This window comes from Electrophorus electricus, chromosome 8 (genome assembly GCF_013358815.1).
Source record: "Electrophorus electricus isolate fEleEle1 chromosome 8, fEleEle1.pri, whole genome shotgun sequence".
NCBI lineage: Eukaryota > Metazoa > Chordata > Actinopteri > Gymnotiformes > Gymnotidae > Electrophorus > Electrophorus electricus.
Window position 1 is genome coordinate 11942470 of NC_049542.1, and position 72089 is coordinate 12014558.

The following is a 72089-nucleotide window of genomic DNA, read 5'->3' on the forward strand; positions in this document are numbered from 1 at the left end:
ATTTGATCTTGTCTTGAATGCTGTGGAGGTTTTCTTTGATAACTCATTTTTACCCTATTTGCTTGTAGCTTTGATGTCTTCTTCAGTATGTTCAGGTATGATGATGAACTGTCATGATGGACTATCAAAGCACTGCTCTGTTGGAAACTTCTATGCATAAACAGTTCTGTGCATAAATGCTACTTTTCATACATCCCACATCATTTAGCACATATAACATGGCTGAGCTCGCTCATTAAACAGAGCACACATGATATACACTAATAAACAAGACTGCTCTCCCCTTTCCAACCATAACTGAATTTTGCACACCATAAAATACTCCTGATCATAGCTTGGGTGAACTTGGCCGAGCAGTGAGTAATTCCTGCCCAAGTTCCATAAACGGATTATTCAATATATATGTTAACGTAGATGGTATGCCTTAAAGTGCCCGGAAGGCATGTGACTAGAAGTTGTCCAACCGTGCAGCTAAGTTAATTAAATGTGACATCACATGACCACAACGTCTGCAGAAACCATGATAGGCACAACCAAGATCAAATCACCTGTGACAGCAACAAGTGTCTCTTAGGCATACGCGAGTACAGAGTGAAGTCTTTACTGCTGCCAAGCTGGATAATGCAGACGTGCACAAACACAAAGGGTTCATCCCCATTCAGATCAGGGTGAGTTGAAAGGTCTAGAAGCCACATATGAAGAAAATTACCTGTCTTCTCCTATTGCCCAGGCATCCGCAGCAATGTGAATTTGAACAGGGAGAATGTGACAGCAAGCAAAATGCATGGGTGAGCATAAGTCTCCTCATACTTCCTTTGTCCGCCTGGTTACGGCTGGTGAGTACATTAGGGAACATGGAGAAAGAATGCATTCCAAATCGTGACATGAAATTTCACTTAGGAACTTGACTAATCCCAGCATTTGAAACATGCTGTCAGTTACCTGTTTTTGTTTGTCCATAACATAATGTCATTTTTATTTCATTTATTTACACATATCTAGACCATTAGTATGTTTTCAAAACGATGTTGTCAGTGGTGGAAATTAGATTTTGCTCTGCTAAATAATATCCAGTTGGCTTTTTTCTGTATAAACTACAAGGGCCAGACGGTATTTTTGTGAAAGTACCAGTGTATGAATCATATTTTAAAGTATTTAAATGGACAAATCACAGATGGATTCTTATGAATCAATGATCAATAGTTCAGTTAAACCCACATATTATACTTGTAATACATCAACAATGCTTTCAAAGATCACTTTTTTATCTCCTGTTTAGCATTATCTCAAGGGAACTAGATTCAATTACAAAATATCAATGCTAGTAGGTTCCAAATAAGAAAGTACTAATCAGAGATTCCAAAAGATCACCCTTGAAGAATTACGTTGTTATGAGCCATTCACATGCATATATAGTACACTTTAGTATGTTCCACTCTTTCTTCCCTCAGGGGAACCAGCAAAAGCTACAAAGGGATGGGCTAAGGAGGGGGATTGGTGTGTGAGGGTGGGGGTTGGGGGGCTTGTGGTGTGCAGGGTGGGGTTGGCAGTGTGGTAGGTGGGGGTTGGGGGTTGTGTGGGGATGTGGTCTTGGTGGGGGGATGTGGTCTTTGTGGGGGTTTGGTGGTGTGTGGGGTGGAGTTGGTGGTGTGGTAGGTGGGAGTTGGGGTGGGTTGTGGTATGAGGGTTGGTTGGGTGTGAGGGTGGACGTTGGTGGAAGGTGGGGTGGGGTTGTGGGGGTTGTGGGGTTGGTGGTGTGGGGGTGGGGGGATGGTGGTGTGAGATGTTGGGGGGTGTGGTGTGGGTGCAGGGGTTGTGGGAGAATGTGGTCTTGGCAGGGGGGTTGGTGGTGTGGAGGTGAAGGTTGGTATAAGTAAACATGAGCTCTGACCACTGGACCAATAAGCCAGCCAGAACGCATGCGTGTGTGCGCTTGCGCGTGCATGTGTGTGTGTGTCAGTCATATACTATGCATGACAGTGCAAGAACATTTAAAGTTCTGGAGTGCTGCTGTGATCAGAGTGGTAGAATGGAGGTGAATTAGTGAGCTTAATCAGCATTAACAAGAGCTCCCTGAAGAAGAGACATATATCAATAAAGTACCCTTCTCTCTCTCTCTCTCTCATTCACTCGCTCACTCTCTCTCTCTCTCTGTCAGACACACACACACACACACTCACACACACACTCCTGTTCCTTTCATTCCCTTTCCAAACTATGCCTTTGTATTCTTCTCAATACCTCAAATTCTTGTTTCCTCCTGCTCCATTTCCTCTCATCCACGCATCTTTTCTTTACCCTTTTTTCACTCTTATAGCAGACTTTAACTCCTTCCTTCCTCTTTGTCAGAATCCTCATCTTTGGTATCCCTCAATTTCCCTCTCCTCTGTCTCTCTCTCTCTCTCTCTCTCTCTCTCTCTCTCACTCTCTCTCTCTCTCTCTCTCTCTCTCCTTGTCATTATAATCCATTGGGCCGACTGCACCCCGGTAATTAAAAGCCATTGATTGGGGCCCATATGGTAAGTATTGCGGACCGCAGGAAAATGGTGACTGGGCACTCATGGGTCATTGTTCCTGCTAGCCTGAACAGCAGAAGATGTTATCAACCCCCCAAAATGGAAATGCATGAAAGCTGTTCTACTGAGTAGTTTAGGACTAGATGTGGATGAATAATCAAGATCTGTGGAGGTGGTGGTGGGGGTGAGTGTGAGTGTTTAAAAATGTTAGAGCTGTTCACACACTTAAGCAAGCAAAGGCATGTCCCACATGCATAAAGCTCAATCGTCTACCTCAGTATTCAACTGCAGAGAGAGAGAGAGAGAGAGAGAGAGAGAGAGAGAGAGAGAAAGAGAAAGAGAGACTGACTAATTAACTGAGACCAAAAAAGAGCAAAAGGCTGTCAACTGAAATGAGCCACATACTTAAGACACACACAGTGGAAGAGTCTCTGTCACTGCCAGTGTAAGCATGTGCAGTCATTCTCCCACTCTCTCTGCCTCAACCCCCTGCCCACACATACATACAGTCTCACACAATCTTCTTAATCCTACGCCTTGCTGACTCAGAAACAACCACAAATACACTTACCTACAGAATCTTTTAACATGCCTAAAGATGCTTTGTCAGTCTCCAGCATATCACCCATTTCTGTTGTTCCACTGGAATAAATCTTGTAAATGTGAACGAGGATTTACCAGCACTGTATGTTTACAGAGAGAGAGACAATCACTATGGGAGACTGACAGACATGTCTTAGATTTTGCAAAAAAACACACACACACACACACACACACTCCAATAACATCTATGTGTGGTAACATCTTGACCACCTACCACTCCCTGCACACACATACAAAGGCAAACATACTAGCAAGACTCACAAAGCCACATACACACACACACACACACAGTTGCTTTACTGCCAAAGTTTTATGATCTGTGTGACTAATTGTCCAGAAGTTGTTTATTGGGATCTCCAGTGCTGCGTGTGCATGCTGCTAAATTGGTATTTCGTCTTCTGGTGTCGCCTGAAGCCATTGCTGGTTGGTCCTTTAAACCCCCCTAGCTCTTTGCCCTATAAATCTACCCTGAGGCCAAGAGATTTCTCCTTCTCCCCTGCATTAACTCCCCTCCCCTCCTCCCCGTTCTCCATGCCCACTCTACGTTCTCTCTCTCCTCCCTGAACGAGTGATCAATTAAAATCCTGTTCAGTTTGCTGTGAGCGTCAGCATTTCCCCTGACTGCCTCTTTCCCTCTATCACCCCCACCCCCACCCCTCACTTTTTCCTCTCTGCCTCACCCTCTCTCTCCAGTCCCCTACCATCCATGCCATGACTCATTTTTCCACTTGGCTCTCTGTCATTTCACAACCGTGCTTGCGGGAAATGATGGCGGACAGGCAGGGATATTGGAGGCCAGGACAAGAACTTTATTCACGGGTTAGGAAACGATGTGTGCCCACATCTATGGCATGTGTGCTAGAGAGAGAGAGAACACAAACGAGACAGACACATAGAGAGACACTGATAGCGAGGGAGAGACGGGATGAGTCTGGGACAGAGGTAGAGAGAGAATATCTCTTTCTGTCACTCAACTAGCCATTAAGATTAAAGATGGGCATTGGGGAAATTGCACAGTAAATGCTTTGAGAGAGGCAGCTCCAACAATCTGACATCTCCGAATGTTGCTTGACAAATGCTATGTGCTGCTTGACCTCACAGAATCGCATGTGATTAATGTCCATGTAAAGAAGCTGAAGGGTGGAGCCTACGAGAGGACTGGGTTACTGGTCAAACACTGTGACACGCCACTCATACCAGTTACAACCAGCCCTCACATTTCCGATATCTTATGGATCCTTCCAGAAGCCAGCATGGACAGCCCACTGCCAGCAAATGCAGTAGGATTTTGTGGGCACCGAGATCAAAAATATAGTATGATATAATTAAACAAACTAACCCATTACTGATCATTCAGTAACCAGTGATCATTCTGGTGTAAACATAAACAAACCAATACTATACAGAGTATGTTCTTTTAAACAAACCATCTTGTTCACAGCTACAATTCAGGGGTAGCACTTTATAAGTCATTTCAGAATGGCTACATGAACAATTCTGGAATATTTAGTTGTTTCTCTCTCTCTCTCGCTGTGTGTGTGTGTGTGTGCGCGCGTGCGTGCGTGCGTGTGTGTGTACTTAAATGTCTGCATTTTTCAGACAAGAAAAGAAAAGATAAAGGGATAAATCTAATCTCACAGTGATCTTGAAATTGGATCTGCCTATAAAGGGCATGTATTCTAGATCACACACTAACAAGGTTCAGAGCCTGCAGGAGTAAAATTTTTTAGAAGCATTCAACTGACAAATTCCACATTTCTACAAAATGATCTACAATGGTATGTTAGCTGGAATTCCGCTTGCCAAATTCTATTCTGCAGCTAAAACAACAAAGGGAACACCTTATTTCTTCTCTTCTTTACAATGATTTCTCAAGAGGAAGTGCAGTCAAAGTTAGCCACATTACCAACCTCAGTTAGAATGACTAACCCAATGTCTAACCCAACTAAAAATGACCATCCTGAGGGAAAAAGTGATGACTGTTCCTGGAAATGTCAGCATTCCACTGCTATTCCTTACTGTCACTGATCAATGCTCAAAAGTTCAAACAATGTAACCCAGACTATAGTCTGCAAAAAGACAGATTTTTTATTACCCACTTGTAAGACTGAATATGTAATGGTGCCTCTTGAGAGTTTTTAAATCTCAAAACAAATTATTCTAATATTTTTAGATGTGTTGATAAGTGTGACCACATGTAAAAGTCAACTAGGCTGCACTTAGTATACTGGTCAAACAGGTAGGACTGGAACCCATACCAAACCTTTAGAAATGAGAGACAACAAGTGAATTTAACAATTTCTCACAGCAACCGTTAATGTAAAAATCCTATGAACAGGATCTTGAAGGAAACAGCATGGAGGTCACAGAAAGATCAAATGTGGAACATCAGAACCAATGGACAGTGGTAAGGATCTCTTAGGTCTGATTCCTTCTCACGTGCTTCACCCTGTGCCACTGGTCCAAACATGTTGCTTTGGACAACAGTGTCAACTAAATGTAAATCCTGCCTGCGCTGTTTGATCTGGGACCGGGAAGTAGCCGGCATGTGCCGGCACTCCAACATTCTCTTTCCTGTCACCTTCTTTCTGTCTTCTCGGAGAACAGTGAAAAACGGAGAGAAGTGGGAAATTCTGCACGATTCTCAAGGATTCTTTGCTGAAATGTGCCTTGAGGCATTGGGTTTAGTTTGTCTTTTTCTGTCTCATTCCCAACTGTTTCTCTTTTCTGCTCTTTTCTTTTTCTTCTTTTCTTTTTCCTTGACTCATTCTTTCTTTCCTTGCTCTTGCCTCTGTCTTCTTTCCTCCATGATGCCATACTTCCTCCAATCTCCATACCTGTCTCAGGCACATCTGAGGAAGTTCTGTCTTCCTTACACCATGTCTGCATCCATCTATATTCCAACACTCCTTCACTCAAGCTGCAGCAGGAACAGTTGCCATCCACCCACTTTCTTCTGTTTGCTGTCAATCCTTGGAGAGTCAATACCACCCACACCATTTGTCGACTATGTGTGAAGCACCTTCTCTCCTTTCACGTTCTCTTTTGTTGATCCCTCTAACCAACTGTGTTTCCCAGTCAGAGCACATGCATTCCCAAAATATACTTGGATGTAAAAAAGATCTTGCACTATTTAAACAATAGTTTTACCTGTTAAACAAGGCTACTGCCTTCCTTTCTGTGTGGAATCATGCTCAGCAGGATACTGTTTCCAAAGCTGCAGTTTTTATCCATTTCATCTCTTGTGTCTTTTCATTTTTTCACCCTGATGCCTAACCTGGATGCAGAATACTTGACCACGGAGAATCCACCAGCAACCAGTGAAGGTTCCATTGCGACACACTGAAGGTCATCACAGTTTGGCATAACTAAGAGGGTTTGATACATCAATTTTCACCCGCATAACATTGTTTCCCCAAGCTATAAAGTACGGTCCATTCAACATTCAAACATTAAACACCTGCTTCTCTCTCTGACAGGAAGGTCACTGAGAAACAGCTTGAGATAGTGGAAGATCTCCCCAGTTACAGCATGGCCTTCTGACGTCATTGTGCATCCCCTCATTGTGCTTGACAACGACTTGTCAGATGAAGTCCTTGGAAACAGCCTCAACGAAGTTGGGCGCTGACATGAGGATGGAGATTGTGCAGATGATGTTGAAGACACTGAAGGCCACCAGGCAGAGGCGGTCGATGACAGCTGCCGCAAACTTCCATTGCTCTGCTACGCTGTCATTCTCATCCTGTGCGCGGAAACGGTCAGCCAGGTAGCGCACTTCATCCAGGATGGCCTGCAGCTGGGCGTCGCCACCACTGCCACTGCCTGCAGAGCATGAGCAGGCGCCTCCGCCACCCGACACTGTGCTGGGGCATCCTGTGGCTTCCAGGTTGGGCGTGGGGGGGGGTGGTGGGCTGCAGAATTGCGAGGGCAGGTGTGGGGGTGGGCTAGATGGTGGGGCTGGTGGCAAGGAGGCAGGGATGGAGACAGGGAGCGGGACGGCAGCAGCCCGTGAGCCACCCGACATGCTGTTCCTGGGTATGGGCTCACCTAGCAGGCCCAGCGGCGATGCCTCATCCAGGCTGGAGAAGCCGATGTAGAGCAGGTTACCATTGTTGCTGCCAACACCGCCATGTGAGTGCAAGTGGTTGGGGTGGCTACCACCAGCAGCTGCGGCTGCGGCTGCTTGTAGCAGGCTCTGGGGATGGAGCGGGTGCAGGGTGGTGGGTGGGTGGGTGTGGGAGTGGTGGGGAGTGTTATGATGGTGGTGGGTATGGTGGATGTCGGCCGAGGCAGAGCCAGCCGCATTGGGCAGGCTGCCACTCTGAGAGTCTGAGGAGCAGCGGCGGAGATGTGGGGCGCATGGCGGCCGTTTGGGCACCTTGCCCTCACCTGGGCGCTTCATGCGTAGGAACCAGGCCACCCACTGGAGCAGCACCAGCTGCACCTGAGGAGTCAAGGTACAAAATGAGAGAAAGAAACATCATAAAAAAACTAGAGGTGGAAACTTGCAGATGGTTAAACAGGCTTAGCTGAGGGTTAGTTTCCACAAGCCCGAGCCATTGACAGCTCCAAACAGATTCAGTCTAATTTCACAGCATTACTTGGGAGAAAGCTACTTTGAGAAACAGAGATGTGCAACATGTATAGAGGACAGTCAATTGGGGGGGTTGAAATCAAAAAAAGAAGTGACAGAAAATTATTATCTTGCTCTGCATATGCGCAAGTGGTAAAGGTGCCTTTGCTGTCACCAGTAAAGGTATGCGCTGGCTTAAAGAGATGAGGCTTATCCTCAATTATGCACACCCATTCACCGATATAATACCTGCTTAGTCCAACAAACTTTTTGCTGGTAACTGATTTGCAATAAAATTCGTGTGCCTACCTGAGAGGCAAGGCCTTGCTCCACATATCATGGACATAATCGGTCAATGCCAAAAAGAACAGAACAAAAATCCAAAGCAAAGTATTCACAGTGAAGTTTGTTATGTAAGGTAAGCAGTATGTGTCTACAGAACTTAAGTGTTCTGAGATGCAATATATTCAGATGTAGACAGAGTGCAGTTAGGTTAGATGTGATACTTCCCTGAATGAATGTACTGATTTATTCCTGGGTTTCTTCACCCAGGTTAGCACCTACACAAAAGTAAATGGTAGTAAATAGTAAATGGGCTTGTTGTCATTGTTCATCTGTCTACATGTTACTAGACTAAAATCCACTTAAATAGCACATAAAGTAACTGTGATTCTCATACCAGAATGACAGTCCATGCTCAGGCGCTGTACAGGCAAAAATACACAGTAAGCCATGGGTCACAGATAAAAGTGGAGTAGGAGCATGTTGCTTGATTAACTACATCTCCCAAGGCTCCACTCATCTGAAAGGGAAGCAGCTCACACAAGTGAGTGAAACTTCACCTCACAGTGAGACCAACAGCCTGGTCTTCGATTTCTGGTGATTATATGGACATGTTCTTAAACTGATACAGCATGTATATGTTATTATACATTTATAACAACATAGTGCATGTTTTGTAATGTTACGATTTAAAGGCACCCATTTTGAAAAGGTAAAAAAAATAGTTTGTCCTAATGTGCCGTCATTAGCCAGTTCCACTAATGATGAAGCTAGTCAGCACTGAATATAATCACTGCCATTTTCCCTATTGTAATGCTAAGGTCACAACAATGCAGTGGCAGTTTGATATTGGTTCCTCCGGACTGAATGAGCACACTGGTTATTGGTTGCCTTTTGGTGAGGCTGACATTATAAGCAGATAGGTTCGATTAAAACATCCAGCAAGTTGATAATTGGCCTGCAGAATGCCAAAACAGGGCCATTCATCAGAACTGATAGACTGTGTATCCATATCCACCTGTACTCCATTTTTTTATTCACCACAATTTGGCAGGGTTAGTCTATAGCATTAGTGAATGAGGTAACTTGCTGACACTTATCAATATGATGGGGAAAAGAATACATCACATACGAGATGGATGATGTGTGGGTCAAGGTAAATACTGAGTAGCAGAGAGGTACACATTCACTTTAATGGGCACACATGGGTATGTGTGTGCAAGAAAAAGAGAGAGAAACAGACAGAGAAAGAGACTTACCCATTTGGGCATATTTCCTCCATTTGGGTCATGATGATGATATTGTAGCACAACCACAGTTGCTATTACTGACATTCCAACAATGATCATTATACTAGCAAAGTACTGCCCTGAGAAAGAGAGAAAGATAGATAAATAATGCTTTAACTTTTAATTTTTCAGTAAAAAGTCTTCTTGCCATTCAGGAAAACACAAAATATTGGCCTATAATAAAAATTGAAGAAGAAAAAAATCATGAAATGCAGTGAGGGGAAGCAGAGACAGTGAGAGATATGGAAAATATGAGCAAGTGAGAGAGAGACAGAGAGTGAGAGAGAAAGAAAGAAAGGAGGAACTCTATGTAGGAAATAGGAGTGAGCAATTAGGGAGGAGAAAATGAAGGAAGAGAGTTTTATATATATATATGTGTGTGTGTATATCCCCACAGATCTAGTGGGGGGACTATAAATGAGGGAGAGCAGAAAATGAGGAGGGTCTTCGGCCCACTATACCATTGTTGCCCATCGATACCAGTGAATTTAGTTTCTGTTCAAAATGTATTCAGCCAATTGCATTTAGAAGATGAGCAGATGGTGTGGTCCCCAGAGCAAGACCAGCACACTTTGCCATGGTACAAAATGACGTCCAGTTTGTTCTAAAAACAAGAGCTCGTGGTACTTTCAGGACAAACTTTTAACATTTACATTCATTTCATAATCCTCTAATATGGAACACACTTCATGTCAATTAACTAAGTGAACTCTAAATGAGGAGTAAATAAATTAAACTGAGTTACATCTCAGGCAAGGACCCAAATGTACAAGATAACCATACACATAGTGTTACTCAGTATACAAAGGTATAAAAAATCACAGACATTCACATACGCACACAAACACACGTGCAGACACACACACACACACACACACACACACACACACACACACACACACACACACACACACACACACAAATATGCACACACAAACTTACCTATGAGTGGAATGGAGTCAGAGGTGGCAGGCATAATTTCTGCTACCAGTAACATGAAGACTGTGAGAGAGAGAAGAACAGTAATACCTGTAGAGACAGAGGGTAAGGGATAAAGTGTGTCAGTAAATGTTTGAGGAATGGTCTGATGCAGTAATGAACTTTTACTGGGATTTAGGACTTCCTATTAGAACTAACCAGAGTTAGAACTAACCAGACTAACTCACATGACCACTTCAAAGCCAGGCCTAGGTGAAATGACCCTCCAGATTGGATAGATTAGTATGGACCGAATTTGATTGGTGTTGATTGGCTAATGTGCTGTAGCTTTATGGTGCAATACATAAAAGGCATTACATTGGGCAATATTTCATCCCCAATCCCACTTTACTCCCAATCATGTCCTCCTCTCCCTCCTTCTTGCTGTTATCCATCTTTTCCTCTCCTGTTTTCTACTGTGTCCATCCATCCATCTCCATTTCACCCTAAATCCCCTTCAATCTTCTTGTGGTCTCTTTTGACTTGCTTTGAGCCCAAATTTCAAAAGTACTCTGCTGGCATAACAGCCAATAAAACACCTGCAACAAGCTCAGCTGCTTGACAAGATCAATAGACAAGACTGATGAACCTTTTACAAACCACTATAAATGACCCGGCCCCATTTAAAAAGACGAAGACATATCAATAACCAATCAGTGCCAGCCATCAGTAAGAAATAACAAGCAGCCCTTTAACCTGTGATATGAAATGTGTGTATATATATAAAAACATGCTTGAACATTTCCAGCTGTAAAAAGTGTATTCCAAATGTTTTGGGAGCTTTCCATACAGTTCTTAGTCTTTGTCAGGCTCCACATAGATCCCCTCTCTCTCTCTCTCTCTCTCTCTCTCTCTCTCTCTCTCTCTCTCTCTCTCTCTCTCTCTCGCTCTCTCTCTACATTGATTTTGTTTAATCATGTCAATAGATTAATTACCCTATATAGGGTAATATACCCTATATAAGGTCTATAGCAAAGCATCTTTCTGAGACATGGCTTCAGTGAAAAGCATGAAAGTGGTCAGATTACTCCTTAATGTTTGCATTCAAAACAGAGGTTAACAGTTTGCACCACTCATAATTTGGTTTCAAGAACTTGTTTATATATAGATTTCAAATATCGATAACGGACATCTTATGTGATATATAACAAGTCTGAACATGCAAAGGTATATGCAAAGGGGGCATGGCAGTTTTTGTCTGTGTTTTTTTTTTTTTTTTTTTACTGGGGGCATGGCATCCACCACATCCCCCTCAAAACAAGCCTGGTTATAGTTTAGGCTTAACTGTTTGATGTTTTACACTCCATCTCTGTTGCAATTACTACCTGTGTGGATCTTTTTAGCTTTCCATGTTGGGAAAAAGAAAACAAAAATTGGATGCACTTTATTTGGGATGAGCAGAAAAGTCATTACACTGCAGCAGGAGGCTGGTGCAGGAGATGGGCTGAAATTGTGATGTATTGTCAGCAATTGTTGTTTTGAAAAAGTTATATTCTGTGTGAAGCCAGCCTCTGCACCTTTCCGACCACATCAACCATGCACCACATCACTGGCTAGCTGAACGTGCTTCAAGGGGTTTGCTGACTTCCCTGCTCTGTGTGTGAAAGCTGACAGCCACGCAGGACTGGCTGCACCTAATATAGCTACAGGCTATAGGATGCAAATCTCTTAACCTGCTGGGCCACTGGAGCCATATTATCAGAGCCAGAACAGGAGACTCTATACATAAGTGGGGCATCTACGAGACCAAACAGGCATTGGCCTGAAATGTGGAACTCCCACTTTTACTGCTGGTGAGATGTGCTTTGTAAATAGCATAGCACAATAAGTGTTGTATGGTAAAGTTTTATGATAACCCCCAAAACTATCATGCCTCTCCTCTCCACTGGCCTAATTACCGAGTGAGATCTTCTCTCCAGAGTCAGCGGGCAGCAGAAAGATGAGCAGTGTCATGGAGGAGAGAAGCACGCAAGGAATGAGTAGGTTCAGGGCATAATAGAGCGTCCGCCTGCGGATGGTCACCACAAACGTCACATCTGGGTATGGCTCCTTACAGCAGTCATAGAAGAGCTCATTCCGGGTGCCAGGCATTCCTGAGGGTATAACAGAGGAGAAATATTCGCTTGAAACCAGTTTGGTGCTGCACTAAAGACTCACACTCTAGTGTGAGTGTAATGTCATCAGGCTTTCTAACAAAGACAAATAAGTGAATTAAGATCACTAATCACCCATAAGCTTTCATTTGTGAGTTTAAATATCTGCTGTTTAAATATCTTTATTACTTATTGTAGGGTATTGTTTATGTTGTTTAACAAACTCTAGCACTTATTGTTTATCACACATCATTGTTTAAGATAGACCCTATGAATTTTGTACTTCTAGGTGTCAGCATTGCTCCCTGTATTCTACAATATTCTAGTTCATTGGTATGTAGGACTCTAACCTACTGTACTGTACTAGGATATATTCTATGAGTAAATGACAAAGCACTTTTGTAAATCACTCTGGATAAGAGCGTCTGCTAAATGCCATAAATGTAAATGAAATGCTGTTTTAGCTATTGTATGATCCTAGTGGAAATCAAATTAATGGGTTTGCCTTGCAGCAGAAGCCCAGACTGCCTCCAGTGCCATTGCCTGTAATGCCTCTGGAGGTCTGCCCCGATGCTTCACTGTGGACAGGTTCAAATTGTTCACGTCCCCCTGGACAAGACGTGACACACCTTTGCTCCTAGGCTCCTTTTAGTGTGCATCAGCAGAACTACACCATGAGGTGTTGTTTTCTCTGTGGCCCTGGGAGTCAAATCCTCATCTATTGCTAATTGCTCAAGCGTATCTTGGTGGAGTGCAGCTAAGGAGGCAGAGTAAAGGGATTTTTAATGTTCTGCTAATGTCCAGCAAATTATTTTTCACGTTCAGCTAAGAAGCAGGGTAGGACGGACTGAAAGCTCAAACCAAAAGGGAAGCACCTGATGCATGAGAATGAAATTATGATATTAGGGAGTAGGTGTCGTATGAAAGATGACTTAGCATCGAGGGAGGTGAAAAACGGAACAGAAGAAAAAGAAAATAAAAGAATAAAAATGAGAAAAGAGACCAAGATGGGCAGTGTTTGAACTCATTTTTATCGACTTCTGCTTAGCCACTTAATTCAATTGAACATAATCAAGTTGGCTCCCATCGGATCAAGAAAGACTGGAGGCCTAAACGTAATGGGGATAAAGTCAGCTGGTTTCGCTTTGCAGTGTGGAAGAACTGTTCATTCTGTATGAGGGTTCTCCACATATTCCCAGTGGGGCCTCGGTCAGGTGTCAAATGGGGTTTTTATTTGTGCTTACTCCAGTAGAAATCCCTTATGACATTCACACATGCCCAAATGGGAACAGCTCATGACAAAACCTTTCATTCTTTTGTCTCATTCAACTAATTAAATTCAATATTAATAAAACAAAAGTGAACTCGGTCAGTCAATTTATTGATAAAGATTGCAGGCATCAGCAGCACAAATTAAATGCAAAATGCTTTCACATTTGGATAGTCATATGAAAAACTAAGAATGGATAAGGTTTAATACCCTTTCTTATGACTATATATGCAGACTCCAAAAATATTTCTTAGTTGTTGCATTTCCAAAGCAGTTTTGGTGACAGCATGCTCCAAACACATGGAATGAATATGTGGCTAAATATAAGCACATCCTTGAGCAAACATGCATCTGAAAATTTTCCAGATTTGTTTTTTTCACACACTGAAAACATGCAAGCACATTTAACATCTCACCTTATTGGTATATGTTCTCAAATCACACTCCATTACTAAGTTTTCCAGAAAAAAAATGTCATTAAAGCCCTAACATGTTGTGTCTGTAATAAGCATGCCAATCTTTAGTAATGCAACAAAACTAGTTTACAGAATTAGAGAACATGAACAAGAAAACAACACTGCAAGACACTCAGCATTCTTTGCAGTCTTCAAGAATGCTTGGATGCAGTAAAAGTACAGTAAAACTGAGAAATGAGACTGGTTATGTTGGTTACAGCATCTACAAGTAAGGCTTCATTCCAACAAGCAAATCCTGCATAGTTACTGAGAACTGACTGTGGTGTATTGGTGCAAATGCCCTACCCCACATAAAGCCAAGATTAATTTTCTTCTACTTTCACAGCTAAATTAAGCAAGCAGAGTCCACAACTAAGCTAGCTGGATTTTATGTTGCGATATTGTCCAATGAGCTGTCTGATTATCTCCAGTTCCAGCCAACCAGTACAGAAAGAACACACATCTAAGCCCTTCATATACATGGAGGATTCTGTAGCTACTGAGAAGAGGTATTCTCCATCTCCACTTACCCACAAGGTCCCACTCGCCATTGGGCATGTAGCCTGAGATATCCGCCTCACTCATCTGGAGGTCCAGCAACCAGCCATCGAAGGTCCACGAGCCAAACTTCAGCTCACACTTCTGGATGTCGAAGGGGAACCAGCGAACATCCACATTACAGGTGCTCATGAAGATACCTGAGGATGGGTTTAAATATGATCATAAAATAAGTAACCAGAGACATGGACATCAAAGAGATGTGTCCACCATATGCTAATGTAGGACAGCTTGAACAAGATTGGTAGTCAGACATCTGTAGGCCAAGTCCCACTTTAAATAAGGGTGTCTTTGACACCTATGCACAAGCACAGTCAGTTAAGTGTTAGCCACAAGATACCTATGTCCTTACAAATGCTCAGATGTGGGTTAGTGAACATACAGCAGGAGTAAGACACATGTAGTTATTATGATCATACCCACCTGACTGTGTTAGTATGCAGATGTTACAAACAACTCTATAAAGTGGGACCATGCTTACATTTACATTTTAGTTACATCTTACATGGTCTGTGCAAAAAATGTTGCTTATAGAATTAACCCACCCCACTATGAAAAAATACCAAGATTACCTATATAAATTGATTTTCTTAAATATTGTAAATGTGTATATGTATATTTTACAGAAGCCTGCTCCAGGGTTTTTGTATCGATTATGCTTACTGTACTGTGAACTTGTACTGTGAGCATTGAGTATTGAGTATTCAGAGTGCATGAAGTGCCATGTCACTGCGACCTCATCTTCCAGAGACAGCAAACAACTCAAAATTAAATTAAATTGAACTCTCTATTTTTGACAGAGCACAGTGCAGGAAACAGGACAAATACTCACAAGAAGATACCTTTCTAGGCTACTCACACCCAGACCTACATACCTTCACACACACAGGCAGGGTTGATTAACTCTGCAGCAGAAGTGAGAAAGCCAATTTGATAAGGCGCTGTGAACAAACGTCAAAGAGAGCTGACAAGCAGCACTCAAACTTCTCATTGTAAATGAGCTCAGTTTGAACAAGCAGACCTTGAAAATGCTTTCTTACATCTCATCACTGCTGAAGTAGTAGCCTTAACAATTGTTAAAGCATCAAAACACTGAAAATTAAACCCAGCATAAAACAAATGGCACTGAGGATATACCATACAGATACAGGGAGGACACGAGAAACAAGAAAAAAACATTTAAAGTTTAACGGAATTAGGGGAAAAATGATTTAGAGCTACAATTTATTAACTCTATACAGAAGTGCAAAAATATTACATGGACTGAATACGGTATACAAACTACTTTGATGTCCAAGTAATTTGCTCATGACAGAGTGAACCTTAACACAAAACAGCAGGAGAAGTGGTCTCCGAAAGAAAATGATCATCTATATATGGTGTAAATGTTCTCTGAAAACTAGCTTCCACACAAACAATATTACTACTCCCAGTCAACCCAGAGCTGCCTTTCACTCAGCTACACTGTGAAAGAGTACCAAATCCAGATGACTTTATGACTGAGATCATAGGAACTGGGGCTAATATCTGCTTTGACAGCTTTTCTTCACTCACTGATCAGTAGTGGGGAAACAAAAAATAAGAATGATCTTGAATGAGAAAGCATACAATATACATAATGAATATTCATAAAGAGTATGCAGAATGAATATACATAATATGCAGAATGAATATACAGAATGAATATGCAGACTGAATATGCAGAATGAATATACAGAACGCCTGTGCTGAGTGAATTGTAGCAAATAAAAGACTAAACTAATGTCTGAGCTTCAATTTCTAAAATGGCCATATTGTTCTGTTGCTCTGTGCAAGCACTATTGAAATAAATGCTGTTTATCTACCTTTTGAAACATCATCTTCTGACTGTCTATATGTTTACATTTGCATCTCAGTGAAAGCATTTTATAAATAACAGAGAAAATGGCCTATGGCATCTCTAATGGCTACTGCAGGTTCAGCACCTTCCATGTTAGTGAATAGAACAGAATCAGTAAAAATAAATAAATAATAGGTCTATATTTATTGTCTATATTTATTTTCATTTCTCCACAGAAGGAAAACAGTCCAGGTAATATCAACAACAGTCACCTTGCGAGATCAGAATATTTTTTACATACTTTTATATGCTATTCGCTCAGTGAAAATACCGAGCCCTGAATTATGTCCAATGGTTTATCTTTTCCACACTGGATGCATTCTAAAAGTAATCATGGTTATTGCTTGAGGAACTTGCAGCCGCTCTTGATGGCCAAGGAGAAGCAGTCAGGCAGGAAGCTCCTGCCAGAATCTTGGGACAGCTAAGACAGGCACACTTTATGATGTGGCAGGGAACGACAAGACAAAACAGCAATGGCATCTAAAGGGAGGAAAGAAAGCAATGCAAATCCTGTTTTGGGTTGTATGTAATGTTCCCAATAGTGCTTCTACTAAAGCATTTCACTGCACTTGAAGAGAAGTACCATTTCCTGTTTTTCTACAAAGACAAAATGCATGAATAATCCATTTTACTTCTCTGTTTGTTTGTGGGGGGGTTTTAATGGTCATATATCACAAGACATGTAACTCATTTCTCCATTAAAGGTAAAGATTTTAATTTGTCCTATAAAAATTAACTCGTGGAATTCATTAGTTACTAGCTGCTGACTGATTAACTGAGTCATCTGAATTAACTAATTCCTATGGCCAGGTTGTAAAGTAAAAGTACCGCTCACTGTACACAGAAAATGAAAACTCCCATCCAGCAGGTCTTTCCTACCAAGCTTTCAATCTGGTGACAGTAGCCCAGTAGCCTTGAAAAAGGCTCCAGCCTTGTGTTAAGCCTCTAATCCCATTTTTGGCACACAGCACTGACAACCATCTTGTCTCATCATCAACATGCCATCTGTACTCTACAGGCTATCAGGGCAAGAAAAACACAGTCAAACCCTTAGATAAAATGCTAATACTGACATTTGTGGCCACTGTTGGAAACTTAAACCTTGACTGCTGCAGATAAAACTTGCTCAGAAAGCATTTGATGGCTGAGCATTTATACAAAGACCTTTGTTACAGAAGCATGTCTGCCATGCCAGAAGAAGAAAGTCCTAGAAAAGTTTGTCACCAAATAGCACAGACATTTCTGTTGGGGTTTTTTGTGATTGCCTTCTGAAGGAAACAAACTGAATAATATTGTGCTTCCATCCACCCCCAGTCCTCAGATGGCAAAACACCCCTGTGCCAAAATAGCGACAGTAGCATATGTTTGTCTGTGGAGATGCATCTTCAGACTGCAGCTCTGTGATGTCATCAGAGTGCCGTTTGAGGGCCACTTTTTGCCACCGCATTCCAATTCTGCTCCCACATCAGAAAGCTACATGGCATTTCTCTAGATAAGAAGCAATTGGTTCCTCTCAAACAGGTAGAAAATGCTTTTGATCCATATCAATAATTCAAGATTTTACTACAGCTCTCTCCTCAACTCCATCCAGACACAAATCTTGCCTGAAATTTGTGGGATTCTCACCATCGCCTGCTGATTCCACACATGGGAACTGTGTATTTCAAATCAGAGGCTAATCAATGAGAAAAGCTAGCAGGCTAGTCACGCCACTGTGTCCTTTGTCTAAATGGGCCAGCAGCCAGGGTAGGTAGACATGAAACCAGCTGTGTGAGTGTAAGAGACATCTCTGAGAGCGGAGAAATGGAGTTGAATTCTAGTGGGGAAAAGGCTTTGAATGTCACAGAAGACTGAGTACTTTTGGAGGCCAAGCGTTTATTCACACAGTATCGCCTAACCCTATTCCAAGTCAAGTCATTTTAAAGTCCTTCTCCTGGCATTGATTAAATCCCTAAAAACATATTTGTTTTTCCAAGAAAAATCCTCTAAAAAGGGCTTAAATGTCACTCTACATATTTGTCTTCATTCAGCAGGCATGAATTTATGAATTCGCAAACAGTCTCTGCCCATCTCCACCCATCAGCCTCTTGCCTACAGCTTGAGCTTACTCATCACCTCCAAATCTGCTCCTCAAACACTCAACAGTGGTTAAGATACTCAACTAGTAACCAGAAGGTTGAAAGTTCGAGCCCCCCTGCCACCAAGATGCCACTGTTAGAACCCTGAGTCCTTAACCCTCAATTGCTCTCATTGTACTCACTCATAATTGTAAGTTGCTTTGGATAAAAGCATCAGCTAAATGCCATATGTACTTGTTTTCTGAATTGCAAACTACTGTACACTACACAATGGTAATATTAGAGTAATCTAGATTGCACAAAGAAAATATTTTTTTATTATTTCATAAAGGGCATATTCAGTTGCTTGCCTAGGTTTAAACAAATGCATAACAAACAACTTCCTATTAATTAAACTGATTAATGTTCTAATTATGCAGTGCAGACTGTATGGACAGTGATATAGTTTTTAATTTCTTCATACATAGTCCTTGCATTTTAGGAGACCAGAAGTTTAGTTTAGCTTCTTGCTGCTCAGTTGTTGATTAGTTGTTATTCAATTGTTTCTTGGCCAGCACTAGTATGAGCACAACTGAGCTAAGAGCAGGTCTAGAAACTGAGATGCATGAAATGCAGTATTTGCACCAGGAATGTGTTGCTCTTGTCCCTCAAAACACAATACCAAGGCCATGAACATTAGGTGTCAACATTAGGTGTCAACATTAGGTGTCAACATTAGGTCTCAACATTAGGTCTCAACATTAGGTGTCAACATTAGGTCTCAACATTAGGTGTCAACATTAGGTGTCAACATTAGGTCTCAACATTAGGTGTGTTAACATTAATTGCTTGGTACCATGTTATCAGAACTCACTTGAGTATACCAGTATAATTGGTATTATATAGCACCTTTCATAGACTCAAGGTTGCTTTATAATAACAATAAAGATGGAGAAAGCAAAAAAGTGAACATTAATTGATACATTCAACACAATAATTAACAATTATGAATAGGAAGAAATGTTATGAGAAACATTGAGAGAAGAGGTATGTTTTAAGTTGTGATTTGAAAGCATGAAGAGCAGAGATGGAGAGATTGAGGTAGAGTGTTCCATAATTTTGGGGCCATGACACTAAAAGATCTGCCTCACACAGAGACCAGTCTAAACTTGGGGATGGAGAGGAGACCTGCATTAGAAGACCAAAGTGTACTGGTGGGGCAGTATGAGTGTAGGGGTTCAGCTAGGTAGGGAGGTGGAAGTGAACATAAGGAGGAGCATTTATACTGAATGCGTTCAGGCATGGGGAGCCAGTGTAAATGATGTAGAATAGGGCGATGTGGGCTGATTTTCTAACATGTAGTAGAATTCTAGCGACTGAATTTTGAACATATTGAAGTGAGCAGATGGTTTTGTTTGGGATGCCAATGAAGAGTGAGTTATAGTAATGAAGATGGGAGGCGATGACAGCATGAACTAGAGTCTCAGTGTCTTGTTTGGAGAGCATGGGCCTAGCGATATTACAGGGAAGAAAAATGGCATTTTTAACCAGTGACTTGATATGGGGTTCAAAAGAGCATGAGGAGTCAAAAAATATACTAACTGTAGATGAAGATTTGACCAAGACACTGTCCAGATCGAATTCAAAATTGGAGGATTTTGAGATTTTGGATTTAGTGCTTATGTTTTGTTAGAACTTATGTTTTGTCAATATTTAGTTTTAAGAAGTTTATGTTCATCCACTGCTTGAGATCTTGGATACAAGAAAGTAAAACATGAGTTTGTGTGTGTGTGTGTGTGTGTGTGTGTGTGTGTGTGTGTGTGTGTGTGTGTGTGTGTGCGTGTGCACGCGTGTTTGTGTGTGTTTGTGTGTGTGTGTGTGTGTGTGTGCGTATGCACGTGTGTGTGTGCGCACGTGTGTGCGTGCATGTGTTTATGGCTGCCATATATATGGTTGACTTGACTTGAAGATTGAAGATGAAGAGTTCCTGACTCTAGTGTGAGTGAGTGTGTGTTGGGGGGTGGGGTATTTATACACACATCACTGAGACTGAAAGCTGTGAGGGTTCACATAGGTACTTTATTTTGCAGTGCCGAGCCTGTGCAGTGTCTGTGGGTTTATTTAAACCTTTTGGATTATAGTACCATGGTCTGTGTGTCAGTGTGTATGTGTGTGTGGGGGGGGGGGGGGGGGGGGAGTAGGGAGAGAGATGGAGAGTTTATTTAAATCTGTCTGCCTACAATACTGAGCTCTGTGCATTTGTGTGCATGTCTGCATATGAGAGACTCTAAGCAAGAAAGAGAGAAGGAAAGGGAAAGAGATAGAAAGAGAGAGTTTAATGCTGGTTTGCTGTTTACTGATGTTGGTTGGATGTGTGTGCCCAGAGCAAACACCATGTTTTTGCTGTAGTATATATTTATATCAATCATACAAAATTAGTACATGCAACAGAAATACCACTGGATTGGCACCAAATGCGAGTGAGAATAATATCACCGGATTCCTTTCAAATCAAGTCATAAGAAAACTTAAATGTGACACCCAGTGTTCCCCCTATAACTTGGTTCCTGCACATTATGGATGTTTTGTTTCATTTATTACACTGAAAAAAAATCCTTGGGCCTTATCCAGTTAAATTGCGCATATTAGTTCTACATGAGTTATTTGCTTTCAAGGTAGTTTATACATTTGTGTTGTTTCAAATATGTTCAAACAATTCAATTCAATTGCATTTTGTTTGTACAGCACTTTTAATGACAGTTATTGCCTCAAAACAACTACAGAAAAATCCAAGTCTAAACCACTAATGAGATTGTGGCTCAATAAAAAATAAGAATTAAAAAAAGAGAAAATAAACACTGAAATCTGCTTCACTTTTAATACCTTTTGATGTATTTCAGAATTCAAACACCTCCACACACATTCATCACCATGCTGCAATCACATAAATATTTCATAAATGTTTCACCTTCAGCTTGCATACTTATCCCATATAAATATGTTCCAAGTGCCTCAGTTGTATCCTTTATAAAAGCCTTTATAAATGCCTTTTTCTAACAGCTGGCACACAGTCAAACTCTACTTTATATTAAACATGTGAAACACATGTTCACATGAAGTCGGATTTTACTTCTTTTTTGGCTTTACAAATCTGAGCACACAAGCTAGCTGACCTGGCCAAATTAGAACACCACACACTGGTTAAAATTAGGCAGACTCCTGCATCTCAGGATCTGGGGACCTCACATTTCTAATGAAGAAATGATAAAAGAAGCACGGCAACTGCTAAGAATACTTTGTAGTGAGAAATCAAAAGGGAAAAAATTAACAAAAAATTAACAGCTAGGAACAGGTGGTCTGTGATATCTAGCCAGTTTAGCATGGCCTTCAAGTGACCAGCATTTAAAATCTATCAGCAGCATTGTGGTGTGCTGTTCTCATAGCGATAACAGTTACTACAGATTGGTAACTGCTATTGTGATCTTGTTAATCCATATATTGATACATAGCTCTGAGCTTTTACATAAAACATAAAAGAGACAGGTTGATAATTAGCTAGTTTGCCCACTTCATTTAGTTCTGCTCTCTTTGACTGTCTTTGTCAGATGATGTCAAGATCTCACTGCACATGAGAGAGTCAGTATACCCCTCCAGACTACAGGGTTTTCATTCATAAATTATAAATATGTTTAGCATTTATGATTCAAAGTTGGGTGAGCCACAACCATCTTGAGAGTATATGGGGGAGGGGTGCAAATTAAGAATAACTTCATACCTCACACAACTGGATAGGCCTAATTTGAAGAAATAATCCTTAAAAACTATCTTGGAACCTTTTACATCTGATGGAGATGGGTGAATCAGGCCCAAAACTGACCCACTTATAATTTATCATTGGCGCAGCATAAACAACAGATGTCTCATTTTCATGTCCTTTCTTCATTATGGCAATATTCCTTTTTTTATCTCTGCATTATGCAAAGAGGGCATTGCTAATTTATTCAAATTAGAGTTTTTCAACACGCCTACTTTTTACTATTCAGGACATAAATATTTAGATACATTTATTGGGTTTAAATATGTGCTTAATTTGCATTAACAAAACATATGCCTTCAGTACATTTTGCAGCTGGCTTCAACAGGAGAAGAACTAACCTGGAGGCAGGTAATTGCAGTAGCCACTGGAGTTCACCAGCACGTTGGTCTTAAAGGTCGAGTCAAACTCATCATCGGCACTGTGAGTAGAGAGAAACACACAGTCAAACACATCTCATCTATGTGGCTCAAGGTTCTCAGATGAAGGGGTAGGGGTGGGGGTGGGGGGGTTGGGTGCATCGCTGGATGTTTTAGTGGTTCCCCTACTTAAAGCTCTCTACCCTTCAAGGCTAAAGAATTATTCGCATTTTTTGGAAGTGCCACCGGAAAGCGCATGACCTTGTGGGTAATGTCAAGAGTGGGGTATGGTTTGTAGGATTCAGGCATGGCGATCATTCTTTCTGCCCTCCATTTGAAGCATGAGTTGCATTATCCTAAAGCTGCAAAGCGAAATCAGTTAATCAGCCGTTTGAGCCAAGTGTATTTTCCTCAGAACTGTTTACATTGGCCCAAAGGCAAAATTTGCACCCCAGTAATCTGTGGTAGTTCATCTGTTTGGCTTTGTACTTTGAATTAACACACAGACGCTGCAATCCAAAGGCAGTTAAATCCATTTTTTTATGATTCAAAGTTCTCTGCAGTTGTATAAAACTATGACTCATTAGGTATGCAGCAATGACAAGTTTCTCAAGTAGGATAACTTTGGAACTTTAAAAAAATTCCCCTTACAGGAGAAAAGTTAGCCATACTTGTGGAATATGATTATGTATGAACACTATATAACCTATGCTCTAAGGAGACAAAAATGATAAGGACTGCAATATCCTCAGATTAGAGGCATGTTGGTCTTCAAACTTTTGCATGTGGGTGTGAAAGGTCATTTTTCTACCTGTTGTATAGAAGGATGTCTGGTGTCCAAATTTGGTCAGTGGTAAATCTAAGGTTTTTCACTCCTGGATATTCTGACTGGTTCCACTGTAGATAATGATCATACCATCGCTGTGACGATAGACAGATAAGACATGATGACATATATTTAAAAACAAAGAAACAAAAATTAATATTCAGATTGGATTTCTTCCATGGATTTCACACATTTCCATCCATTAACACCTCCACTGAAACACGACTTCATGTTTTGCCAAATGTAACACGGCCAACAGAACCACTGCCAACATGCCCTCTGGCACCATATGTTCATGTGTGGTCCCCGCTTGTGTACCCACGTTCTCCTCCCACCACGGCTCATAAGGGGCTTGATAATTAGCTGGTGAGTTTAATCAGATGAGCTGGATGAAGTATAACACTGCACTTTCTAACTCATATTTCCAGAACAAGACTGAGCACCACAGCTGCCTTATAATGCCTCTGGGCTGGAGACTGACAACATATTTTAAAATGTTTAATTACAATGTAATAATTTGTGAAATTATGTAAAGACCTTTATACATGGATCTATTCCACAAATCATCAAACAATATTTTAATATTAATAACTGTTAATTAATTTGTCCATATAAACAGTGACTATATAGTAAGTAACACCACTACTTTAAGGTTACGTTAATAAAGCAGAGCTGCTTTTGTGACATGAAGATGATAATGTTTATTATCTGTAAAGGGAATAGATGTATTTGATCTGGACTTTGTCCAGTCCTGGATTCTGTAATCACAGGTAGTTCACTAACACCACATAAACACTAAAGGATTGTATACTACACCGCAATTTATACCTCTACATGTTTTACTAATGTACAAAAGAGAGTAACTCCAGTTGGGGTACAGATGTTAAGGTAATAAAAACTGCAGTGTAACTTACCTTTATTCCTGTTGAAATATTACTGATGTCAGTGTCATTAATATCTCTGCACTTGTTCATACAAAAACCTTCATTTTTAATAAATGGACTAACAGTATATTCCATAGTTTACAGGAGACTCACATCCATCCCCAGTACACCCCAACATCAAACTGTTGTTCTGCTAATGGTATAAACGATGTTGATTCATGCATGATTTTTTTTTAATTATTTACAGACAAGACTTAGGTTTCTGCCCAGTGTGCTCTATTCAGGCTCACCATGTTGAGCCAAATGTTGGTGGTGAGAACCTGATTCTTCTCATCCTGTAAAAGAGAGAGATATCTTCACAATAATTTTCACAAAGTGCATGTCTCAACATTGTTAAATGAAGTTCTAAATAACTAGAGTTATATAACCACTCACAGCAAGCAAGGAAACGCTCAACAGACAGACAGATTCACACATGGAAATCAATTAACCTAACCAGGTACAGTGAATGTAGAAAAGCAAAACCCAGAGAAAAACAAATCCTACAGAAAAACAAAAAGTTACAACCTAAGCAAGTCCAATTTTCCATGGTCAAATTTAAGCAATTTCCAGAAAACCAGACAGAATACAATGAGAGCACTCAGGGTCAGTGTCACAGAGCAAGCGTATCAACAAAGCAAGTGAAGAGGGACATAGAATGCCATGCCACCCCACTGACAGTGAGAAAGGAGCAAAATGATGGGTAAACTTCCACAAGGATAAAGAGCACAATAAACAGCTGTTGAGGTGAGCAATCCTTTGGGTCATCATGCTAGCATATAAAAACATTTGGTAATATTAATCATTTACACTTATAGCATGACACAAAATGCAAAATCACTTTAGACAGACAAAACCATAACATGGCCAAACTATGTCTCAAAGTTACCAAGGAGGTGATTCAAAGTTGCCAAGGAGGCAACAAAACTCATATTACAATCCAAGAACAAAGAAACACGATCACAGAATTAGAAAAAGTAAAGACAGCAAGAACACTGGTAACCCTGGAAACGGTCAACTAAGGTGAGAGCATGAATGACGGCTGGAGATACACACCACATCCATGATCTGTACCAAACTGAGTGAGAGGACGACTGTGAGGGGCTGGGAGTCATTGGCCACTGGCCGTTCCATCGGGTTGTAATCCTTGAGCAGGCTTTTCAACAGAGCCCTCTGGTAAGGGCCCTGCACGGATACTGTGAGAGAGACATAGAGAGAGCGCAGCTCTGTCTGATAGGCACGCAAGCAGATGGCGCAAGCAGTCTTCCGAATAGTAATTGACTGCACACCTAGTTATGCCATCACAAACATCCAAACTAGAACAGGACATAAATACAAGGCAGTTGAATTTGTTTTAGACTGGCATGAACCACATTAACAACATTAATCATATTACCCAGGTTGGAAGTGTGGAGAAGGCTAAAAGAGGGCAGTTGGGGTAAAATGCAGGGAGTTGGCATTTCACATGGGGTTTAGGTGGAGGGGATGAAAAAGTAGTGCCAATGGCCACATAGTCAACCTTTTTGTGTCTTTAAATGCTAAGGATTAACCAGAAAAGCTCAAATTCTCCACCAATTGTGCAGTGCAAAAGGATCTCATATAGGGGCTTTTTTCTAGGTAAAAAAATGGCCCAAGAAGCTCAATCAGGAGATAACTGCAATCATATATCAAACATTTACAACATAGAACTTACGGGTTAATGTGGTGTCACAAACCCAGCAAGAAGATAAAAGAGGAGAGGAACAGAGAGGGGAATGTGACATGAGTACAAAGTGTCTACACCCTACGGTCCACTAATCCAAGATCAGTACCTTACTCACATCTGAAACAACTTCAGAAGAAGCATCAAGCATCAGTACCAATCCTAGATAATTAGAAAGGGGCATCACCTTCAATCGGCAAGAAACGATGAGTGAAAGAGAAGAAGAATGCAGTTAGAAAGAGTGAGACCCACATGCATCCCCCCATCCAGATCACTGATCAGCACGAGTGCTAACCAGGAGCAAGGTTCTGCAAGGCACTTGTTGAGCTGTGCAGTGGATTTGTGGGAAACATCTATCATATCCTTTAAGGAAGGTTTTGGGCCTCAGACTGTCTCTCCACCAAGCAACATACGTGATGTTTAGAGTTGTGTCTCAACCAGCAACATGTCTGGTTTTTAGTTGTGTCTCAACCAGCAACATGTCTGGTTTAGAGTTGTCTCAGCTAGCAATATGTGTGGTGGTTAGTTGTGTCATGACCACATATGTTGTGTGTGTGGTGTTTAGAGTTGTGTCTCGCCCAGGAACGTGTGGTGTTTAGAGTTTCACCTTCATTAGCAACATGTGTGGTGTTTACATACATGAAAATATGAACAAAAAAGGTGGGCAGCCAGGGAGCACACACCCCGCCACCCGACCCCATCACTCCTTTCCCAAACTGGAATTTATATTTCACCTCTGACGTTATTTCACCTCTGGTTTTGAGCTGCCTCTGTGTCTGAAAAACAGGGATTGATATGGACCCAGGGACTTACAGTGTTTCACTGCTGTAAAGTGCTGCCTAGCAATTAGACACAATGTAATTTTGTTTGGAAACACCATTTAACATCACAGATGAAATAAAATAAATATAAACAAATTCGAATAATTAAGGTTTAAGTTTCAGGGGCAAGGATACTTTCTGTAATATTGCTTTGTAATATTCCTATGTTACATGAAGTAACTGCACTGTTACAGCTAACCATAATGTTACATTTGAAAGTTACAAATTTGAAAGTCAGATAAGGTTTTTAAGATTCATTATTCTTATTTTAAAGGTTTAGGTGCTCTAAGCTTGTCATAATGATTCCTGCAGCATAATCAATTGTACTAAAAATGCTATACTGCTACAAATGCTTTCTGATACTTAAAACTCCTTGGTTGCTACATTAAAAATATATGAAGCACTGGTGTGTTCAAAGAACTCCTTGCAAAACTCTTTAGTTCACATCTTGTACACTATGTAAACGCCCTTGTGCCTTTTAAAGATACAACTGCTCCTCATTGTTTCTGAGTGATTCATGAACATCTTGCAGAGTAAATAATTCATCATCCCCTTATCCTGCATGTTTCGTGAATAATACGGCCAAAGCTCATGGAAGCCAAATAGATTCTTCATTTATTTGTAATTCTAAACCTTTTAGCTTCAATTTTGAGTTTAGGCTGGATTCTACTTTCTCTCATTGTGAACATAATATAAACATAAAACAGCAAAGCTGTATGTATGTGTTTAAAGGTATATTTAAATTATATGATGAGTTAAGTTATTCAGTTCAGATTTTCTCCCTGCACCACTGTGTTTCTGTAATCCACTGTAAAAAAATTATCATTATCTGATATTGCAGGTGTTATAAGGAGTATCTGATGACACTGATGCGACACTTATTCCAGCAGGATGCTATAACAAGAAGGTGATTTATGAGAATACAGTGCCTATGAATCACTGTGATGGTGACAGTAGCAATGAAAGTTCAAAAGAGAGAGAGAATTACCCATAACAATTCACTGTCACACACAGGCTAATACTCCTTCACACAGACACACACACACACACACACACACAATGCCTCTTGACTCCACTGCAGCAACATGTCCATAATAACATAACAAGGCTGCCAGATGGAATCACAAATCTGACAGTATCTCTCTCTCATTCTCTCTCTCTTTCTATCTCTATCTATTTCTCTTTCCTCTACCAAGTCCTGTTTCTCCTGCCTGTTTATTCATGGATATGGATGAATGCATCCAAGGCACAGTAAAGTAGAGAGACATAGAAAGAGAGGGGGAGAGAAAGGAGGGGGGAGACGAATAATAGGGGGGAGCTGAAATTTATGATTGCAGTTTCCTGTGCTTCACCGCTAAAGCATGTTTCTCTTTCATTTCTTTCTCTCCCTCTCTTTTTTCTACAGTAAAGAAAAAATCTGTCCGTTACATATGGAAACAGTGCATTAATGTACTATGCAAGCATACAGGTATATCAGTAATATAGTAATTACAGGGAAGCAATACTGGTGCAAAGCAAAGTGTACTGGTTTCCCACAGACATTAACATTCTCTTCCAGAGTATTCTTTATCCATTTACCACTCATACGACCCCCCCTCACACACACACACACACACACACACACACACACACACACACACACACACACACACACACTCAGTGAAGAACCTACCCTGGACCAAAGCAGAGATTCCAAACAGAGTCAAAGCCAAAGAGTGCCACATTCCAAGTGATATGAAGAGGACAGAAATGCAGAGACGAGAGAGAGAGAGAGAGAGAGAGAGAGAGAGAGAGAGAGAGAGAGAGAGAGAGAGAGAGAGAGAAGGAAAACAGATCCCGAATGAAGAGAGGAGGAGAGGAAGAGAGAAGCAGGAGGTGCTGTGATTCGCACACTGATCTGAATGAATGAGGGAAAGAGGGAGGCAGAGAGGGGAGAGAGAGATAGAAAGAGAGAGATGAATAGAGAAATGGAGAGAGATAGAGGGAGGGAGAGAGGGAGCCTACGCTTGCTCCTCTGAGCCAGCAACGAATCACAGTGAGTGAGCGGATAGAGGAGAAAAACATCTGATTGATTCTAGACATACGAGTCAGCTCGCTCTCTTTCTCCCTTTCTCTTTCTCTTTCTCCTTTGCTCTTCCCTCTCTCATTGGTGGAAAGCACATTGGGGCCAGACAGGAGGTCACAAGAAGAATAATCTGAGAAAACAATCAGACTTTTCTCTGCCAATCCTGTCTTCTTTAATCTCGCCCTTCTCTACCTACGCTCACTCTGTCCCACCTAATCTCTCATTTGCTGTTTCTGTCTGTCTCTCTCTTTTTATCTCCCCTTCTCTTTCTTTCCGGTTGCAGGGGATGTTGCTGGAGCAGGAACACCATATTGTAGCAGTGAAATAATGAGGCATCTGATCCCGCCTGAAGGCACTGCTTACGTGAGCTTGTTTTTTAGGACACCCAAAACGTGTACAGTGATGAACTGTGCGAATGAGAGCACTGGCAAAGTTGCATTTTCTTGGATGAGTTACCAGCTTTCTTGTTTCCAGTGTGCTCAGTTCAACATGTCTTGTGTGCATGTATATGTGCGTGTTCCATAACATAGAGAAGAAATTAAAAAAAAACTTTTTAGTTGTAAATAATGTTATGCAAATCACCTCCAATTTCACAGAACCACAGACATTTGTAACATGTTAAAATAATGAAGGTCATTGAAAAATATGGTTGAATAGGGATGGAGAGATTTAACTGATTCAGAGCCATGTGCCTGTTAGGACTACCTTCTGTAGTATTTACTCCTAAAATGACCCTGAGTGGGGAGAACGTCACTCTAATGACTATAGGCTTGCTGCAGGGCACTCACATAGGTTATCATGAACAAGTGCTGCACAAATGCCAGATGATCCCAGGTCAGGTGTAGAGTGTAGCTAGATAGATAGCTAGAGAAACAGGAATGTTTCAGTCAGAGTTCCTTCATCAGCTGTGCAGGTAAAGTGCAACTGATGGACTGGCATATATACTGTGGTAAAAGATGCAGTAAAAGATATCTACATAAGGTGAAGCTATATATATATATATATATAACTTATTACTTACTTATTTACTTTACTTACTTATTAACTTTATTTATTTAATATAAATATTGTCTTAAATGCGCATATAATGTGAAAAAAAGATGCATAAAGGAAGAAAATATAAAGAACCCCTATTATCAGTTTCTGAAGTATCTTCTAAAAAACATTAATATTACCATCTTTTTCAGTGAAATAATTGGCAAACTGGCGAGTAGGCTTTAACAAGGAAAAAGACACTCAGTAATCTCAAAAGCGTCCAGTGACCAAGGCAGCTGCATGCCAAACACATCCCTTGCTTCTGCATCCATCGCGGTTCATTCCAGAAGTGTCCAGCAGACCAGCAGTCTAACAGCAACATCAATGGCTGACTTCAGTGTCCTCCTCAGTGATGACATCATCACCTTTCACGTCTTTAAATCCGTTCTCTGCTTGGCTCGTAATCAGACTTCAAGGTGAAATAAATACACCATCAGGCTCCCAGGATAAACATATCTCAGCGTTTAACTCAGACTGGATATAGTTGTATATGTTTATTCCTCATTTGTAAATCCTTTGCCAATAGCAAGTAGTCTGTACTCTCTCAATAACACTTCCCAGGAATGTAGGCCAGAGGAAAAATTTAAATGTCCTTTCACTTATCTTCCTCTCTTTAATATATAAATGATTCACATTTCTAACACCTTAACATTTTTTAAGTGCTTGTTCACATTATTGCTATTATAAATGCAAATACTCTCAGACATTGCCTATTAGTACACAAACTTGGATTAGTTTTAGTTAACCTCATGCTTTGGGGACCCATAGCCACCAGTGGAATTCTGTTGTATTACCTTTAAGAAATGAAAGGAAACAGTCTTGTCTGACTTTTAAAATGTGTTCTCCTTAGTTTTACCTAGGCAAGCTGTTGATAAACCAACCTCCTCTGAACTAGCAAATAAAGTGTCATCAGGGACTAACTCATGGTGTAAGGTACATTTGATGTGGACCAACATTTTCAGTGTCCCCATAAGTATTAACACACACTCTCAAGAGGTCCTGCTGCTAGATTAAATAGAAGATTGAAGCTATTCTACTGCAGATTAACATATCCCATAAAGTAAGGTGAATAAGGCAAGATAGCACAGAATTTCTAGGGGCACTTGGTCCAAGAGACTTGGACTGAGCCCTCATTCCATGCTGGAATAATTGCTGCTAGGTGCCTCCCAGAATGGAAGGCAGTAGAAGATACAAGACAGACAATGAGGTGATTCCTTTCTTATCCTAAACATCTAAATGCAATACACCTGGTTAGTTTGCAAAGGAAAGGGTTTCCTTAGGATGGGAAAGGTCTACTGCATCTTTGAGCTACTGGTTAACTGTTGCCTCCTCTCTGTAGAATGGTCCATGCTGAAGTGTGAACCCCAGGCTATTTGGTACAGCTTTTTGAAATGCTTGGTATATCATCCAGTATAATAAAAGGCAGAAGCTATTACCAGGCCTTAACACAGAAACTCTGGCAAAGCAAAATTTATGTCAGGAGTAATGGCCCATCCAAATCTGCATCATTACAGCTGGGAACTGAGTGAATTAGTCAAATCTGAAATGGATTTTAGAAAATGCCCACAGTCATAGAAAAATAATAGCTCTGTCCATTTGTTGGTCCATCACTGAAATACTTTATATTGACATGCTCTATACTTTTAATAGGGTCATTTTATTCAGGACCATCAATGCCAAGGAGGCTTTCTGTTATCATGTGTATATTCTGTGTGGAATACACCTGGACAGTTATTGACAGCACAGGTGGCCATGTAGGGTAAACATTAAAATGAGTCAATTTGTTGGCATAAATGAAACACATTTGGATGTGTTTGGGAGTGTGTATGGCATGTACATGTTTAAAGGTAGAGATGATTGCATAATTTGGTGGTTTAATTGACACAGTGCTAGGAATTTGCGTGCACTGTGAGCCAATGTGCTTACTTAAACTCTTCTTCTCACTTGTCCACGTAAAGTGCTGAGACAGGAGTGAGGAAATGAGACAGAGAACAAGGAGACAAGGAGAGAGAGAGAGAGAGAGAGAGAGAGAGAGAGAGAGAGAGAGAGAGAGAGAGAGAGAGAGAGAAAATGAGAATGTGTGAGAGAGAGAAGGACAGGAAAAGTCATGGGGTAATAGATTACCCTATTACTTCAGCTGCCCTTCCAGAGCCTCTACAGGGAGGGCAGGTTTGTCAGTGTGTGTGTGTGCATGCACACCTGTGTGTGTGGTGGGGTCAAGCATCTCAGGCCTGCAGGAGGGAGGCGTCTATACTCTATTGCTCTTGGAAAGGAAACGGAGAATGGAACTGGAGATGAAAAACACAGCTGAGTAATGCACAGGTACACAGAGTGAACAAGAGACTAAAGTAGTTCATATTTCACCTGAAGACAGCTGCTAATTACCAAGATTGCCTACATATTCAGGACCGTGGCATGTCAGGCAACTGAACTCAGCAAAATGACTTCATAATGCATCATAGCTAAGCAATAAAACAGTTTAGGGTTTTTTAATTAAAAATGGCTTTTCCAAAAATAAATAAATAAATAAAATCTAAAAATTTAATAAAAAAGACTTTGTTTTGCTTTCATATATGGCATTAGCCACCCCCCACCCCCCAGCCCCCCAAACTGACCTAACTTCAGTTAGTCTTTAGACACCACATATAACTGTAACCTCATTATTTATGGCAACAGGCTACTTAAAATGTAAGTGTATAAGGGCGTATCCAAAATTTAATAATATATATATAGGCTTATTCAAAAGTCAATAAGAATTCTACTAACAGAAAAAAATCACTTTAAATTTTTTTTTGTAGGACAATCTCATAAGCCTTCATTTCTTTAATGGCTAGTTCTTCCTGTTACAATTAATACAACCACGTAAGTGATTTTGGCAGACTGCTTATGTCACAGCTAAAAGCAACAAATAGCATTAGCCAAAAGGACCACGGGCCAAGTGTTACTTATTCAAAAACTCTATAATGAGTTACATTCTATGTGCAGTGACTAATTGATGCATTAGACTTCAAGTTCAATTTCATTTAAGCCAAATGGGCGTGTCCCAGCAGTGTTGTTAAATGTAAATTTAAATTCCACATTAACAATTGCATTGGCTTATTGTGTGGCAGACATTAAATGAAAATCCCTAACTGAATTTGTATCTTCAGATCCCAGTTTGTGTTATGAAGCAGTTTTTCAAAAGTCTCAGCTGGCCAGGCTCATTTCACTTATAAAATGCTATAAATACATTACTGGTATATGTGTATTACTAGATATTAATGCATAATCACTAAGTTCAACATTTAAAAAAGACAAATATCGTGTGGTTTAATGTCTATAGTTCCATGCATCTTTAGAAACAAGACTTATCTTATTAATCCACATCCTCTTCCACTAAAATGTCAAAGATTGTAAAATGACATTTGATTACTGTTTGTTGTTATTATTCTAAGCATAAAGATTATAATAAAGATTTGCACGCAATTGTCTACGAGCCTTTTTTCTATTGTTGCGTTTTGAGTTCAATAACCTATTACGTTTATTTGTAACTCTCGTCTTTCTCAACACACTGGAGCCATATTGGGTCTGGAACTTTTCATTTTCTTAATAATCAATTAGTTTGCTCTGATTTAAACGTCAGAACGGTTCCACTAAGCACGAGAAAAGGGACAACCCTCACGGTCAGTTCTGACAATTTGACACTCCATAAGATCGACAGTGACTTTTTTGAAAATAATATGTAATTTACCTGCCTTAAAAGGGGGGTTATCTTGAGCGACACGGTGTGGTGATTCAGAGAACTCATTTCTAATAACTTTCTGAAAAAGTTGCTATGTTAATTTCTAACGTCTACTTAAATGCCTATGGAATTAGGCAGTTACAGCTGAGTTATGTGTACGTAATTTTGATATCGAAGATAAATAACTGGGGGATTTCTTAAGTCAGTGCATTGATCTTTTCCGTTTCGACATTAGGGGTCAAAATCAGACATTTCCATGTTATAGCCGAAATCAGAACAGCATTTAATTAATAAAAAGTGTTCGTAGATAGGCCTTCTATTCCAGACCTGGGGATACGCTGACGTGCATCATGTCCTACTCGAACACCTCAGCGCCGTTCTCTTCAGAAGACTGCAAACAGAAAACCCACGGTGTGCTTTCTGCCACAGTATCTGATCACAACACGTAACTGTCAGGATTATTATCATGGACGGTTGCATCCGCCGGTCAGGGTATATGGTGCCCCCATGTGGCACAACGGCCACATTCAGACTGCGTCTGTGGGTGCGGAGCACTTTGCCTAACGTCGTTAGACCGTGTGCTGCGCTGTGGGGGCTTTTGTTATTGGATTAGGCATCTTGGCACGCTGACGTGTTCTCACACTAAATATGCGATTATTGACGATCCGACGTATATATTCTGTGAAGCCTTTTTCTTAGACGCGCTTCTGACAAGCTCTAGTGAAAACCTATTTCAGCTGTCGTGTTATGAAGTTCCCTCAAACCTCACCACACACGACTGACTCAGAGAGGTTACTATAAATTAGATTTATTTTATCTTGTACTATTTTAAAATGAAAAGTGAAGTATTGGCGTGAAATTGGTGCCTTCCTTAGCGTGCTGGACAAAAGTAAGAATGGGGAAGCGACAGATGAAATCCTTATTTGTTGGCTTTTTTCCAGATTTACATTTTGCCATTTAAATGTTTTGAACATATTTAAAGTGGTAAGGTCAAACCATTAGCCTTCACATTAAAACCAAGTTGTAGTAACAAGCATTCTTTTTCTTTTTCTCAGAACAGCAACATTGCCTCAACCACTTGCAATGTTTACTTAAGAGAGAGCTGGGTAATAAAATAAGCACATTTTGACAGGTACATTAGTGCTCCTACAAGGTCTACTTTAAGATCAATTTTGAAGCTACAGCACTTAAATATAACAGGAGAAATCCATAAACATTTTCTAAGTCTGCAGAACTACAAAGACGTCCTCAGAAGCACAATGGTTCCTGACACCCACAACACGCATCCAAATGGAGATTAATTAAACACTAGGCCAATATACAATATAATATACCAATATAATCTCAAACACCACACATTCAAGCATAATTTTAGCCAAACCATTTTATTGAACGAGAGAGACTGGGTTGGAGAGCCATCTTTTCTAGTGACCTAGCAACTAATGGGGATTTGTCTGGTTTGGATCCTTCTCTTTTGAAATCATCAAGGATCAGAGCCCTAAGACGCAGGGGTCCAGTACGGCTTAGTCAGGCCGGATAGGGCCAGTCCAACTCTGCCTCTCCCTTCCTCCTTACTGGATCACCTAGCAAAGAGCTTAATGCTGCTTCCTCCTGAAAGAACACCCTGTGAGAAAGGAAACAGTAGATTAAAAATAAATATATTAATAACAGGGACTGACACTTCAATGTTACACTTTTTTTTGCATTAGAAGAAAAAACAATGACTGAATTAGGGTCTGAATAAATGATTAATCGCATTTTACAATCCAAAGTATATTTCTTTCTAGCTTGTGCCACCATAGAAACCATCTCTAGATAAAGCTAGCAGAGGTGCAAAATCCCCCAAAGTACATTACCCTAATTGGCTACTCATTCACTGTTCATCTTAATTTCAATTCAGAACAGTTGCTGGGTTCAAAATGCATTATCACAATCATTTTAGAAATTAGCAGCAATGGGGCATCAAATTTCCAACTTCAGCCGTCATCTAAAGCAGATTCCACAGATGCCTACAAGTTAATGCTTCACATTAAGAAAAACATGCATTACACAGGATTTTCCTAATCAAATTATCACCATTCAAACAAACTTGTAATACTCATTGATAACTGTTTGTAGCATTTATGTGGACACCCATTCCAACATAGCAACACATTACTAATGAGACCCACAATACACTGCAAACCTGCAAAATTATGTTTATGTGACAGATCTTTAATAATTCAAGCTAAATGTGAATTTAATTGTGCAATAAATTGTCTCATTTTATGTCTGCTTTTCTCATGAAGATAGTAGCCATTTCAGTGCCCTCCAGTCAATCTACAGGAGGCAACACTCAGGAGAAATTAGTAGCACCAATTCTCCTCTCTCCAACCGCCCTGCCCTGGTGCCCCAAACACAGCAAGGGCAGGTTTGGAGATGGCATAATTAGGAGCCTGAGAGGTGGGTCTGTACAGTCAGATCTTAATGACCATACAAAAAATCTGACTAATTAGGTCACTTTCATATTTGCTCTTTAATATTACTGAATATAACAAGAATAATTATCAATAAAATAAATGTACTTTCATCACATCATTGGTACCATCAAACAAGTGAAAAATATTATTCTAAGCTGTTAGCACCTTTGCTGCATTTCTGCCAAGGGTGTACTGAACTTCAACTGTTTTTCATTAGCTATATTATAAACACATCTGTATTAATGGGCTCATTAATGGAGTTCAATAAAATATGACACCTTTATTAATGTGTCATTTCTCTCATTTAGTTAAGATAACTCATTTTTAAATACATTTCAAAACAAGCATTTTTTTTATGACGAGCAGGGAGGGGGGAAAGAGGAAATGAGACAATGGAGCAGAATTGGAGTGGAGCGACTGCAGTGCTGCGAGTGCAGCATGGGAACAGGCAGAAGCAGGAGCGGAGCGAGTACGGAATGCTTAGAGCGAGCGAGGATCGGGAAGAACGGTAGGAGCATAATTTCCTGCTGTTCCAATCTCCTCACAGTCTCTGTATCCAACATACACCTTTTGTTTAAAGGTACACTGTGCACATACCTTCTGTGAGGCGCGCTTTGCCTCCAGTGGGCTGACACAGCACAGTTGAACATCCAACACACAGAACAACAGTCTGGGCATGGCTGAACACTGTCGTGATCTTATAGCATCCTGTAACAGAAGTACTTGTGTCAGTTTATGTATGAACAAATATACTTGAATAAACCACCAAAACACCCATATTCACTGCTAGACCTCAATATATGATCCACGTCCTTAATTTAGGACTAATGATGCAAAAATGTACCTGGACATTTGACATCCATGAAATATGAATTGGGACTTTGCACAAGACGCTTTTTCTTGTGCCTCCTCCTCTCTTCCTCAGGGGTTGGGTGCAACAAATCTTTTGCGAGCTGTGAATATTACACGGGGGTTACATGCAGAGAAGCATTTTCACAGGAAGCATACTATTCACCACAGTAAATTTTAAGAGGTTAAGAGAACGCCGAGTTGATATTATTTAATACTGCTTAAGAATACAACTAAGCTTATTTTATCGATAGTTGTCATATTCTAGATAGCTTGCTCAACTGGCTAATTTACCGAGCTCAATTGATCTCTTATTTGTTCTTTCCAAGCAAGTTGCGTTTTCAGCTGCCCAAGGCGGCATACATGTAACAGCCTGTTATAGTGCCAGCGTTAAACCTTTCAATTAATCAAAGACTGCGTCACAAAACAGAAAAACCTGAAAACCATCCTCCATGTTTTGTTCTATGTACGCCGCCATCTTAATAGTACCGAGAGCGCATGCAGTCGAGGAACTGAAATATTTTATATTTTAACATCAAAATAGCTAAATCTCATAAATGATATATCATAGTATTGTTAATAAATGCCTCCGCAAAACAGTATAGAAATTTCCGCCCCAAAACCATGAAATAATTGGAGGGTCGCAATTTATTGCCTTTATCTACTCACTGGCATGTTCGCGAGAATTTAGCCGCCGCCGGAAAGGAAGTCCACAGCGGAAACGGTGATATATTATTATGTGAGCACGTGAACATTCCGGAAGTAAGCAACGGGGGGGGGGGGGGGGTCGTAAAAGGGACATGTTGGTAAGGTCAGTCTGACTCAAATTTTGTTGCTGTTGTTGTTTTTTAATCAAAAGATAAGAGAATATACGCCATCAGATGCATATATAAAATATACACATAACAGTGTATGCATACATAAATTTAGCACTGAAAAATAGCGCTGAAAGCGTTAGTGCTTTGCATCAAAGATTTTAAAGATGGTAGGATTAATTCAATATAATGCTCCATCTCCTTTTCAAAGGCAACAAAAATTGGCCTTTTGCCTGAGAATTTACACTTGTGAATATAAAACTTAGTCATGAAAAGTATAATTTATCTGGCTCATACCTGTCCTTATTTGCCACTACATTTCACAACTTTAGTCAATCTTAGAATAAAAATGAAAGCGATCTGGTCTATTCCTAAAATGAAACTGTTGCTCTATTCAGCAATAGAACACTGACATGGAAACATCTGAAATTTCTCTTGAAGAACATACTTATAAAGTTGAGGCCAATTTATCAGCAATAAGAGTTTAGCTATGCATTAGGTATACCTGTATCCAAAACCTACAAAATGATGGAAATAAATATTAAAGGTTGAAAATAACTGATAAAAATGGATGGAAAATTAAAATTTGAGTGATAAATAGCTAGTTATGCTAATTAAATTTTTGATCCTTGCATCATTTGTCATTTAACTGAAGCTATTTTTGTTATTCACCTCATTTCTCATTAGTGATGCCAAGGCAATTTGCTCAGGGCAAGCATGGGCCTTTTGTTAAATTCTTTAGGCAATCCAGAAACACTGAATCATTCTTTGTAGAAATCAATGTTTCTTATTCATACGTTCATTTGATATTTCACACCGATGATGGTGGCTTACATCCAATATGAAGCATAGGAGGTTCATCCTGCAGAACTCAACCTAGCTTTAAATCATTTTAGTATGAGGATGTGCTTCACCATTGTATTGATTGGCTTCAGTCATTTATTGACAATGCACAAAGCAGCAGAATCAGAATCCTTGCCAGACTAATAGAAATCCTTAAGGAGGTCGTAGAAGGTCTTCCCCTTTAATTTGACACCGGACAGAGGGGTAGTAGGACAGTCTCAGTTTAATACTCTAGAGTATTTGGAATGGTTTGTTTCCTGTGGCTACTCTGAAATTAGCTTAGTATAGAGCCTGGAGGTTCACTCCAACACCTTTCATCAAGGGCCATTGATAGTACATGGCCTGTCATCATCTTGTATCATGTGGTTGGCAACTGGGGCAGTATTTCTTAAACTACACTATCAAGTTCCTCATTACTTATGCTAGAAATGGATCTCCTTATCTGATACTTATGCTGAATGGTGCTGGGATGAACCTTCAGCCTCTGTGCTATGGTAGTCACAGAGTAGCCACAGGAAACCATTCCTCTGGAGAACTATGGCGAAACTAAGGCCATCCTACTACTCAACATATGTCCGATGTTAGATTAAAGGAAATGTTCATTTAACAGCAAATCTTGGACCGCAGCCCCAGTTGCAACCTACATAACAATTGTCACATTCTGAATTTCGATACCACTGGTTAGTGTGTGGTCAATAAATGACTGAAGCCAATCAATATGATAGTGAAACATATCCTACACAGATTTTATGGCTAGGTTGAGTTTTCACTTCATACTGAATATACGCTGCCATTTTTGTAATAAAATAACTAATGGGCAAATATGAATGTCATTGTTTTCTACAAAAAAATCATCTGTAAATGATAAATGACATAAGGTACCAAAAATTTACTCAAATCCTTTAATAAAATCCCACTGTAGTATTCGGTTCACATGCATTTTAATCATCTTTTTTCATCAAACAATATTTATTTCCACCCTCATGAACCCCCATTATGACCATAAATAAAATGTGATTAAAAAAATATTTGTATCAAATTAACATTGTTTTGACCAAATAACAGTTGATTTTATCAAATCAAATAACTCACTTAAATGTTATTTTTTCCATGCATTTTTATCAGCCACATTTTCATCATTTAATATTTGTTATTACTACCAACCCTCATACCAACTGGGCCTAACAGGTGCTTCCACATGACAGAAGAGGTGCTATACAAATCAAGCATATTATTATTATTATTATTATTATTATTATTATTATTATTATTGTCTTTATGGTTAATTTCACCTCTTGTCCTCATGTCCTACTGTTGCAGCATACAGAGATTCCTATCAATATTACAGTCTTTCTTGTTTGCAGTAACTGAATCTTTGGTGGTATAAACCACATGGAGTCTGCCATGTCCTTGTAATCTTAACTCATAGAACTCTCATCTGAATGCAGGAGTTTAACAACGATTTTTCTTTTCAAACAAAAAGAGCATTAGGAAATGCTATCCAAAATCTTAACTTCAATGACAACAGATCATGGCATTATGTGCCTTTCATGATGCCTAAGGAACACAAAAACTACACTGTCACTGCATGGTAATTAATTGTCCTTGATATATTGTCATACAGTTTTTGTTTCAGTATTGTCCCCATAGTCTTCACAGTAGTCCAGACCTACCCCCTGCACCATAATCGCTGCGTGGGATAGGCCAAAGCAACCGTCAGTTATTGACTTGCTCCTCTTGATAGCTGGAGGTAGAGATGGCCCCGTAAGGATCAATCACTGTTTGGGCACAGCGGATGACTGTGACGAGCAAGAAGAGGCAGAGCAGGATAAGGAAAAACAGGGCAAATCCCAAGTCCAGATCGACCTCCAACCAAGACACAGGCGGTACTGGCTGATCCATTATGCTGGTTGGGAGGGGACAGGTGGCTCAGGATCTCAGTTAAGCTCAAACCCAGCACAGAGGCTCTTTCTTTCTCTGTCCACCAGTACTGAAGGAATTGTTCTCTCTCCTTGGCTTTTTACCAAGGTTATGTGATGTTATCTCCTCTGCCTATGTCACTAAACCTGATTTGCAGAGTGGGACACAAGCCAGCAACCATCTGTTGCCAAAAGGGATGCAGCCCAAGTCCTGCTGGGACAGAAAATGTGATGTTTAATCCACAAACCACATGCTGTCCCAAACAAGGAGAGTATGAACCGTCAGTATGAGCTGTCTTAGAGATCAAGAACTTCAGCAGGTTACTTGAGGTTTATGAGGGCATAAGATCTTCTGCATAAAAAGGTACAATATATCACTTGTTACATACAAACCATGTGAGGGGTGAGTTTGAGATGTTATACAGGCATGGAGGCTCGTGTTTTGGACTGGAATCAAATTTCACAAAGTGAAATAGAATCGGAGGGCAGCAATATATTTTGCATTTAAACTGCATTAAATTTTATTGAGAAGTGAATACAAACCTCTGTGCATGTTTGAAGCTATCGGTACATGGAACAAATTTAACATTTGTTCACTGGTCTGCATTGTTGTCTCCATTAAAATCCATGAGCAAGCAGTGAGAAATTAATTTGTTAACAGGATAGGACAGAATGGAATTAAGTGGTATACAAGCTTTTATTAGACTCCCCATGTATTAATTTTCCTCATCACATTTCTGTTGCTCAAATGTTTCCACTCTTAGTTCTTCCACTTTTCCTGGTCTGCTTTACTCGGCAGTACACTACACTACACTACCCTACAAAACCAAACAGTACGCTACAATACTTTATCTACTCTAAGTCTGTATAACACATATTACCAGAACTTCTCTCTCACAACCTCCCCTTGGCACCTAGGCTTTCATCATTAGAACAAAGATGCGGGGGGGCGAATGGTGAGGTGGGCAGTTTAGATGTGGTTCCAGATGCCCCGGCCCTTTGTTCTACTGTTACGCAGGGTGGCCATCCAGTTGCCTGCCCCAGTGGTACAGGGATCAGACTGTTCCCACACGTCACACCCAGGGGGATGGCGGGATGGAGGTGGAGCCAGGGGAAGGGAAGATGACGCCAGGGAGAAGGAAAGCGATCCTCAGTGGCAATTAATTTGCCCATCTGGGGAGGATAGTCCAGGAGAACAGAACACTGAACTAACTACTGTTTGAGTGGCTGCTGTCAGGAACAGAGTGGGGGAGGAGTGGGGGTGATTGGGTAAAGCGATCTTGTTCTCTTGCCATTAGCTTAAATGATGAAAACATCCACAGGAGGATGGGGCCAAGAGGAGAAGAGGTAGAAGGAGGTGGGGGATCATGGGATCATTCAGAAGCTACAAAAGTTTATCAAGATGCTAAATCACCTAAAAAATAAAATTTAAAAATAATTTGAACAGCATTTTTTACCTTATGACAGTTCCAGTCATTTGATTGGGTAAAGTAATCAAGAGTAGCAAAATCTGACAAACACAGCTAAACTGTGCTGTCTCCAGGCATTTGGCAGACAGCATTCGTACCCAATTCTTTGTCAGTGCTTCATAGATATGCAAAGCAGAATATTTTGTAGCAAAATGAGTGGTACAGAAGATGATCTTACTCAGGCATGTCATTTGTATTCTGCTGAAAGCCCAATGAAACACTCTCTCTCTCTCTCCAGAAATAAGGAACCAATACCAGCTAGGTGGTGGAATGGATCCAGCTGATAGTATCACTTAGAAATGGAGTCTGGTGCAGTCATAATTTCTTCATGGAGAACAGAAAGGAGGTTTCTATCTTCTCCATGTTTCCTTTAATGCATATTCATTTTCTCCTATTGACTGAGCCAGTCATAGCTAGATTAAATGAGTAAACACTTGGGATTTGAGTACTTATGTGGTCTCTTGCTAAGATATGCTTTACAGTAAACATACAGTGCTTTCACCTAGCAGGCGGACCTCAACTGAATACACTACAGCGGCTTCTCTGTTACATAAATACAGCTTCAGGAATGACATAAATGTAAACTACTTTGCATTTCATAGAGCATAATAAAAATGAACCCCAGCCCTTGTAAAGGCAAACTCATCTGCAAAATACAAAGTAGCCAAAGGACCTTGGAGCTATAAGACTCTCTAGATGCTATTGGAATAATCAGTTTTACTAAACAATATAAACTTTAAAGTGTTTTAAAGATAGTGCTTTAAACTTTAAATATAAATCAGAGATAACCACTGAAAATAATGGAGCTGATGAATAGAACCAGGTACCAGAAGTATAAAGAGCAGCAATTAATATCCAAAGAAATTAGATTTATGGTGACATACAACAGTCGCTGGCAACTTAGTAAACAAAGCATTTGAAATGTAACATTAATGTATTAGATATTTAACAATTATTTTTAGGTATATAAATTACATGTAAGAAAAAAAATACTTATTTGTATTTAGAAATCATAGGTCACTTTTACACACGTCAGATATCTCTAGTTAAAATTATATGAAGCATTTTAACAAACAGTACATTTTGTTATATTCTGCTATAATTACATTTCTGCATCCTTATGTTAACTCACCTGTGTCTGATGCTCTTCAGTGAGGCTTTTGTTCACACTTAGTAGCAATTAAGGATGAGTAGGTGATTAGATGATCCATAGTACCACCTGAACTTCATGGAGGGAGAGAGAGACAGAGTGTGTATAGAGACCAGAGATGAGAGATGAAAGCTAGGATCACTCTCTCATTCTTCCTCCCTGCCAGCAGAGAAATGGAGACCGTAATTCAATGGGATTAGAGCAGTCTTTGGTGACCTCTCCACGTTCAACCAATACAGGGGGGGAAGCAACACGGCTGTGTTACCTTGGAGTCCATTACACTCCCTGCGTGTTGGACCTAATTGCTGGTCTGGGATACAATTTCACCCCAGAGCAGGACATGGTTAAGAATTACATGATAGATGGTAACTGGTCACAGATATTCATACAGCAGTTTCAATGTTTATCATTATGGTTTTCAACTCAGTACATGGTCATCATAATTTGAAAAATAATCACAGAATGAAGTTGTCTTTTATAGCAATTATTTCCTTCTATTTCAAAGATCAGGTTAAAACAAAATGCAAAACATTAGCCTAAGTAGTATTGATTTCGAGGTGAGGATTTAGTTGCATAACTGCAATCTGGAAGAAGATGCATAGCTCAGCTGTACTATCAGATTCAGTTAATCTAAAGCCACATTTTTGTGAATTTATGCACCATACATTAATAAATAGTGTGCAGGTGCTACCTGGAATTAGCCTCCCTTTCTGAGTAATGGGGTGCATGCTTCAAATTAAAGTCATTTTCTTCTAGCTAATCAAACAACCAGAGGTGTGAACAAGGGCGATTTACTGGTCTTTTTTCGGAACACGTGGTGAACACCAATCAGACCACTTTCACTCAATGTAATTGTTGCATTGTAAAATCCTTGGTATAACACACTGTACACACTTGCCTTACACAGAAAATATAAGGCTTTGAGGAACTAATGGAAATCTAATTTGACAGCCAAGAGATGATGTTTTCCTAACACTCAGCTATAAAGCCTCCTTCTTGATTGATAACTGGTGACTCTAGACATCAGTGGTTCATTTGCTACGGCTATACATAATTGAATACAAGTGACATTGGTATCCAAGTTGCTGTATTTGATAGCTGCAGTTTGCATCTAATATATAAAGTCCCTACACAATTAATATGAACATATCAATTCAAATGGCAGTGAGAAAACTGAATAAGTTAAAAGTATAACTGCAAGATGACACCATCATTCATAATCTATTTAACAATGCTATTTATCAATGTATCAAACTTTTCATCAATGTTGCACTAAAAACATATCAAGAGGAAATCTATATTATTTGTAAAAAATGATCAGAGTACAGAGTGGTATGAGTGTAGGTGAAAGTCATATGACTTACTACTATTGTGAAAGTGCCATACAGTGTATCTGAGACAGCTAGTATGCATTTGGAAGCAATGCATTTACTGGAGACAAGCACAGAGCTCCTCTTACCCAAGTCACAGAAAGGAAGCAAATGCAAGTCATTAGTAATCCACAAGAGTATTTTATCTTACTTTACACTGCATAAAGATGATAAAGTACAACATAAAAACAATGGCAGTGGAGACACTCATTATGTTTGTTTGTATGTGGGACCCACTGTAGACTATAGTCGCTGAAAGCAATTTGATTGGGCTGGTCTTGGCATCTAGCCCGTATGGAGTAATGAATTTAGATAAGGAGAGAGGACAAACAAAATGGTTGGAAATAACCAGGGTTGAGAAGACATGCTCTAAAAAGGAGAATGTGGTGTGAATGAGCCAACTTGGAGAGTCAAACATGACAAATAAGGCACTTAAAAAAACAAAAAAAACAAACAAAATCACTAACCCGAATGACGACACGGCCCACCTAGCATCAAAATAAAAATATGCAAATCAACGGGTCTTCCATTAACTGTGGTGAGACAAAAACAAGAAGAAGCAGGACATGAAAACCTATTAAAAGTGACACATCTGGTCTTAGGTAGTGTTCTCATCTTTGCTTCGAACACTTTGGATGTTACACAGATTTCAGTGAAGTGGTCAAACATCATAAATATTGTGAGAGCTGATGATGCTTGAACAATCAACAGAAAACATTTCTGCATGTGGCAAATTTCCGGTTTGATAAATACCCGTAAACCACACAGCAGTCCTGCTGTCTTACAGATGCATTATGTTACAAACTAAATGTGATGTGAAGCATAACCTTTACAACTTTGATGTGTTTTTATATATATATATATATATATATATATATATATATATATATATATATATATATATATATATATATATATATATATATATATATATGGAGCTTTATAAAGTGCATCTGATGGCAAATGGGAATGTAAATACTGTTATTATTAAACATATATTGAAGATACAAAATCATTGGCTTAGTATGTCTCTTTTTAGAACAAAAGTTTGATTTGATTTGAATCATCCTTCTTCGGGTTGGCCCATTTGACAAATACAGAATGGGTAGAAGTAGTCCAATTACAAGAGAAACAAGCAATTCATACTAACGAAGAAATTATATTTGAATTACAGCATTTTTATAAATCAATTCTGAATTGCAACAACCTGAATGAATTTGAACCTCATAAAAAAATCTGAACTAAAACAAAAATTAAGAGTAAAACACAAAGTACAATAAAATAATAATAAAATGAATAATCTCAATGTTTTCTTTGTTTGTCTAGCTTTTCTTCAACATTCAAATGAAATCAGTAAAACTAAAGCTTTGTTGTAATCTTGTATGGTTAGGATAATTGTCTATTTTGATATGCAACTTTTTTGTTTGCTTGTTTTAGAGCAAATCTTCAATCGAATTAAACAACACTGACATACATTGATCTAAGCACCTAAGCCACACCCAGGAATGAGAAACATTTTAGTTCTGTTTGCTGTGCAGAGTAAAGATATGCTGAGACTTGAAACACGAAAAGGCAGTGCAGTTACACATTTGGCGATGTAGTCACTAGCCACTCCCTTGGCGTGGCTTGGTTAGACCGAGTCAAACCATCTATGATCCCTCTGCTTCCCGTCCTGGGACTTTTATCCCCCCCACCCCCCCACACTGATGTATCTGTATAAACTGGTAATTAATTATCCAACTTAGCTGCAATCTTCAAGGACCTGTTCATAGAAGGTAACCTTTAGGACAAAGGCAGTGTGCAGCAGATCTAGGCAATATATACACGAAATACAACAGCGCAACACAAACAGGAACGTCTCAGTGAGGATGGCTCATGGACAGTGTGAGTGGGGTATTCTCTGCGTAGGCGAGCACGCACGTGCAGACCTTCTCCATTTGAGCCTGGGAATGTGTCGGAAGGCTAGGCTAAAACAAGCCTGGCTTGGAATGAAGGAAAGATGGCTTGGCTGCAGGACCTTTGGTAAAATTCCTCATAAGCCACCTGATATTGTGCGTGTGATCTCCCGCAGCTGACCCACTGGCTGACAATCGATCACATGAGCAGCAGGGGTGATGGTTGCACGGCAATCTGCTGTGACGAGACAGAAAAAAGCAGGAACAGGCAAGTGTTTACAAGGCACTTGGTTGGCAGGTCATACGCTGGACTGTGCGTGGGTGGCAAAGCGAGTCCATATAGGATTCACTGCCTCAAGTTCCTCAAGTCTCATTTCTTCCTTAGAATGTAGTGCATATACTGAAGAGACAATTCATGGTGATTTATTTCAAGTGTATTTGGAGGGACCATTATGGATTAGTGCTTGAGCGAGTGGTAGTTCAGCTTCTAACACTTGAAATGTGTGTGTGGGGGGGGACATTTTACATCAAGCATATCTCCTACCCCTGTCTCAGTCTATAGGTCTGGCCCATGCTGTGTGTGTGTGTGTGTGTGTGTGTGTGTATACACGTGTGTTTATCCCCTGCTCCCCGACCCCATCACTCTGTCTTGCGGTGATGATTGTTGGTGGGGGAGTGGCCGTTCTGCAAAGGGCCATTTTCCATCTTGGCCTGCCCCTCCTTCCGATGCCCTGCCGCCTCCTCCTCCTCCTCCGAGTTGTCTGTCTCCTCCCTGTCACTCCTCTCATCCTCCACAATATGCTGAAAGACAAAATCAGTCAGTGCAGGTTTAAAAGGTGGAGAAGCAGTCTAGTTATTGCAGAGAGACTTTTCTTTGTTTGGGGATTGCTGAATAACTACTGGTCCATGAACAAACTGAAATTGTTGCCATGAGAAAATATACACAAACACAATCATCTTATTTTACAAAGGTGATTTGTTAAACAAGCACAAAAGAACAGCAGCTTTGTGCAGGTTTACTTTTTTAGTTTAACACCAGGAGTTACACACACCCCACCCCCCCAAAAAAATTCCAACCCCACCTTAATGCACCATAATCAGTTAATCAAAGCTTTCAGTGGAATCAAAATAATAGAGTCAGTGTGATGGAGCTAAACACTGCTAAACACAGTAGTACCAGAACACCAGCATCCAGAACACTTACAGATACTGTAATACAGACATATTACAAACCTCCATGCTGACACTCTCACTCTCATACACACATCGTAAACAAATATATTTGGTGAGAGCTGTAGTTCTGTAGTCCGCTGGGACAGCCAACACCTATCCCAACAGCAACAGATGATATTAGAGGTGCAAGACTGTGAGGAGTTGGGTACAGGCAGCTAGCATAGTGATGGGGGAGGAACCCCAATGCCAGAAAATTGACCACAAATGTTCAGCAACGGTCAAGTAGTGGTGGCAGAATGCCACAACACTTTAAATCGGCAGAGTACGAAATACTGAGGCAAAGTAAGTCTTCAGCAAATGCTTGAGACATTTGTTTGCCCATGTTGAACACGAGTTGACTTTCAGTTCATCAGCAGAACTGGCTGAAGCAAAAGTTAACTTGTAGGCCATAGTGGGTTTAATGAGGTAAAATGGCAGGGTTTAAAAGGGAGGTCATGCAGATAGAGTCAATGGACTCTGTGTGTGTGTGTGTGTGTGTGTGTGTGTGTGTGTGTGTGTGTGTAAAAGAGAGACACAGAGAGGAAGGAAGAGACTCACATTTCCAGGGAGGAATTTGATGGCCATGCGCAGTATAAGGGCAAACCAGAAGATATGCAGACACTGGAGCACCAGCAGAAGGCCGTTGAAGAAATAATAACCGAAGAAGGGAGGGTAGATGGTCACTGGATACACCCAAGTACAGTGCATTATCCTGATGGGACAAAGATTGAGGGATAGGTATAGATAGAGGGACAAAAAAAAAAAATTAGATTCCAAGTAGAATGAATTGATGTAGTGAGAATTATAAATTATACTTTTTAATTCTGAATCTGAAAGAGAGAAATAATTCAAATTCAAATGAACCAGACCACTAACCAGAAAGGAAAAATCACAAGTCTTGTGATGAAGAAGACGGCAGCAAAGACAATGAAGATATAGTTACATGTCTTTCTCCATCCAGCGTAGTTAAACATTTTGGCTGACTACAACAGGGAAGAGGAGATAGGAGGAGTGAACTTGAGGTGATTGCTAGTGTTGTTGCTTTCAGCTCCCACCAGGTGTCAGCATTGGACAGTCATATTATTTCATGAACAAGTAATAGCAGCTTTCCATCAACCCTCCGATTAATATAATGTATAACACACACACACACACACACACACACACACACACACACACACACACACACACACACACACACACACACACACAGACAAAATGTATATTTCACAGTCTGCAATGACCTTACCATGCAAAATTGCTTTATTTTTATAATACTTCATTTTGTCTTTACAATTCTTATGTGAATGTACATGATGTGAATATTCTTGTAATTCACACCTTAATCGAGACAGATTTGGTAATGGTAGCATAGTTTACATAAACTGCACTGAACTGAACTGTTTAATTTCAGGACATTAAACTCTCATGGTTTTGGAGGCACCAATGTAGTCCTGATGTCCTTGAGAAATGTGGAGAGGATGTGTAAGTGTTTTCTCAGCGCCAAGTCAGTGGTGAGCTGTACCTCAAGCAGGTAGTCTGAGGCATCGTGCACCAGCATAATCAGGGTTCCAGCTCGAATGTAGTTCACACACCATGAGAAACTGATCAACAGGATGGTGGCCACATGGTGGACAATCTGCTCCTTAAAGTCCTGGGGGGGAGACAGAGAGAGAGGGAGTGTAAGTGTGTGTTTGTGTTAAGACAGAGAATGAAAGCAAATGCGAGCATGTGTGAATGAGTACATTGTTGGTCTCATTTAAAGCATTAAGTGCTTAATACACCAATAACATAAAAATGTGTTTGTGTGGGTTTGTGTCAGTGAGTATGAGCGAGTATGGCATTGATCTAATCTAAAGTCTATTAGGTGGTAAAGCCCTAATCCACCAGTAACACGAAACCCCAAGAAATCCAATCTGGTTTATAAGGTTTTTTAAAAAGCATTTCTGCTTTATCATCTTTTGTCTTTTGCAGAATGGATGACTGTTATCCTATTTGCTCTGGCTCACATCTGAAATAGCAGATGAGAGGTTACAAAGTTCAGAGTAGGCCCCACACAAAAAGCAGGGGTAGATGGCTGAATTATAACAGGCCTGGATATCAAAGGACAATGATTTGCCAGAGAGGTTCAAGATGGATTATGCTATCAAGTCTAAGGAAAAAAAAAAGTCTGGAATGATAGATAAATGCTCAGAATATCAGTCAGTTGACCATGATTATTAATGAGGGAAATAGCTTTTCACTGTATTTTTGGACAGATGGACGTTTTCTGATATTTTCTGTTTGATAAGTGTGGCCAAAAGCTAATTTGAAATAAGCATTTATATACTCATTTGTATTAGTTTTCATTTATTACATCAAATGTATGGCATACCAATGACATGACCCAGTTTTGTGCCAAGTATCAAAACAATGTGTTCAACATGGCAACGTCTGTCCCATACCCATGGGAACTGTTGCCATGTTTCATGTTCTGCTTAATCTCCATTTGTAAACTCCATTCCATCAGTAATGTAAAAGGAGAGGAGACAAAAGCATTTTTCCATTTGTCTACTTAACAAGCAGTTCCAGTCCTTTGTATTCAATATCTCTACCAAATTCTTTTTCCATGTTTCTTTCTTTGCCCCCTACGGTCCAACACAGATTACTTCAAAATCCACTGACAAAATGTAGGACAGTTAGGTGCATTGGATTGAAGGAGCCTATACTATAACAGTGGTGGAGAGGTCATTATACAAGTGTCGTAGACTGATATTTAGACTATAGCCTTGATCTCAACAGCATCTTATAAAAAGTTCCTGCCCAGATATTTCTCTGGTGTCATTCGTAAAGCTGCATGAGAATCAGCCATCTTTGTGAAAGTATTGTGATGACCCTTTCACACCATTTAGTTACACATGTTTAAGGTAATAAGTTTGTACAATAATTTAATTTTGCCTAATATACAATGTCAGAACATACATAATATATATTATACATTTTATATATATAAAAGAAACAAAACAAAACCAAACTACAAGCAACTCACTTTTCGCTTCACATCTGATGCAACACTGAAGAGAAGAGAGATGTAGAAACCCAACTCGATCATATAGTACCAGTACTGAGAGGGCAGCAGAGTCTGAGAGACACAGAGAGAAAAAGTGGTTTTAAAATTTATTTTTTATTAAATATATTTAACAAAGACCTTATCACCTCAGCAATTAAACAATTTTTTGTTTTTTAAAAACACTGCAAAGTTTACGCCCCGAAATCAGTTCTAGTCAGTTCAGCTCCTCTTCCACTACAGTGCAAAGAATGTCTTTATAGCAACATTTAAGCTGTTAATGACAAGATTTCTTTACTAGGTCTTTAAGACCTATAAGACTAAACATCCTTGTTTTTGTTTGTCTGTTGCTTTTTCAAAAATCTCATTAAAAGTATAAGAGGTTCTAATTGTACCAGTACATGTACCCCCAGAGAACCAACCAATCAAGTCTGTTTGAACTCTGATATTTGCCACCGTGAGCTCTAGCGTAGTGCAATATGACATCTTTTAGAGCATTTCCTGTCCTGACTGTCCTTCATGAACCATGTATGTGTGTGGTAGAGCAGGGTAGCGCAGCTTCTCCACGACTGGGATTACGGGACTCTATGAAAACACAAGAAGTAATAAGTGGACACAGTGGTGTAAACGTACCAGGGTTGGAAAGCCCTTCCACATCTCTTCCATCTTGTAGAGCCATGGTTTCTATGCACATGCACACAAGCACGCACGCACGCACAAATTAGGCTGACTGTTTGATGCCTACACAGACGAGCACAATGACATACACAATCTCTGCTGGCTGGTCAAGCTTGGGTGTACTCACATCCACAAGAGCAACCAGGCCAGCAAGGAAAGCGAGGAGGTAGAAGATAAACCTCCAACTGCAAGAGAAGAAACAGGCAGCTCAGCATGGTCAGAGCCATCATTTAGCAAACTGCACAGGAACAACCTGCAAGGTTTTTATACTAGCAATGGAACAGCCCACAAGGCTGCTATTCTGGCTGGTGAAAATAGATTCTATCTGTTTAGAATAGTCCAGCTAATGTTTCACACTCAGTACATATTCCAGAAAAAGTAAAATGCAAATTCAGGGATAAATTAAAAATAATTTTATAAGAATTAATATCTTATGCCTCCTCTAAAACTAAATGTGCTAGCATATGATTATATGGATGGACTATATTAGATCATTTGAGCAACTTCTGTAAGGGCTTCTAAAGTCTGCACATATACATGGAGTATTGTCGGTGCAGTGGGATAAAGTTTCTATTTCTACCTACTTTGAGTTGAGCTAAGGTGTGACATGCACTTGGGAAACAGAAGTAGAGGGTAATTTAGGACACAAGGCAGTCTCATTCCTAGGTGTCATCATGCTACCGTGTGTGGTGTGTGTGTGTGTGTATGTGTGTGTGCGCGTGCGCGCATGTGAAGCAGTGTGTATGCATGTGTACCTCGCCTCTTTGAACTTCTTGATTTGGTTGGGGCGCTCCTGGTTCCGCCGTCTCCGGAACCATCTCTGAATCTGCAGCTCTGTACAACCAGTCTGTTTGCTTAAACTCTCTAAGGTGCTCTGCGATGAGCTCACAGAAGTGGGAGACGGAGTGAGGGAGAAAGAGACAGTGAGAGAGAGTCACGAGTGCATGAGTGAGTGAGAGTTTGTTCCAAATCTGGTACTGGGCTTTTGCCAGACTGTAATCCCACCAACAAAGCAGAACCCACAAGTTTTCCATTAAACATGAGCAAGACGTGAGATGCTTAAATACAGTGTGGGCCCAGTCTGAAGATGACATTGCACCTGAGGTTTAGGTAACATGCAGGAGGTTTTTGTTATAATGCAGAATGCCATTGCAGTGTTACGATGGAGTCTGAAAGCAGGACATGAAAGTGTGTGGATGTGGCAGAGGAACAGGGCGGGGCAGAGCACAGCTGCACCGTACCTGTGCTGGGTATTTACATACCTGTGCTGGGTGTTTACTTGTGTTGCAGAAGTACGCCTCCAGTGTTGGGTCGGATGTCGCCTGAACCCGCACCCTCTCCCTCACACCCAGCACCGAGGCCAGCCAAAGCGCCACAGACCTAAAAGCAGCAGGTCGCCAAATCACCATGAGGTTTAAACCACCCACCCACCAATATTAAGCAATACACATATATACACAGACCTCTCGAAGATCTGCCGTATGATGAGGAAGGCGAGCGCGATAGGCAAGGTGACCCAAAGGTCGGAGCCTTTAGCATAGCTGTGGCCATCCCGATCCTGCAGGTCAGCCCAGCCAAGGCCCGATGGGAACCACAGCCTCTCATCCCAGAACCACGCACTCAGATGGGCCAGCATACCACTCCAGAGGTGGACAGGAACAGAAAGCTGTTCAACACAGGACAGAGCAGCCATTTGAAAACATGGCAATAAAGTCTTGGCCATAACCAGGCTTTATATACTGCCATAACAAGGCTTAACTTGAGAAGCTCTTCTTGCTTGTTAATATGGGCTCTTCCCAGCCATTTGAAACCATAACACAACCATCAATTAAAGCCAGAAAAAAGTTAAACTTTCACAAAAAAGAAATGAGGAGCAGCAGATAGCCGATCAACAAACTCCTCCCATCAATAGCCACCAGTTCTACTTAATGCCAGATCTTTCAATAGAGCCATTCTGAAAAGTCCCCATGACATCATGGGCACTGTAATTGGTTGGCTAGCTCTGAATGTCAGCACTGTCACCTGTAGTCACCAGTACTGCTTGGAGCTAGACAGAAGAAAGAAAGAAAAACTGAGAGAGAGAGATTCCTGTTGTCATTCTGTGGCAGGGCAGATACAGAACAGAAGTCAACTTTGGAAATGGGCCAGCAAGATTTTCAGAATTGAGGAACAGCAGCCAGATACATTTTAATGACTGGGGAAAAGTATAGGACTGAAACCTACACAAAACCTGAAGAAAGTCATGAGGGACAAACAGTGGTGGAAAACCTGCAGATTGGTCAATTTAATTCCAGGCAGTTCCATCAAAGCAAAGCACATACAAGAGTTTATGATTGTCATTGACTTTATAAATGTAATTCCAAACTGCTCTGAGATTAGTCTAACTAATGTTTCACACTAAGTACATATTCTAGATGCAGACACATTCATATTTTTATTTATGTACCATCACATAGGACTGTAACTCAAGTGGAACTAACGTTTTTCAGCAAAACACACCTTTGACCTTTCCTGAAAATTTTCTCCTGTGGAAATAAACAAGTCAATTGCATACCACCTACAACACTGTTTATTTCCATTAATATCTGGAGTGGCCCACTGACACCATGGTGCTGATGTAGGCCCTTGTTTGTGCAAGACCAGTTAGGCCAGGCTCCAATCAACAAAAGTCATCATGTTTGCACAATCATGTTGTGTCTCATCTAGCCCACTGTTATTAAGTCATCAGGTCACAAGCTAATCTCCAAATCATATCCTATGCCTTTCGTATGTAAGGAAGAAATGCCAATGTTGATGGTGACGTTTGGGAGAAGAGAAGGCATGGATTGCAGTGCATGAGATTGAGTGAAACATCTGGAGCACATGACACAATCCAATATGCAGCTAACAATCCAGCCAACAATCACAATCATCTCACTCATTTTAGTACTTTGAATCAATTCTTTCCACTTTGATTTCTTAATCATTCATCACAAGATGCAAAGTGTGGTATAATGCATGTCCCAATTTCTCAAATACTCAGAAACATGGTCTTGGTTAATGAATCAGCATTAATCCTCTGAGCCACGAAGGTCTCATACAGGTGAGAGCAGAATAACATTGCTTGTGTACAAGGGCACCATATGTACTGCAGCCATGGTAATGATCCCCTTGTTCTCCAAGACCTCCAGAGGCAAAAGACTTTAAAAAGGGGGGACATGCACACATGGACCAAACACTATCAGCACACAATACAGATAAAATCCTATGCTATCGTGTGACTGTATTCCCACAGGTTGTTATTTTGTTAAGATGTAAAATACAACCAGATGGTGAATCCTTAAATGTGAAACCTTACTGAAAGGCTGATCTGGACTAATTTTGACCAAAATTGGTGACGTCTTGGATTGTACCAATGTTGTGAGAGACCAATGTGAAATTCAAGACCTTGATTTTCTGGAAATAGAATGTTATATGCAAATATCTGCAAGCCCTTCAGGATCAGGTGAATCTCGTAGGAGAGGGCTATGTGTAGCAAGCCTCATGCCAGATCTTGCCCAGCCAGCTGTTCCTGTCCTGAAGAAAGACCGAACCAAGTGATGCAGTACCACATGTTACCTACAGGAGAATCTCTTTTTATATGTTTTGGCATGTACACATTAGCCATGACTAGCACTGTTACAGCAGTGACACAACTGCATCGAAATCCCTTTAGGCAGAATACATGAAAGGAAAACAAAGTGACATGTTACAACACTTATAATCCATGACACAACTGCTTTAAAATTCCTTTAGGCAGAATACATGGAAGGAAAACAAAGTGACAATTCAACACATTCTCCATGGGATTGTTATATATGTTTGCGTTGATTATTGTAGTGTATGGTGATATCCTCAAAAGCAGATATCATATCACCAGATATAACCTATTAGATAGTTACTGACAGTTAATGGGATCATAAACATATTCTGAAAACTCCAAATAGTGTCCTAACTAACTTGATGCCCTAATCTATTCTGTAACAAACCATTTCAGTGAAATGTTTTAGCGAGTGTTCTGACAACCTCTGAGCTGATTTAGACATCTGAAAACCAGAACTGGTTTTGCAGTTTCAGCTGCTTTCTGAACAAACCCTTCTACTACATATAAAGATTTTGCCATAGTACCCTTCTCTCCCATGGCCAGACTCTCAGAGATGGACATAGTATGGATGTTTAGGATACTGGATGATACAAGTTTGCAAATAGTCACGTATCCAAAATCAATAATTTATGATTTGATTAATCATTAACAAAAGATGAACACAACCACTCTGACTTGCACTGATGCTAAGCCTGTAGCCTACACTCCATAATGAATGAACCATTGAGAACTCTATTTTTATCTGTTTACAGTGGATGAGTAAACTGGAGGTCAAATTTCACAAAGGGTACTTATTTATCAGTGAATTAAAACTCACAATTCAACTGCACTAAAATACTAGAATAACGAGAAGACTGTTAGCTACGATCCATATGTTTCTCCATACCAATATAACAATGACCACAATCAAAGCTGCAACAGTTCTGCTCCTGGTCTCCCAACCAGCTTTTTTGGGCAATGTTAATAATCAGGCTAAAGTTAACAGACATATCAGTACAACCAAGCGATGAATACTAAGAAAACGCGAATGTATAATTCACCCTACGCTTATAACTTGTCTGCACTTTTAAATCAACGTGCCACTGTTCCTTTAAACAGGCCCGAGCTCAAGGCTGATACAACTAGGATTACAATAAGTGGCATGTTAAAGCAATTAGTTTTCAAGTTGTTTAAACGGGTTAACATAACGCGTGAAGGACATGCAACCCGTACATGTCGTAATACAAACTCTGCCTTTACACAACTGCTTTGCGTACGAGCGCCATATAACGGTACTTACTTCCGGAAAAGGTTTCACGCAGTTACACGGCGCAAAGTGTGAACTCGTGAACAAATGGGGTGGATACTTGTGTAGAAAAGTGCTGCAAACGTCACACTAATCCGAAATCGTCATTAAACTGAACTCCAGGGTATTTTTAGGCGACTTGAACAACTTTGTTCGCGCATCCGGCATCCGCATTTTTCAAGCTCCAGAAAGGGGGAAAAATAAATAAATAAAGGACGGAATGTTTCTCGGCGGAACTGCAGCTCCTCCTCGTCTAGTCTGTTCGTTTGGTTTCATTCAACGGTGTTATTATAGCCTCCCTTCTGAAACCAAACCCCACCAACGGGGTTGCGGTGTCTTTGTTGTTTTTATAACATTAACAAATGCTTTAGGTTTGTAGTTTCTATTTTTATACGCATTTATAACCGATGTTTGCCGCGCTGAAGTCAGTCGGAACACCAGGCTTCCCGACTCCAACCAGCCAGATATGAGAGAGGATAGGTAAAAAAGAAAAAAAAGCAGGCGGTAGTCTGAACCGGGGCGGAGCGGACGGAAAATGACGTTTTGAGGCATGCGCGCTGTGGGCAGGACGTGTTCAAGCCCAAGGGAGCACATGTGGTAACCCGTCTACCATGTTCAGGTTGTAGGAATAAGCTTCGTACCAGTAAACAACAGGACTCAGCCCTGATTGAGGTTATGGAAAATGACTGTAATAGCATGATTATTTAAACTTTAAAGGGGAATGCCACGCATGTCAACGTAAATCTATGACCATATTTACCATTAGACCATCAGGTAGGTTTGTGCAGTAGAAAGAAAACGGAGTGCCCGTCATACTTGGTTAAGGAAAACATCCTTAAGCATAATAATTTTAAGGGAACAAAAAATAATGAACACTTATATGACCTTTTCTAACAACAACAAAAAACCTGTCTCGTATTGCCACTATCAGTTCTTAAGAATAAATATAAGTTGTCCAGTCGTATTAAGAAAATAAGGATGAACTACAGTACCTAAGACTTGGACTAATAGAAAAATTGAATGTACTTTAAGGCAACGATTGACATGAAAACAACACTGACATGGGGATCCTGAAATCAAGATCCCTTATACTAGAGGGCCATTTTTCCTTCATGCCCCAGTACAATCAAGAAAATCAGAGAACCAGATTTGAAATATTTGCTTGCACATTGCCTAGTTAGTCCTGTGCAGTGTAAAACATTTGTTGTTTTGCTAAAGACAAGAAAAAAAAAATACGATTTTAAATCTGTTAAGCCACAAAACTTCTGAGGATGAATCATATACATATCATATATTAGGCTATAACTTTAATTGGTCAAAATGATTAAAATTTTATTTTTTTTTCTTGTAATTTGACAGGTTGTGAAACAATGGCTGAAGAAAATAAATAGAGAATAATGATTGTTCATTAATTATACTTCTAGAAATAAAAATTCTAAAAATACTTTGATTCATAGACATGAGCCAATGAACCTCTATCTTGATAAATAATTAAAACAATAAATCAATAAATTAATCAACAACAAAAAAGTCCCCAAATCCTCTAATATTAAATCATCATCATTATCATCATCATCATCATCAATCTTAACTTCCATTTTCAAACCATGATATATACAATGAAATACATTTGTTTAAATGCTTTTCATTCTACTTTCCCATGACCCCCCACCCCCAATTTATTCTAAACATATTTGAAAATGTAAAATCTAACTACAGTCTGACTGTAATGGACAACGACGGGTCATTTTCGACCCTCCCCTACCCCAACCCACCCGTGTCCTCAATATGTCTCTGCTCTCTGCTCACCTAGACATCTCAAGTGGTCTTCTCTTCCAGGTTCCATGGCTACATGGTGCATGCCTGCTCTCAGATTGGTGGCTCAAGGCAACCTCCCAAGGATGCATTTACCCTTGCTAACATACCCTTGATGGTTTGCATGAATGAGTTTAAATAACTTAAGATTTTTTTTAAAGGCAAAAAAAAAAATGTCCTTCAATGATACTCCTTCTCATGGACCAAATAAATTTCTATATACACATAACTGGTGCTTAGTAGTCCGCTGTAAGCACAAACTAAATAACCCCAACTAATCCCCACCCCATGTCTTGTGGTCATGAGATATTTGTGTTGGTCCCACTTTATGTGCAGAGTGTTGCTGTGTTGGTCCAAGGCTAGAAGAAGCCTTGCACACCTCCTCCCCAACACACATACCCACACACACACTTTCAAACAGTGTGCATCAAACAAGTGTGCAACTCTGTGACATTGCATTGACAGTGTTTTAGCCAGTGACTAGCTGCAAATATTGGTCATACATATACTGTATACTGATGAAGTTGTAAATGAACTTTTTTTTTTTTTTGAAGCATTGTGCAGTAGGTTGATTAATCTGTTAAATGTATATATTTGTTTCAGTGTTCTTTGTTTCAGGTATTTGAAATGAGCTGTTGGTCCCATAATTGGCAGCTTATTTTTTGTTGTTGTTTTTGACTCTCTCTTCATACATGCTTCTTCTGTCCTCTTTACACCTGAGAGAGAGGGGGGGTGGGGGGGAGAGAAAACGAGAGAAAGAAAATATTCAGGTCATTTGAAATGACTCTTCACCTGGACAGGGAGACAGATGTGGTGTGAGGCAGGGCATTTTAGCAGTGATCTTACACTTTCAATACTTCATGCAGTTTAAAGAGTATGCCAGTGAATGGGTGTATGGTCAAATGTGTGTTCAGTGTTAGTGACTGATTCTAGTGGGAAATATTTCTGGCAGGCAAACAAATTTCCAACATGCACCATAGGAATTCTGGGCCAGATGTTACAACTTATGAAATCTGCTTAACTCAGTAATGTGTTGTGTGAACTTTGTATCATAAACTGAGTGCCTATATGAACCTTATGAGGAAAGCACAGTTGTGGGTTCCTTTTTACCACTACAAAACCCAGAATTCCTACAGAGGAATGCTGTTCTTTGGTCAGCACAATGCGTCACTTATGTCACCATAACAATCACAAACTGTCACCTCAAATCTCATGTGAGAGGTTTGAGAGATAGTGGATGAATCGCTCCATCATTCTCTCTGTCTCTCTTCCTCATACATGCGCAGACACACACTCGCACACGCACGCACACACGCGCACGCACACACACATACACACAAAACACACACAAAGCTCATTCATTATCGTACTTATTGCACAAAACAGCATACCCACTAGCACAAACTTTCTCATAATCAAATACAACCACACTGTAGCCCCCACAGTCACAGTAACTAAAACACCACCAGAGTACGTATGGGAGTAGTAGTAAGAAATAGTCATGACCAAACAAAACACAGAGGAGACTGATCAAAAACAAAAGCCACCCAAACACTAGATTATTAAAATAGCTGCTAGAGTGCTTTAATAGCTTTTAATTGCTTTGATTTGCTGCATTAACTATTTTAGAGTTACAATCCAATAAATCTTCAGGATGTAGTGTCAGTTATTGATCAGTATTTATAAAACAAAAGAGAAAGTCACAACGCACCAAACACAGTCCATGGTCACCACGGTAACCTGCCATGCACTCTCAGCATGGAGGATAGAGGACAAAGGGCCAAAAACAAAACTGCTAATGGCAACCATCACAGGCAGGAATATCGCCACAGCAACCAACACAGGCCAATTAACTTACAACAAACGCTGTGAGAGGAAGGGGGAGCTTTATTGGTTGCTAGGCCACCATAGCCATAGCGACGTGGTCTCCGAGTTATGATTGGACGGGGCAGCCTTTGGTGTGGATGAGGTTTTGTTTGTTTGTTTGTTTGTTTGTTTTCAGGAGAATGAACAATGACACAGCACAAAAACAATAAATGAAAAGTAAAAATCAATGAACTGATTATTGTCCAAATTCTCTTTCACTTTAATTAGGCATTTCTTTCAAAAATTATGTGTAATCTGCAATCATTTAGCCAAAAACAATGCATTTACCTAAGTTAAAATATAACTGCAAACTTTTCAATAATCTACAGTTTTTTATAGGTTATAAAGGTAGCAGTGCATTACCAAAACTGAGGGCCAAATTCACTTTAAACATTGTAAATATATTCAACCCTGTGCACTAGAGCTGGACTAATAACTGCCCTCTCCTTCCTCCTCCTCTTGGGCTCACCTGGTCAGCTCAGTATGGGCGGTTAGCATCTTTCGGCCTCTTCAGTTGCACTTTGAGCCTTTTCATGCCGATCTGAAAGCCGTTCATGGCCTGGATGGCCGTCTGAGCACTGGCCGGGTTGTCGAAGCTCACAAAGCCTGCAAAATTGAAGCAACACAGCCAAAAACTATGAGGCGAAGCACACAGACCCTCTGCACCAGCGACAGAATAAGTTTCTCATAATTTTTCAGCACTTTTATATCTTACCCCTCAGGCATTCTTTCTGAATACCTATCTGGCGCTTAATGTCCTTTCTGAATATGTCTCGGACTCACCAAAGCATTTGCTCTGATTGGTCGCGCGGTCGACAAACACCTTAGCTGAGATGACATTGCCGAAAGGGAGGAACATCTGCAGCATCTCAGAGTCAGTGAACTCCTGAGGCAGATGATAGATGAAGATATTGCAGCCCTCTGGCCCTGGGCAAGAAGAAGCAGAAGAAGAAACAAAGAAGAATAAGAACAAGAGGGAAAGATGAAGGAGAAGAAGGAAGAGGACAAGAAGGTTTGCTATGATTCCAAATAACAGAGTAGATGTAATTATACTGTGGTGTCATTTTTTGTTAGCTTTTTTTTTTTCATTTCACGATATACAGCAACTAACGCTGCAGTAAGACCATCGAGCATGTTGTAAGAAGGAGATAAAAATACTTCTGGTTCAAAATGAAACAGCAAGTAACTCAAAAATGATAAATGTGGTTCCAGAATGTAGTGGCAAAAGGAAGTCACTGGTACCTTCTCGCTGCTGCAGCTGCTGTGGTTGCTGGGGTTGCTGAGCGACCAGGGTGGGCTGATGTGGGAATGGCTGACCAACCAATCCATAAGCAGCAGGATACGTGGCTGTCGGCGAAGTCATGATGGCAAGCATTACACAATTGTTTGCTCAAGAGGTTAGCCTTTCAAAATTCAACCAAATTCCACTAAATTAATAATACATTTCATTAAATTCTGCTGAAATTCTGCAAAACCGAGGAAAAGTGAATGTCAGAGTGCATTGTTTTCGCATATCTGTTGCTGAGAGCCTGAATGCAGGGAGCTGTGGGAATTGACTGAACGCCTCACCAGTGTAATGCTGCATGCCAGTGTATGCCTGCTGCAGAGGGTCCAGCGCAGGACTTTGAGCTGAAGCAAAGTGGGAAAGACCAGGAAATTAGGAGGAGGAGGGGAAGGAGAAGGAGTAGAATGAGTGAACAGAAAAGGGAGTTCATGTAAGGAATGACAGAGCGGTGGCAATATGGTAGACTAAGGTAGAAATTTTACATGAATGAATTTTAAAGTCACATAATGCATCATTGATTATTTAATGAAAAAGCTACTTAGACGTTAAAATGTGCATAGAATACTGTGGGTGGCATTTCACCTTGATATGGGTGGACTCCATTGGTGTAGAGAGTTTCAGAGGCTGACTGTCCACTGGGTGGAGCAGGCACAGGTGGGTAACTGTTGAGTGCGATTGGGGGAGGCAGAGCAGGCACAGGTGTGGCAGCAATGGCTGGAGGAGTGCTTGTACCTTTAGCAGAAAACACACACCAACACACACACAGACACACACACACCAACACACACACACCAACACACATACACCAACACACACACACAAAGGCACATCTTAGATCTAGGAAAATCAGTTAAAATCAAACTAGAGAAAATGTCTTTTGATCAGAGTATTTCAACTTGCAACTACTATAAAAGGTGAATAAATCCATAATTTAATTACTGCTGTAGTTAGGCTTGTTAAAGATTTTCTTCTCAACCAGAATCAAGACCCCTTGTGAAGGGAGGAGTCACAACTTTACAGCTGGTGGAAGGGGCATGGTTACCTGAGGATGGGGTGATTGACGTGATGGGTGTGGCGATGATGCTGCTGGGGTTGAGGGCGGCCAGCTGCTGCATCTGCACAGCTGCAACCGTTGCCACGGGAGACAGGTAGGCGGATTGTGCCACCAAGGCCTGCTGCTGGGCAAGCTGGAGAAGTGAAGAGCAGAGAGACTCAGCCACGCCCCATTTGAAGACCAGAGAGACTCAGCCATGGCCCATTTCCATGGTGTCTAGAAGCCTGTTTTTAATTCCCTGAGTCAGGCTTATGGTGTAGTAATGCATCAAGACCCCTTGGTTGCTATTTTCACCAGAAAATACCAGAAGGCCCACAAATGTTTTAAAAAATGTTGTGGCCTTCGCCTGCTTGCTCATTGTTTTTTCTTGCTTAACTGGAAGCATACGCAAAACATTTCCTGTGTTAGGCAGCTGAAGGATGTCATGTTTCATTTGAAATTAGAAATGTTCACTCTGAGAGGGAGGGCTCCAAAAGCATAAAAAAGAACATAAACAAAAAAGAAAGCCTCAGTCACTCTGCCTCACTCCAGGAGCTCAGCATGGTTGTTATGGTGCACAACCAGGCTACATATTGTCCTTGCGGGGTGGTGGTGGTACAATCTGGAGTTAGCACTCGCTGCTCCTGAGCTGCCATTTATAATTTACAGGACAAGATCAGTGTTGTCCAAGTGTACGTGCTCTCTGCTGTTACACCACAGTACGGAGGACAATGTTACACTACAATAGATGAGAGGGCGAAGTTTCAGTACAGTAGATTGGCAGATGGTGTTACATTACAATAGGTTGTACTGTAAAAAGGCAAGATAAGTATATATCACTGAACTATTGGCAGGCATTTTAAGGTGTGAGTATAGTACAAAGTTGTACTATATGTTTGTTTGTAAAGTATTAGTGGGTGAGAAGTTTAGTAAATACTGCCTCTTTGTAGGGGTAAGATGTAAGTTTTTAGTATGGTTTTAGGCCTCTGTGTACAGTTGTAAGGTGTTAGTTACGACTCTGTGTAGGGAGGTGTGTGTGGTAGTAGACTATTACTCACTGCCTGTGTGTAAGCGTTGTAGGCCCCCAGGTGGAGGCTCATGGGGCTGATGACGCCCAGCTGAGAGGCAACCTGCTGCATGCGCCTGATGCCTCGCTCCTTCTCTGTGTCTGCAAACTTCACCACTAGACTGGAAGAAGCACCCTGCAGGAAGGGGAGAGAGAGCAAGAGAGAGAGAGGCAGGGGGGTATATCAGCATCAGTGTCATGAAGCAGAAAACTGAGACTGAGTACTGGTGGGTTTCCTGAATGTACTCAGCATCATGGTGTAAATGTATGACGTATGAAATGAGAGCAAGTATACATGTGGACAAGATTTTTAAATAGATCTCAAACTGTGGTGAGACTTGTTTTATACACTATATTACCAAAAGTATTCACTCACCCATCCAAATAATTGAATTCAGGTGTTCCCATTACTTCCATGGCCACAAGTGTATAAAACCAAGCACCTAGGCATGCAGAATGCTTCTACAAACATTTGTGAATGAATGGGTCGCTCTCAGGAGCTCAGTGAATTCCAGCATGGTACTGTGATAGGATGCCACCTGTGCAACAAGTCCAGTCGTGAAATTTCCTCGATACTAAATATTCCACAGTCAACTGTCAGTGATATTATAACAAAGTGGAAGCAAATGGGAACGACAGCAACTCAGCCACAAAGTAGTAGGCCACGTAAAATGACAGAGTGGGGTTGGCGGATGCTGAGGCGCATAGTGCGTAGACGGTGCCAACTTTCTGCACAGTCAATCGCTACAGACCTGCAAACTTCATGTAGTGAGCTTCATTGAACGAGTTTCCATGGCCAAGCAACTGCATCCAAGCCTTACATAACCAAGCACAATGCAAAGTGTCAGATGCAGTGGTGTAAAGCACGCCGCCACTGGAATCTAGAGCAGTGGAGATGTGTTCTTTGGAGTGACGAATTACGCTTCTCCATCTGGCAATCCGATGGACGAGTCTGGTGGTTGCCAGGAGAATGGTGCTTGTCTGACGGCATTGTGCCAAGTGTAAAATTTGGTGGAGTGGGGGGGATTATAGTGTGGGGTTGTTTTTCAAGAGTTGGGCTCTGCCCCTTAGTTCCAGTGAAAGAAACCATTAATGCTTCAGCATACCAAGAAATTTTGGACAATTTCATGCTCCCGACTTTGTGGAATAGTTTAGGGATGGCCCCATCCTGCTCCAACATGACTCTGCACCAGTGCACAATGCAAGTTCCATAAAGACATGGATGAGTAAGTTTGGTGTCGCAGAACTTGACTGGCCTGCACAGAGTCCTGACCTCAACCCGATAGAACACCTTTGGGATTAATTATAGCAGAGACTGCGAGCCAGGCCTTCTCGTCCAACATCGGTGTCTGACTTCACAAATGCGCTTCTGGAAGAATGGTCAAACATTCCGATAAACACACTCCTAAACCTTGTGGAAAACCTTCCCAGAAGAGTTGAAGCTGTTATAGCTACAAATGATGGGCCGACATCATAATAAACCCTATGGATTAAGACTGGGATGTCACTCAAGTCCATATGCGTGCAAAGGCAGATGAGTGAATACTTTTGGCAATATAGTGTATGTGTTATATCCCTTTTTTCCCCATTTATTTTCTTTTTTTTTTTTTCCTGTGCTTGTTGATAAAGTATCCACTGTTTTACTGTACAAGTCCTTCTACATTGTTTTTGGTGTCTCCGCAAGACGGCCGGTATTACACAAATGTACACATTCTAGCTGAGTGGTGTATCAGAAAAGTGTTTGCCCTGTCATTGGGAGTTTGCTGGTTTGAGTCCCAGAGATTCTGGGAGCTCAACAGAGCATTTTGGCACTGCTGTCTGGGTGGGAGGGATGGCATTACTCTGCTCCCTGTCATTCACTGTGACACTAGCCAGCTGTGGATATCTGTGTGTTTGTGCTTGCTGACGAGGGCAGTTAGAGCTTTTATCTCAGTACATTGGACTGCCTTCTGCACAGAATGCAGTTTCAGCGGTTTGAAAAGGTGCCTTGTCATGTGTCTACATGTCACAGTTGGTTAACTAGCTTGTGGGTGAAAATTGGTGACTAAAAAAAATGGAAAACATAATTTACCTATTAGCATGTGTGTATGTGAGAAAGCAAGAGACAGAGAGAGAGAGAGAGAGAGAAAGAGACAGGCTAACTGACGGGAAGAGTGCGGCTGCCGTGGAGTGCGCTGATGGCTGCTTGAGCTTCTGCGTTGCTCTGGTATTTCACAAAAGCACAACCTGCAACACACAAAAACACATTCTGATCACATCGCCCACTGGCTCATTGGACTGCTACCTTTAACTGTGGTCTTCATTTCACAGATCACGCTGGAATGGTGACAGCAATGTCTGAACCCTCACAAGCTCACCCTCACATAGACTGATCCTGCAAGCCTTCTGATGCAAGGACTGCTCTGCTGGATAAGGATGGGTTACTGGCTCTGTTATTGTCCTACCTCCTGGGAGTATTATCTCACTCTCGTTCTCTTGTGTGTGTGTGTGTGTGTGTGTGTGTGTGTGTGTGTGTGTGTGTGTGTGTGTGTGTGTGTGTGTGTGTGAGAGAGCGAGAAAGAGAGAGAGAGAGAAACGAGGATAAAGTATGTTTCAAGGAATCTGCAGTGCTCAAGAGGAAAATAAATTAATAAGCCTTTAATGTCACTTGTCTATTCAATTATAAAAACATGCCTACACGTTTCAGACATTGCAACCTTCATCAGTTTCCATAAATCTCATAAAAAACAGGTAACAGCTGAGGGTTATTTTTTAGATAAATGAGTCATCGGCCATAGTTTGGGTCAGTTATTTCATTAGTACAGTTGGGGAGCAGTACTGCTTATGGTGTATATCATTATGGTAATGAAAAAGTGTTCATTGTTGGGAACTTTCATCACCAGCATCTCAGTGTTCTTGGCTCATGCTACTGAGGTGCATATTGACCTTAATTCTACAGCTCTAAATGGCCTTGATGCACTCTGGGTATTTTCCATACACCTCCCATTCCATTATGTAATTAGTTAACCTCTCAAAAATCCTCTACTGAGAAAATGTCTGCTTCATGCATGTCTTCACACCTTGTCATGGTTGCAGCTTTTAAAAGTTGCATCACACAATGTGACAAAATTATTCAACTCAGGAAAATCTTCTGGTAGAGGTCCTGGCACAGATAACATCTATGCACAGCACCTTGCACCTTGTTCTTACACAACAAGGAACAATACAAGAACAAAGAGGTGTTGCATTAGGATGGTCCAACCACAGCATGGCCTGTCACAGCTCTGGCCTGCGCTGTATTCACCTGTGATGCCATGAGCAGTCAGGATCTGAACAGTGAGCCTTTACCACAACCTATGGAAACTACCTAGAGCAGAAGTATGCTAATGATTTACCAAAGTGACCACATCATCCCTTCCAGTGACATGCACAGTTAACTTCTGTGCACACACCGCCATCAGATCATTAGTCAAGATGGCTACTAAGTGAATAGCAGCAAAGTAGTAAAGCCAGGCTGATTTAGTAAGTACATTTGGTTATTGTTTGAAAAACAAAACAATCAAACAAATAAGCAAGAAATCTACAATAGATGGGTCATGTTGTGTCGGCCATGTTGACCTTTGCTGGTGCCATCTGGCCCTCTGAGCACGGTGCACTCCTCGATGCTCCCAAACGGCTCAAACATCTTCCGCACGTCAGCGTCCGACTGCTGCTTCCCCAGCATCCCCACAAACAGCTTCCTATCTGGAGGGAGCGAAAGAGAGAGCGAGGGGAGAGTCTATCAATCCCAGCACTCAACACTGCTGTTGTAGGCATACAGTGACAGCACATGCTCGTATCCACATTCGGACGATGCAGGTTAACGGCAGTGCCTATTTTGTCCACCAGAGTGCAGTATTTACCTTTTTCTAACAAGGCACAGTTATTGTGTGCACGAAACTAATTACAGAATGTGGCCTGTGTTGGACATGGACAAACTAAAATAACGGTGTTTTCAACAGCAGACTGAAAATTGTTTTTATGTATGCTCCAACAGCATGAAACTTAACCAGAGTGGTAAAAAGTGGTAAAAAGTTTTAAGTGAGCAAGAAAGTGAGTGCTTGGAGAAACCCGAAGTGTTTTCAATGTGTGCGAGGCTGAGAAAGTTTTACCTCCACGACCCTCACTGTCTGCTGGCTTCACCTGAATGGGCCGGTTCATCTGGAACACACAGAATTCAAATGTCATCATCCTCATCTCTCTCCCTCAGAGACTGTGTTTTTGTATGCATGTGTGTGTCTGTGCTGCTGTACAAACACAGGCTGAAAACACACTGAAAACGCACGAGATGATGTTTTGCTCCACCCATCTGTCTCCATATCCCCGTTCCAAAGAACAGCTAGCTGGCCTTCCACCACACCCGCTATGCTCTACTTCTTCTTTCTTGTTACTCCCCTATCTTTTCTCCCCCGAGATCCTAAAGACTCTTTTGCCTACCTTGCAGGCCGCTCTTGCACACATCTTATCAAAAAGAGAGACCGAGAATCAAAGAAACACTGTCTCACTCACTCTCACTCGCTCACTCTCCCATCCCCCTACTCTCGCTCTCTTATTCAGATGACAGCAGGAAAAAGCACCTACGCGAGATTAAGAGAGTGACTGGATTAAGCATGCAAGCCATCTGATCTGTTTTAGAGTCCTTCGCCAGATTAAAATGGTGAGGGATTCAGGACTCACCAACAAGAGGATGAAAAGGACCATAAAAGGAAAGAGAGAGATAGAGAAAGAAGAAAGCAAGAGAAGAAAAGGAGAAGAAAGTGGTAAAAGAGGAATGAGGTAAGACAGCAATGGGGATAGAGCAAAATATGGCAAGAGAGTAGGAGGGTAAAAGAGAAGGAATATAAGAGGAGGGTGATAAAGGAGGAAGGGGTTAAGAGAGCAGGGGGACGAGAGAGGGAGGGGTAAGAGAGGAGTGGGTGAGCGAAGAGGGTGATAAGGGAGTAGGAAATTTTTGATAACAACTGTGGTTGGCAAGAATACCATCTGAATTTAAACTGCAAAGGCCTTTTTTGCTTTCCTAAAAATGTCTATTTCTTTGCATATTGGCTGGCCTGTGAAGTAGTCCAAATTAAAATAAACACTGCCGCAGAAAGTTTTATTCTACATTACATTACATTACATCATATTATCATGTAGGCCTCTCCATCTTTTTGGGTTCTAAAAAAATGAAATCAGTATAGAGAGGAGAGGAGAGGAGAGGAGTAGAGGCATTTTTGAGTCATTCACTTTGCTTATCCATTGATCTCACTCACACACACACACACAAACACAAACACACACAATTCATATATAAAAAACATTCATACACTGATTGAAAAAAAAACCCTAAAAAACATCAAAATTATTAGCCCATTATCTAACAAACACATACACACAGGCACAGACAAGCCCAGGAGTATTTATCATTTTTACTAATGAAGGAGTTTGCATCTATACTTCTGCATTGTAATGGTTCATCATGCCCAACATGTCAAAGTCTCCATGGGTGTCAGCCTCAGTTCTTGAATATCCTTCCCCTGCCAGTCAAAGTGCTTTGAGGCGATGGCAATGACAGCGCAATACCCTCATGCACAGTAATTCTTACTGAGCCCCTTCCCTTAGAAGTTCAGGCCATTTGGAATGGCGTTTTATCTCCTGACCTATTTGGGCGTTGACGCAGAATTCCGGATGGGTGCTGGTTAAATGACTGGTCGTATGTGCACAGAGAAATAATACCTTTCATCTTAAGCAGAGCCATGGACTATAAAGGATTTCTCCTCACCACAGATCCTGGCCTGGGCCTTTATCGCATTTAATTCTTGCCTCTCTAAAGTTGCCATTTTTTACCCTTCTTCATGGAATAATATGCAGTTACCTTTTTGCGATGGGTGAAACAGTGTGTGGGCTTTACTGTTCTGTGGGTCATCATGAATAAGAGGCTATCCACTGAGAAAATACAACTATAATGGCTGCCACGCTCATCGTCAATGAGAGGTCCTCTTTTAAAAAAATAACAGCCATTCTGCCTCATTCACAGGTCATCTGGAGAGCTGCTTTATGTAAGTCTTTTGTACACTTGGCTAGCTCCTGAGATGATGTGGGTGAGAGAAATAGATAAAGGGTTTGGGAGAAAAGAGAGAGAGAAAGGGGAGTGGGAGTATGGCAAAAGTATACAAAGAAGATGAGAGCAAACGAGAGCAGAAGAGAGAGCAGGAGAGCATGAGAGAGAGAAAGAGCAAAAGAGAGAGCGCGTTATGGCACTGCCACTTCAGGTCGGCACGGCAACCAGACTGCTGTCGCCATGACAACACAGAGCAGAGCTTTCGAGCAGGTAAACAAGGTTGCCCTGGACCACAGGGGGAGGAATAGAGGTAGGGGCAGAAAGAGAGAGAGAGATGGATAAGAGAGTGAGTGAGAGGAGGATAAATCACAGATGGAAGGAAACAAGGTGAGAGAAGGAAGAGGAAACACTGAATAAGTGAGTGATTAGAGGATGAAAGGACAACACACAGAAGTAAGACTTTTTGGCTGAGAAAGGAGAGGGAGAGGGAGAGGGAGAAAGAGAGAGAGAGAGGTGGAGAGAACTAACTGCTCTTTTTGCCAAAGCAACAGATTCACTTTGCCTATTTTAAATAAACCGAATAGGCTCAAGTGAACACACACACCACCAACCCCACATTTTTCCAAAGTGTAAGTGGAATATACGAACACACAGTCTCTACTCTTACTCAATAAAGATCCACAAGCCACCACCTGCACAAGTGTTCTCACACAAAAAGCAGAAGAGTTACAGAGGGCATAATATTAAATGACAGCTTCCAGCTTTATTACTCTGTTAGTAGGCATGCACACATACTCATGTATATTCAGTGACATTACCAATAAACATGTACACACATTCACACAGATAAACACACACACAAAGACTTAACCTATCCTATGTCCTACATCTGGGGATTTCACTGGGATTATAGGATATTAAATCCATAGATTATTCAATCAAATCACAGTACTTTCCCCTGCCCAATGGTTTATTCGCATGCGTGCACACACACACACGCACACGCACACGCACACACACACACACACACACGCACACACACACACACCTTGCAAAGGCTCCGTGCCAAATAGTGACACACACTTTATGGCTTCATTTACAGCCACCTTGGTCCACATAGAACAAATAGAAATGCCACATTACACAAATGTAATACAATGATTTCACAAGGACACATGCACATAAACACTGCTAAAAGCAATATACCTACAATATACCTTCACTGTAGGCAAGTTAGGTACACACAAGGGGCATGTGGAGAGACACACACCCCATGCAACAGTCTGACATTTTGAGTGCACAGCAAGCAGGCAGCCATTCTAAAGGGCAGCAAGAACAAAGCAGAACAACACACACTGAAGCCTTGCAGATACATTCCCTGATTCAACTGCATATGTTAACTGCTCTTATGACCCATGTACAGTTGTGTGTGTGTGTTTCTGTGTTTTTGTGGTGTTACTTGCAACGATCTGTATATTCATGCTGATTTGGGAGTAGTGCGCATGTGTGTGTCTAAGTGTACGCATGTGTTTGTCTACACAAAAGCCCCATTCTCACTCTCAGCCTGCTTCCTCCACCCAATCACCATGCGGCACCGGTCATTGCATCGCTCCCGTTCCATAGCAACCCAGCATCCCTCATCCCAGCCGTCTCCTGGCAACAGGACCTGCGACCATAATCAACCTGCCACCCCACCCCCAATGGCTCTCTCTCTTTCTCTCCAGTCCTCTTTCTGTGTGTATGGTGCTCTCTTTTCCTGCCTTTTCAACTGGCACAAACAAAGACAGAAACATGCCAGTCTGCACATATATTCCCTGTGACAGGCTACACATCCACTGAGCGTTAGTTATTTTAAACATAAGCCCAAGATTAGAGACAACCTAAGAGGACAGGCCCTTTGTCTCTTATAAAAAAATATGCATATGTGTATACATATGCGTGCGCGCGCGTGTGCACACACACACACACACACACACACACACACACACACACACACACACACACACACACACACACACACACACACAATCTGCACAATATGGACCAAGTACAGCATCACATTGTCATGCCTTGTCACATTCAAAATCCAGAACTGCACGCATATCACTGAACAGTTGTCAGATGGTATGGATGTGGTCCATTAAAATGTTCATTAAATGGGAACACTGGAGATTAAAATATGTGAAGTCACAATGCACATATTCACAAAAAGATCTAGGAAACAATAATTGTTGGATACACTTTTTACTATGGAATGCCAGTTCACAACATTTCAGTTACACTTTTCAATCTAAACAATGTTCAATGTTTCCAATATATTTTGCAACATTCACAACAGAGTTAATGGAAGGGACACTGTCCTGAATATGTTGCTCTTGCGGCACAAAGCACCAAATTCCATAAGGCACTTTGCAAACTGGGGCTGATCACCAGCCTGAAATCAACTAGTCGTTCTCAGTTGCTGTCTATCACTGACAGTCAGTGACAGAGATAATGGTGCAAGAATAAATAAAGTGCTTAACGTGTATGCTCAGT

The 72089-nt window shown here is 40.8% G+C and overlaps 4 protein-coding genes across 5 annotated transcripts in view; all 4 read right to left on the reverse strand.

Annotated features, from left to right (window-relative positions):
• Positions 1 to 5849: 5849 nt before the first annotated feature.
• Positions 5850 to 28769, reverse strand: chrna11 (cholinergic receptor, nicotinic, alpha 11). The gene is made up of 10 exons (XM_027002315.2): positions 28671 to 28769; positions 25532 to 25671; positions 24727 to 24771; positions 23538 to 23647; positions 22709 to 22788; positions 14590 to 14757; positions 12140 to 12334; positions 10206 to 10292; positions 9234 to 9343; positions 5850 to 7563 (listed from the first exon to the last, which is right to left on the reverse strand). Exons 1-10 carry the CDS (start codon positions 28720 to 28722, stop codon positions 6703 to 6705), a joined length of 1848 nt encoding a protein of 615 aa, XP_026858116.2. The 5' UTR covers positions 28723 to 28769; the 3' UTR covers positions 5850 to 6702.
• Positions 28770 to 35185: 6416 nt separating this feature from the next.
• rps27.1 (ribosomal protein S27) lies at positions 35186 to 37855 on the reverse strand. The gene is made up of 4 exons (XM_027002348.1): positions 37797 to 37855; positions 37123 to 37231; positions 36876 to 36986; positions 35186 to 35443 (listed from the first exon to the last, which is right to left on the reverse strand). Exons 1-4 carry the CDS (start codon positions 37800 to 37802, stop codon positions 35415 to 35417), a joined length of 255 nt encoding a protein of 84 aa, XP_026858149.1. The 5' UTR covers positions 37803 to 37855; the 3' UTR covers positions 35186 to 35414.
• Positions 37856 to 46395: 8540 nt separating this feature from the next.
• Positions 46396 to 56883, reverse strand: cers2a (ceramide synthase 2a). Its single transcript, XM_027002347.2, has 11 exons — positions 56426 to 56883; positions 52988 to 53190; positions 52787 to 52904; positions 52280 to 52398; positions 51652 to 51709; positions 51480 to 51530; positions 50829 to 50921; positions 49326 to 49454; positions 48677 to 48783; positions 48359 to 48512; positions 46396 to 47389 (listed from the first exon to the last, which is right to left on the reverse strand). The coding sequence occupies exons 2-11, from the start codon at positions 53158 to 53160 to the stop codon at positions 47228 to 47230; spliced, it is 1164 nt and encodes a 387-aa protein (XP_026858148.2). The 5' UTR covers positions 53161 to 53190; positions 56426 to 56883; the 3' UTR covers positions 46396 to 47227.
• A 1899-nt stretch (positions 56884 to 58782) lies between these two features.
• The window catches only part of celf3a (cugbp, Elav-like family member 3a), a 58902-nt gene continuing 45595 nt past the window's right edge, over positions 58783 to 72089 (reverse strand). The window contains exons 1-12 of one of the 2 annotated variants that reach the window (XM_027002266.2): positions 68096 to 68208; positions 67627 to 67675; positions 67094 to 67219; positions 65643 to 65722; positions 63489 to 63632; positions 62440 to 62584; positions 61980 to 62129; positions 61682 to 61741; positions 61355 to 61459; positions 60896 to 61039; positions 60582 to 60718; positions 58783 to 58962 (exon numbers count right to left, since the gene is read on the reverse strand). In XM_027002266.2, the coding sequence (XP_026858067.1) occupies positions 60591 to 60718; positions 60896 to 61039; positions 61355 to 61459; positions 61682 to 61741; positions 61980 to 62129; positions 62440 to 62584; positions 63489 to 63632; positions 65643 to 65722; positions 67094 to 67219; positions 67627 to 67675 (1131 nt within the window). In that variant the 5' untranslated portion in view covers positions 68096 to 68208 and the 3' untranslated portion in view covers positions 58783 to 58962; positions 60582 to 60590. Of the gene's footprint in view, positions 58963 to 60581; positions 60719 to 60895; positions 61040 to 61354; positions 61460 to 61681; positions 61742 to 61979; positions 62130 to 62439; positions 62585 to 63488; positions 63633 to 65642; positions 65723 to 67093; positions 67220 to 67626; positions 67676 to 68095; positions 68209 to 72089 lie in introns of those variants that run through there. The other variant, XM_035528799.1, reaches the window with a different exon arrangement.

Coding starts and splice junctions, on each gene's coding strand:
- rps27.1 (XM_027002348.1), bottom strand. Junction 36,987..37,122: donor CATGGATGTCAAATGTCCAG/GTACATTTTTGC, acceptor CTTCTGTTACAG/GATGCTATAAGATCACGACA. Junction 35,444..36,875: donor CAAAGCGCGCCTCACAGAAG/GTATGTGCACAG, acceptor CCTTTCTCACAG/GGTGTTCTTTCAGGAGGAAG.
- cers2a (XM_027002347.2), bottom strand. CDS start 53,160: ATGCTGGCCCATCTGAGTGCGTGGTTCTGGGATGAGAGGCTGTGGTTC. Junction 49,455..50,828: donor CATCAGATGTGAAGCGAAAA/GTGAGTTGCTTG, acceptor TCTCCCCCCCAG/GACTTTAAGGAGCAGATTGT. Junction 48,784..49,325: donor CCTCAGACTACCTGCTTGAG/GTACAGCTCACC, acceptor TCCCTGTTGTAG/TCAGCCAAAATGTTTAACTA.
- chrna11 (XM_027002315.2), bottom strand. CDS start 28,722: ATGTGGCACTCTTTGGCTTTGACTCTGTTTGGAATCTCTGCTTTGGTC. Junction 22,789..23,537: donor GACATCCTTCTATACAACAG/GTAGAAAAATGA, acceptor CTCTACTCACAG/TGCCGATGATGAGTTTGACT. Junction 12,335..14,589: donor TGGCGAGTGGGACCTTGTGG/GTAAGTGGAGAT, acceptor TTATACCCTCAG/GAATGCCTGGCACCCGGAAT.